We start from the raw sequence: 72,089 nt of genomic DNA on the forward strand, positions 1-72,089 counted from the left end.
GTGCTCCAATTAGAATATCACTTACTGCCTGCCTGGTTTCTCCCATTAGTCTTTTTGGAAGACACAGTGGTAAATTTCCCATTTTATACATTGCTTATTTTAAGAAATAATGTTTTTTTCAATTAAAATACATTAGCTCACAGAACACTCACTGTGCAGTTCAAACAACCACTGCATAAGATAATTAAAATTGTCATGTGGAAGTTGAATAACATATGCCAAAAAAAAATATTTCTAAATTTAAGAGGACTCCACTGGGCAAACTCCCCGTGTGGATTAGACAGGTGCTGGGCCTCAGGAAGAGCTTGACATTTTATCTCCCACTCATCAAAACTCTTTGAAGTCCCCTGATGTATCGGCTGTAGACAGGCATTGTTTAAGTTTCCTCCTTTGATCACAAAAGCTGTCATTTGGCATTGGGTAATGAAGGCAAACAGGCACAGCATCTCTCTGTGACCAAACTGCTAAGTGCAGAAGTGAAAATCCCCCAGAACTGGGAGAAGTTTTTCTGCATCTTTGTTGTTCCTCAGGACATGAGAGGCAGGAGGGAGAAGGTGCCAGTGTCAACAGGCACAGGCTATCAGAAGAAAACCCCGCATGTTGAGAACCACCTGTTGCTAGGCTAGAGTCAGCTGGAGCTGCCCATATACTTAGTGTCCCCATCTCAGCATTAACACCATTCAGCAGCACTGCCTAAGCAGTCCATGTGCTTTCATCAAGGCTACCATATATTTAGAAAGTGGGCATACTGTGCAGCAAAGCGAGCTGTGAGCTGTTTTCACGTTGTTCTTACAGGATAGCAGAAACTGAAAGGTTTAATTAATTTAACTGCACTGGACCATCATATACCTCAGCCTCACACTGGAGATCTGGTGTCCAGAAGACCTAAGAGGTTCAAATTCAATTCTTGACTGAAAGGAGAAATCTCTCTCTGAAGGAGAAGCAACAGGTAAAATTTGTTTTGTTGACAGTGCAAAACCCATCACTTAATAACTACACTAAGCTCGTGAAGGTGGTTCTGTTTCCCAGGGAAACTTTTCAGAAAATGGGTCACCATCATAGCAAAACAGTTGTGCCTTCACAGCCAAAAGGTCTTGGCATATACAAGAACTGGAATCCTAACAAGTGTCTGGACTTTTTTGAAGTTGGAAAGATCAAAGAATATCATCATGGAGCTGCATTTTACTCCTCCTGAGTTGAGCCTTTGCAGAAAGTAATGCAATATTTCACATCTTTTATAAAGAAGCTGTTGTGATGGAAGTTCTAGCTTGGGTTTTCAATTTTCTCCAAGGGCCTTCTGTGCCTTCAATTTCTACATATATTTTCACAATTCCTAATTCTTAATTCTTAAGTGATTCCTGAGATGTAATCAGAAGATGATGTTCCATTAAGCAGAGTCCTCATATATCTTGTAACAAGTACTGTTATCTGGCCTTTAGGTTGTTGTTCAGATGTTGGTCTTATAAACTAAGACTCTGACAATTCTTCAATTTTAGTAGGTTTTTTTCATACCTGTTTGCCAGCAGAAATGGAGACAAATATTTAATCTGTGTAATACTGGACACCCATACTTGAAGGGCAATCCTGGTTTCTGCATTAGAAGTGGGTTGCTATGGAAATGTCAGTGAGATTGAGCTGTGGATTTTGCTGGGGTGAATGAATATATCTATGTTTAGTTAATATTTCCTTTTGCCAAAGAACTTCAGATTGCATTCAAATGGAGACAAACAGTTCAACTAAAGTAGAAATAAAGAATGATATCCAGCAGTTTAGGTTTATTTCATTATGAGGTGTATGCATCTATTTGAGCTCTCTGTATTTAGATAACTTAGATCACTGTGTTGGGTCTTGAAGATCTGAGATCTTTTGTTTCCAAACCAGTCACTGATGTTCTCAAAACTTCATTGTCATTTACTAAATAAAACAACTACAGAAACATAACACACCATTTCAAAAATGACAAATGCCCTGACTTTAATAACTCTCCTTTAAATTCATTCTTTCCCTTAGGCCTTTGTTCATGTGCACTAAATTCCTTTCTTTCATCAGACTTTTATTACTGAGCCTCACTTCATCTTAAGGGTGTGAAAACCTTTCTTCCATCTCCATTAATAAAGTATTTGTTTCTTCTTTGTATGACTTTTCAGCCCTCTCTCCTCTGAGATTTCCTGATTGTCTGAAAATTATCACAGGCCCCTACAGCTGATAAGCCAGCTTTCCAGGAAAGGAACCAACCTATTAGTGTCATTGCATCATTGTAGTTATGCCTTTAATTATTTCCTTAGACTTTTTGTTCAAGTTGCAATCTAATCATTGAAAAAGAAATAAAATAAAAAGAGAAGAGAAAATAAAAAAGAAAATAATTATATCTGAAATGAAGACTGTAGTCTGAAATAAAAAAAGTAGCTCCTGTTACCAAACTTAACAAGCAGTGGGTAGTCGCTATGGTCAGAAGCTGCACTTACCCTGCCCAGTAGTAAGAAAAATGATTGTTTTCACGAACGTCTGTAACTCAAGGAAGTAGGTATGGCAGAACCTGGCTAGAAAGGTTGCCATTACAAGACAATTTCCTGCTGCCCATGATTGACAGGTTTGGCATTGTCTCCAAGCTGCAAACAAGATGAGTTTTCTGCTACAAAAAGACAGGGAATCCTTGTTTCCTTGTTTTTTAAAGGAAATCCTGTAAGTGTAGTCAGAAGTCTCCAAACTCCAGGCTGTGGTGTTGACTCCTAAGATCTGCAGGTCTCCATATCCCATCATATTTCAATATGGTTCAGTGAAAATGTCACCACAGGCATATGCAACTGTGCCCTGAACTCTAATAAAAGAGTTATCATGCATAGTAGCTATCAAGGCTGTGCTGTAGGTGGGGACAAGTCAGAGTACAAGAACGTGATTTTGCCCTCCTTCTTGTTTCCAATCTCTTCCCCAGGATGGAAGCACATGTAATACTCCTTATATGATCCTCTTAAGACCTGAAATTAAGCAATACACAATTTCTGGATACACAGCAGGATACTCACCTCTTCTCCTTTCTCCACTCAAATAAACCACTGGTTTGTCACAGATCCTACTGCAGTACACCAGTGCAATTTAAGGGGCAGAAGATCCCTTTCAGAGCTTCTCAGGATGCTCATTACCACAAATCCCTGCCAGACACCTGTCTGCAACTGGTTCTCACCCAAGGTTTTGATCTCATTTCACTGCCTCTGACTCCCAGCTGGAGTACCCCAGGTAGTTCTGCCCCTGCTTCCAGTCTGTGTCAGGCTGTAGGGGCATTTCTGCTTTTCTTGTGGGTTCTGAAGGTCTGCAGGACTGAGGATTTATGGGGTGGAAGATTCACAGTTATTTCTATTTTCACTAGGCTTGTGGTCGTCTAACAGAGCTTTTTTATGTCTGCTTTCTTTAATTAACAATTTATGCTCTTTAACAAATATATACATATATAAAACAAGAAGACAATAACATTCAAACAATAGTTATACAGACAATACAAATATAATTCTGGTAAACCCTTGGAAAAGCATCCCAGTACAGCTCTAAATCACTCCTATCATGAAGCATAACAAAAACAAAACCCCATGAAGCACCGAATATCTCTGACTTCCCATAGACTTCACCACTCTGAAGGATTAAGCCTGGGATGGGCAAGTAGCCATGTATCATTCACCCACAATTACTTATGATCTGAATTGAAGGTGGCAAGTGGAGACAGCAGTCAGGCCCCATTTTGCTCTCAGATATAGAATGGAAAACTCTGTTCCAGCTCCAAATAATGTTCGCTTTAAGTTTCATGTAGTGATTGCTCGTCATAGCTTTGCTGCTAGTTCTTTCAAACTTTGTTTCATTGTTCTTTTTTCATGGAGCTGTAATACACAATGTCATGGAGAAAATGGAAACTGAGACATGGTGTAGTTATATAGGGCCACCCAACATAGAATTTTTTTTCTCTGAATGTTACATCTATAATTAAGCCATCAACCCACCTAAAAGACATAAAACTAAGTCTTTTAATTAGCTTCTTGAATAGGAATAAATGCTTCATTATTCTTAAGCATATCAAGCTGAGAACATTATTAAAGTCTGAAGGAATAATGAACAACATGACAGGAAACACATTAGAGCACATGCAGAAATACATTTGCCTATTAAGCAATCTATGTAAATATGCCTATCATTGCTATCTAAGAAGACAAAAATACCAAAGGAAAGAATGAAAACAAAAGGACAATATAGGCAAAGCTGTAAAGAAAATGATTTGAAGTCAGAGGTAGGGAACATTTTTTGGCATTCAGTGCTGTTGAGCACTCAAGAGTTCAGCTACTCTGCCAGAACTCATCTAAGCTGCCTGAGTGGACTGGCCTGTGTTTGCACTCAGTTCATTTTTTAACTTCATTGTGTCTGTTTTGGCTCCTAGGTTTTGTCTCTCTGAGGTATTTAGAGAGAGAACGAGCCTCTCCAGAAGCCATAGAACAAAACAGCTTAGGGAGGACTTTTGGATAAATTTCTCTGCTCTGAGTCTGTAGGGAGGATGAGTAATCTTTACAGGCTTTCAGAAATCCCTTGGCAAAAGGGGGGTGTTATTCTCCCTCTTTAGAAATAATGCCAGGAGCACAGAAACATTTTCACAGCAGGGAAAACTGAAGTTATGTATCTGATCATTCATAGCTGGATACGTTATCCCACAATCCCAAACAAAGAATGTTCTGAAACTCATATCCAGCAAAGCCTGTATTCCTGTGTTTGAATTAAAGCTCATCCATAAGCTATTTCTACTCAGCAAAACTAATTAATTTCAACTGTATTCAAACACATGATTAGCACTGCCATGGGCTGGAGAACCTGCTGAGTGTTGGCTTGCCAGGACACCCAGACTGCAAAGTCTGGGCTATGTAGCTGGAAAAAACAGACAATGGGAATTTCCCCCACCTTTCTCTGTTCTGATACTGCTCTGAAGCTGCTGGATCTACTGTCTGACACAAAAAGGATGGAAGGTTGCTATTTCCTCCCCCTATTCCTGCAGAGGAACATCATCATCATCCTGTTCTTTACCAAACTGCTGCACAGTAGAGCTTGCTCTGTGTCATAAGTGTGGGCCTCAATTAGTCCCTTGGACACCCAGCTGCATGCCAGCACCATAAAATCGTGTCTGTGCAACCATCTGGGCATCCTCTGCACTAGCACAAGGAGAAGCAAAGACAGAGAGAGGGTATTGATTTTGTGGCTTCTTGCAAGTTCCTTCTTTTAATGGAAGTATGATATTTTGAAGCTGAAAGGACAGATAACTAAAACTTTTTAAAATATAGAAGAAGGACAGCTGTCCCATTGTTCATTCACAGAGTTATCAAATTTTGATAAAAATAAAAAAAAAATCTCCCAGAAGAAACTCAATCAAAAACTGACTTCCCAGCATAGTGGTTGTCAAACCTTGTTTTGGATTTGACATGACTTTTAATCAGATCAATAACATACTCTAACTTTTAACTATAGGAAATTATATCTTCGCCTTCCAGTTCAAAAGGAGTATTTTGCTATTTACCTTTGGCATTTTTGCCTATGAGACAGATGATTGGAGACAACAATTTCAGTTCCATCCAGGAGAATATGATTTCAAGATTTTTCCCTTTCTACTGCTTTTTTGTTTGTTTGTTTGTTTGTTTGTTTCTTTAACTAAATATATAATTGTGTATGTAATGTGTATACAATTGTGTATGTAAAAATGCAGTGATTTCAATAAATACTTAATAAGGTTCAAGCAATTTCTCAAAACATGATCTTCATTCCTAATTAATGTAATGGGATAGGACAACTAATGTATCGAATTTCATGCTTTTGATCCCAAAGGGGATCAGGAGATAAGGAGCTCTTGAAACAAAGATGTGATTCATTATGTGAGGATGAAATTGGAAATAATCAAATACGTAAAAATGAACTGTAGAGATGATATATGCTGAAAAACAAATAAACTGGTCTGAAAAGCTTGAAATATGCCTATAATTAGCAGAAAGGAGGGGCTGAAGCCTGGAAAAATATACTGTCTGGTTTTGTTTATTAGCCTTTAGCAACTGCTATTCTCTGATCAGATGAGAAACTGGGAAAGAAAAAAAGTATCTAGCAATTTCCAATGAAATGAGCTAGAAAACTCTTGTTTTAGTGTTATTTTAATATTAATTCTTTTTTTTTTTTTTTCCTTGATCTTGAAATGTGCTCTTTATCTCTTTTCCCCATCCTAATCACACACACAGAATCACAGAATTTCTAGGTTGGAAGAGACCTCAAGGTCATCGAGTCCAACCTCCAACCTAACGCTAACAGCCCTCCACTAAACCATATCCCTAAGCTCTACATCTAAACATCTTTTGAAGACTTCCAGGGATGGTGACTCCACCACTTCCCTGGGCAGCCTGTTCCAATGTCTAACAACCCTTTCAGTGAAGAAGTTCTTCCTAACATCTAACCTAAAACTCCCCTGGCTCAACTTAAGCCCATTCCCCCTCGTCCTGTCACCAGGCACGTGGGAGAACAGGCCAACCCCCACCTCGCTACAGCCTCCCTTGAGGTACCCATAGAGAGCGATAAGGTCGCCCCTGAGCCTCCTCTTCTCCAGGCTGAACAAGCCCAGCTCCCTCAGCCGCTCCTCGTAGGACTTGTTCTCCAGGCCCCTCACCAGCTTCGTCGCCCTTCTCTGCACCCGCTCAAGCACCTCGATGTCCTTCTTGTAGCGAGGGGCCCAAAACTGAACACAGTACTCGAGGTGCGGCCTCACCAGAGCTGATGTAAGAAGCAGCCATCTCCTTTTGTTCTTCAGAAGAATTTGTCCATAAGGAAATAAGTCTTGTATTTTTGGAATTTCTCATCCTGTCACCAATTACTCTGTCACATTTTCTCTTCTAGCATATGCTGGGCCAACTTCAGTATCTCTAGCTGAACTACCTTACTTCTTAGGAAGTCCACAATTTGCAGGTTGTTTAATTGCTGCATTTCTATTCTTTGATTTCTGTTTCTTTATCAGCTGTTCTTGCTTCCAGCCTTTCTTTAACTGTTGTGTACAAAATCTCAGAGTAGGAATTACACCTTTCTTGTAGGACATGGACAACAGCATAGTATTTCTTGAATAACAAAGCATGCAGGCATGAATGAGTGTCTTAGTACACTCCCCTAACTGTCTGTTGTTCAGAACAAGAGTGAAGTAGGGTTTACCTATTAAGACTTCCTAGCAGATTTTCCTAAGGAAATTTTATTTCCCAACACAACTTTCTACCTAAGCTTTTCAGAATGACTATTGCTTTCAAGGATGGAAATTAAGTACCTTAAATAGAAAAAGAGAGAAGGAGATTTCTAAAACAACATATGTCTTGGTTTTGGCTTAGGGCAGAGTCCATTTTCTTCATAGAGGCTCACACAATGCTGTGTTTTGGATTTAGGATGAGAATAATGTTGATAAAACACCGATGTTTCAGTAGTTGCAAAGCGATGTCCCACACCACGTGGCATCATGTTCAGCAATAAAATCTGGGGAAAAGAAGAGGGAAGTAGGGAATGTTCAGTAATGCCATTTGTCTTCCCAAGAAACTCTTACCTGTGATGAGCCCTGCTTTCCTGGGAGAGGCTGACACCTGCCTGCCAATCAGAAACAGTGAATGGATTTCTTGGTTGGCTTTGCTTGCACACACAGCTTTTGCTTGACCTACTGAACTGTCCTTATCTTTAAGTGAGAACTTAAAAGTTCTCACACTTTTACCTTTCCTGTTCTCTCCCCCATCCCACCTAGAGGGATTGAGTGAGAGGCTGTGTGATGCTGAGCTGCATGCTGTGGTTAAACCACAACATTTCTTCTGGACAGAATATTGACAAAGCATTGGTAGTTGGATTCCATTGCCTTGTGTTTCCTTTCTCCCTTTGTCTCACCCCTAGTGAGGAAAGAATAAGTTAACTAACTTATTTGCACAAAATGGATAAACACCATACCAAAAATGCAGGTTGGCTTTGCCTTTTTACTTGTTCAGGAAATTTATCCCAGAAATCCATTCTGAAGGTGAGATTTTTTTTTTTCCTTACTCATTCGGTACCCATTTCCTTACCCATTCATGGCCCATTTGTTAATACTTGTTATAGTACCAGCACTGGCTTTTAGTTTAAATAACTGATCTCCTTCTCTGGTGCTTACCTCCTGATCTATTTAGAATCAGCAATCAAATCTCTTCCCAGCCTTCATTTCTGAAGACACTCAAGTTCATTATTCTCTTATCTTTAGCTACTTTTCCCATTTCCCTGGTGACTCAGGAATGTTGCTGTTTGAATTCACTTTTTCTGACCTGACTGTTGCACAGTATTTCACACAAGGTTTTATCAGTGGCTTGGACTGTAGAATTATTAATATCCTCACTCTAATAGAGGTATTTCACCCAGAGTCATATATTCTTATTCTATAGCAGCCTCAGTAAGTGATCGCTCAGCTCATAATGCACAGTTAGTTTCTGCTACCAGCTTTTCAGGAAAATCTTTGCTATGCATCTGAAACATCTTCTGGTTCCATAACTAAGCAGTGAAGAATTAATGCTGCATATTTTTCAAACAAATATGTTGATAATAATGTTATTACTAATTTTTTTTCACCGATCCACAACTGAGAAGGAGTAGTTTCCTCTAGTGACATGGGCATTTCTCTCTCCAATATCATTGCAGAAAACTCTCTAGCGTGGTAGTATTGTAGATCTTTAAAAGTATTTCTCCAGAATGATTTCAAATCAACTGTCTGTGGCAATATCCCTTGTTTCACAAAATCACAGAATCACAGAATTATCTAGGTTGGAAGAGACCTCAAGATCATTGAGTTCAACCTCTGACCTAGCATTAACAAGTACTCCACTAAACCATATCGCTAAGCTCTACATCTAAACATCTTTTAAAGACCTACAGGGATGGTGACTCCACCACTTCCCTGGGCAGCCCATTCCAATGCTCACAACCCTCTCAGTAAGGAAGTTCTTCCTAATATCCAACCTAAAACATCCCTGGCACAACTTTAGCCCATTCCCCCTCATCCTGTCGCCAGGCACGTGGGAGAACAGACCAACCCCTGCCTCACTACAGCCTCCTTTAATGTACTTATAAAGAGCGATAAGGTCACCCCTGAGCCTCCTTTTCTCCAGGCTGAACAAACACAGCTCCCTCAGCCACTCCTCATAGGACTTGTTCTCCAGACCCCTCACCAGCTTCATCTCCCTTTTCTGGACTCTTTTGAGCACCCTGATGTCCTTCCTGTAGCGAGGGGCCCAAAACTGAACATAGTACTCGAGGTGCAGCCTCACCAGAGCCAAGTACATATACTATATGTACTATACTATTCATATACTATACTATACATATACTATACTATACATATACAATATGTACTATACTATACAATAAAGTTGAATGTCCAATATGTTCCCTACTCTATCCTTGTTCAGTATCCTTGTTCAGCTTAGTTTCTTCTGCCTTATGCTTCACAACAAAGTATGAAGATTACATGAACTTCACCATCTCCTACAATGATTTCTTACTTTGAAGCTTTTTGATTTAAAGGTTTCATCCTCTAAGCTCAATCCTGCCAACCTTTGTCCCAGAAAACTAGTTCTTCTGTTTGTCCTGTGGCATCCATCCTCCGAGGAGATCCTTCTTTCTATATCTCCCAACTCTCTAATATCTTGAAATCTTCAACATATCTCTAACCTAGGAGAAATTTTCATGGTTTTTATATAACTGTGATCTACTTTTCTGGGACCTGGAGAAAATATATTGAAGAACAAGAGAACTTGCACTTCAGTCTTCCCCAGAAAGACATCTTTGTTCCGTTCCAGTGAGTATTCAGCAGGTGTCCTAATATTCATGGATTTTTTTCTGATGTCACTGGAATATTTTTCTGCCTCAGGTCCTCATCTCATACTCTGGGTTTTTTTGAACACCAGCCTCATCTGTGAAGAAAATGTATTATATTTCTTGTCTGTTGGATTTTTCAATGATACAGCAATGCGGAAAAAATTAAGTAATGAATAAACTGTTCTCTAACAGAGAGATAATTATTTTATTTTTTTTTCTGTAAGAGCCAATGGTCTATAATATGAGAATTAACACTGTAAAGAAACATAAGTTGAAGAACTAGACAGCAAGACAGAAACATTATGTTCAAACACTTTTTGAATTAGAATTGCACATTATCTGTCGGAAAGTGGCTGTGCAGCGTAGCAAGATGTGTTATCTGTTGGAGAGCTATCAGAGATTACTTGAGTCAGCACTGCATCCAACAGCATTTCTCCATTTCTGTCACTGATTTTTTTAAAAACCCAACACATTATGAAAAATGAGGCAAAAGGACTTTTGACGTTTAGATTGGAAAGGCAAATGTAATAGTCAGTGTGCATTTGAAATATGTAAACTGTTTTATAGCTTAAACTGCTACATAGAGACCATAAATTTATACTTCTGGAGGGGGCGAGGGACATATGCATTGTCTAGATAGATTTTTTTCAGATTGTTAAAATTTGACACAATTGTGCATTTTTTCAAGCCTTTAAAATAATGTGTTAAAACCAATAAAACAGCCCTATCCTCACAGTTACAGTACTGTTCTCATAAAATTTCAGGAACAAGCACTGCAAAAAAATCTCATGTGAAATGTTCATATTCATTCATTAATTTTTAGGGTGAATCCTAGGAGCACCCATTGTGCTAAGTGCCACCATAACTGTTCCCACACACTCTGCTTCCTATCATTTTAAGAAGCCTTGTGTTACCCATTCTGAATAGTGGTAACTATTGATATATCCAATCATTGTTTTATAAGAACAAATACAACACTGTTTCCTGTGCTAGCTAGAAACTATGTGAATATGATTATCTAATCTCTAGGCCAGACTCGCTCATGACATCCTTCCTCCAACGGAACAAGGAGTGATACTTGCCACCAGTGCTGCTGGTGATAGAAAGCTTTGGAAGAAAATCAGTCAAACAAACAAAAAGGCTTGATGACTTCTGACTTAGTGAACTTGGACATTTTCCTCTACTGGGAGATACTCCATTAAAGGCTTTGAGAATTTAAAGAAAAATACTTATTGAATTTCATCACACACATTTGAGGGACAGAGTTGGATACTGGTCTCTCTCCAACAGATATCAGGGCAATGCCCACATAAAATCAGGACAAACAAATAGAATATACATTATTTTATCTCTAGAATTATGATGTTAAATACTTGTTATTCAGCTTCAAACAGGAAATTCATCAACATATTATGGCCTAGGTGAAACCATTGCATATTTTCACTAAAACATGAGAATAAACTCTATTCTCAGTGGTATTGATGTAAATCTCCTGGGAGATTTCACAGACTTGTCCAGGTTTATAGACAGATAATAGGTAGGACTTTGTACTTGCCTCTAGAGGAAGAAATGTTTCAAAAAAAATTAAAGAAAAATGTTATCTCTTACATAGCTAAAAGCAGATGAAAATTTAAAACCCTGATGTGATCTGTTCCTCAGGAAAAAATTATATCTGAGGGTGCCTACATTTTATTGCCAAAGATGTGTGATTTACTATACAACAAGCCCTGCATGCCATTTTCACATTCAGCTCCACCGTTCATGAAAATAAATTAGATTCTAGAATCTTTGTGCCCATGATAATGGTTTAGTGTGAGGAGCCATTAATGCTGTAAATTATACTCACAGCTGTTAGCAACATGTAAGTATCTTGTTTTTCTCTTTTGGTTCAGATGAACGTCAATTAGCTCAGTGATATTTACACTAATATTTTATTTATTGAATGCAATTGTCCATCTGTTTCAGAAAAGATGGAAATTACAATGATTCTGCTGGAAGTAAAAGAATTAGATTTATTTACTGTTAACCTTTCCCAGGAGGCAAGGGAAGCCATACTCATAATTTTCCTCTATATAGCCATGGGAATGTGGTATCTCAAATTGGTATGAGAAATGATTCTAAGCAAGAGGGGGGAAAAATCCTGTTTTACATATAAATATTCCAGATGAAAATAACTGTAAAAATAACAACAACAACAAAAAAATCATGACAAAATGAACAATATTAAAACTGAGCTAAGTGCATTGACTAGTGTTAGCTTAGGGAAAATAAAAAAAAAAAAAAAAAAAAAAAAAAGAGAGAGAGAGAGAGAGAAAGAGAGAAAGAGAGAGAGAAAAAAGCAATTTCAGTTTAATTTGGACTGCCTACACAGGAGATTTCGTACCATCCTACTGGACCTAAAGTAACCTTTGTAAATCAGAAATTCTGTGTTTCCTTTTCTAGTATTTCACCTGTTGATAGCTCACCAATTTCCCTTGATATCAGAATTCAATTTGACACCTCCCATTTTGTCTCATATTTGTCTGCATGTTTTTCCTATCCCTTGCCCATGTTTTTCCATCTCCTCCTCAAACGTTTTCTTTGTTCTATATCTTCACAACTAATGTAACTCTGCAAGAGTTTTTTTTAAATATTCTCTTCCATTCTCATGCATATAATATTAATTCAAGTCTATGTAATCTGATTTATTTTCTAATCATATTAATCACTCTTTGAATTGCATATAATGCTAACCTTCAAGCACACATTGTGTCCTTTGTGTCTTTCTCTATTTAGCTCTTAGTGAAATTGCCAATCATATCCTGAAGACACGAACTTCTCAACTCCAGGTGAATAATGTAACGGAAGTAAAATTGAGGAGGTGTCCTTTCAAGTTATAGATTTATAGTTAAGTCTCATGTCCTCTCACATTTTGAATTTTTTATATATATTATTTCCATATCTACAGGGGAATTATATTTATTAAAGAACAACAAATATGTGTCCCATCAATGGTTTGCAAAATATTTTTTCCATTTCACAGTTAATTATTAGTGTTGTAGCCTTACACATTGTTGGAAAATGTGAAGTGTCCTATAGTTTAAGAGGGTTTTGCAGAAAGTGGTCTGGTAAATCTCTAATAAAGAATGGCTTAAAGCATTCTTAAAGATCCAGGCTTAAAGATTCTTCTGACAGTTACTGTTGATTAACTGAAATTAATAAGGTGCTTGTGTTTGGCACTTTCTTCAGGAGCTATAAATTAACTGAATGATAATTAATAATGAGTAAATTATTTCAAATGTATATTATTTCTAAATGTTACTATACAGAGGATTCTGAGAGATGGGATTTTTATTTTTATGTGACTTCTTTATGGAACAAAGTCCATGTACATTTGATCTGCACTTTCCTATGGATGTGTCATTTAGTATTAGGCTAAAATAATGTACTTTCTTTTTCATGCAACTCTGTTAATAAGGAAAATAAATTGGGTCCAAGAGATGCTGGTTTTGTTCTCTCTTAGGATAATGGTTCACTATGAGAGATCATTAATGTAGTAAATGGAAATCAGAAATGTTGACACCATGAAAACATTCTATATGCTTCTTTCTGATGCAGCTGAGCATCAGTTAGTTCAGTGATATTTGCATAAATACCTCTATTTTGTGGGTGGAACTGTCCATCTGTTTCACTAAGAACTTCATTACAATGTGTTTTGTTTTTTTTTTCTTTTTTTTTTTTTCTTTTTTTTTCTGGGAAGGAAGAAATTAATCTTTCTGAATGTTAACCTTTTCTACAAGACAAAGCAGTCATGTTCACTAGATAACAGCAACTAGACAGGAGTGGATGAAATACTTTGTCTTGGAAAATAAGATGTTTATTAATGAGAACAAAAGCTATTTCCAAAATATAACAAAGGATTAGCATTAGAATTTTGGGCCATAATTTACGTTACATTGACTGCTAGAGTATAATATTGATGCTTTCTTTGTTAAGAATAATACCAGGGTATTGGGTTTTGTTTTGTTATTTAAAGCAAAGTTAATGTTGAAATAGTGGTCAGGCATTGGAACATGTTGCCCAGCGTAGTGGTGGAGACACCGTCCCTGAGGGTGTTCAAGGAAAGGTTGGACGTGGTGCTTAGGGACATGGTTCAGTGGGTGACATTGGTAGTAGGGTGAGGGTTGGACCAGATGATCTCGAACCTTAATAATTCTATGATTCTATGTTTACAGGTATCTCAGTGAGAGTATCAGGAGAGATCAAGGGCAGTAGCAACAGCCAGGCAGTCACCTGCAAAAACAGCTCCATTACCATGTCAGTGCTAAGGTACATTAATGAGGTGATCACCTGCTCTGTCCTTGTCTGATGTGGAATCTACAGAAACCTCACAGAAAAACCTGTTTGCATGAGTTTTCTCAAGGAATGCCAAGGTTGGTATATCTCTTGAGTTTTCTGTCCTCCCTTTGACTTTCAGGATCACTCACAAGTCCTCCCCTGCATATGATTTTTTTTTTTTTTTTTTGTGAACAGCTGAGGAAAGTTTGGTATTTTTCAAACTTATTCTTAGCTGAATCAGTTACTGTAAAATACTAGTCCTTGTGGTACGAATGTCCACCTTCCAGTAACTGACCTGTAATGATGAAAAGGGACCAGTTGCCAGGAATACTTATAAGATATCTCCTTTCATCCAGGAGATAAAGGTCTTTGTTCTTGGAACTGACAAGGCAGAGTTATAGTTTCATTTCCTTGTGTATCATCCATTCTGTAATTTTGAAACTGTTGGCTTTAACACACAGATTTATTCCATCTCCAACCAAGCTTTGATCCATAATTTACCTGCAAGAAGCTTGAGTTGCCTCTTGTGTCCAGAACTATTAAATCAAGAGTAACTTTTTAAAGTTGGTAGAGAGTCAGTGTAGTTGTTCCAGTGTAAAATAAGTGTATGTGAAGAAAAAAGTGAGATATCTAGTCCAGACCCAGTTCTGAAAACCACATTCTTGAGATTTCTAGCTAAAATTTTTGCATAACTGGCATTGTGTAGAACACTTGAAAGTTCAGTGTTTTCACAGCTGTCCATTTCTGTCTTGCACAGATCAAAGCATTACCATATTTTAAATAAGTAAATAAATATGTGTCTATGTCTAAACTGATCAGTCTTTGCCTTTTCTCTCTGCCTCAATATGATTAAGTATTTTATTGTTTTGATGAGGTTTTGCTGATGGTCCTATCTCTGATCCAAACCCTCACTGACAAATTCTGTGACACTGTGTTGTGAAAAAGAATGTCAATGCAAAGAAAACATGGATGCAGCATACTTGTGCACAACATAGCAAAACATTTGCAAAGTTCCTCTCATGTGTAATTGATACAAAGAACAAATATATTCAGTAAAAAATAAAACAGTAAAGCCTTACCACATTTTTTGTTTGCACATTCTGATTTTTACATGCAAGTACAAATGTGGGAGATTAATGAATGAAGAAATTATTACATTCGATGAAGGGATAGAAGGAAAACTTAGAAAATAACAAAAGTTTATACAGGACACAATTTATTTTTAAGTGTAACATATTGGTATTTTTGCAGAAAAAGGTTTTGGGGTTTGTTTTGATTTCCATTATATACTGTTTCCTAATATAATACAGATTTATAAAAAAGAGCAGAGACATTTTTCAAATGTTGCCAGAAGGACAAATTCAGGATACAACTAAGAAAATTAGTTTTACCAGTTTAAGCCTGACCCTAAAGGCCTACTGAGTTGTTCTAGTTGCATACCAGAGTCAAAACAGAATTCCTTTCTCTGTTTAGATATCGAATGAACTTCTTTGTATGGCAGCATGCATCCCTACTCCATTTTTTCTGCAACTTTTATGCACACAACTCTAAATTATGCTCTAAAATCAGGGAAGGACGAGACTGTTTCCAGTCATCTCTAGACTCCCTGACTCCTATGCAGTATGCTGTGTGCTTCTCTAAAACTTTCTGTTTGGAGAAATATTTCTGTTCCCGGAAGTCACAATTCTTCAAAATTATTCTGCTCTAAAGATTTTATATTTACAAAATTGGATTTTGCTCTTTCTTCCGAGTGTTTCACTGCTTGCATCCTGTCCTAATGCATCTATTTTCATATGTGCCAGCCCCATGTGCATTTAGCAATCAACCAAAGTGCTTCAGAAGCAAACCCAAATGGATTTCACAAGTCTTTGTTTCATAGCCCTTAGTTTCCTGGAAATGTTAGCACTTAACATACCTTTCCATATTTTTGCAGTATCTTTATTTCTGCAGTCATTGGCCTTTAGAATACATCGTGGTCCTTCTTGGGAAGAGCACAGCCTGCATTGCCCTGTAAGCAGCATGCTAAGAGGTAGTCGGCATTCAGATAGGTCAAGCACTTTAATAGTCCTGGTTACGGAAAGGTTTCTCTAAGTTGAGAAAAGATTTAAAAGCATTTTTTGTCAGCCTTAAGCAAAAGACATTGAAATTACCCATAATATCAGCATGCCATTAGAAATTGAATTGATTAATTGTCTTGTGATGGTAAAGCATTATGAAATGTAAAGTGCTATGCAATTGCTGCTGTTGTGAAAATTGAGACTGATTCTTTTAAAATTATTTTCTCAGGGCTTAGACACACTGTTAAATTTGCTCAAATCAAGAAGTTACTAAGTCATGGATCTGCAATAGCTGTCCTTATGTGTACTCTTATGCCATAGCAACAGTCTAATTATATTTCACATAGCCTGTAGTAAAATTAAGTTCACTGCATTTGTAGCCAGGTTAATTCTGCAAGACAATATCAAGTGACACTGAAAGAAGCAGTCCTTCACTCTCCCCATTGCTGTTAAGTCTCCACATTCTCCTTCTTTACCTGATAAAGTTTGTTTGTTTGTTTGTTTGTTTGTTTTTTCCCCCTGAAAACTGGTTAGTTTTTAGTTCTCTGAACTCATGTGAGGTTCAAGTATGATCAGCCACAGAAAAAAGGAAAAATAGCTCTGCTTCCTTTAGTACCAGTGACAGATTAAAACATACAGTGAATTGCACTGTGGCTCACCATAACCTGAATTTGGTGTAGGTCAGGAGAATGCAAGATAGAGGAGAGATGCTTTCTTGAAGCTTGCTAGGCTTAGTAGCTTAATAGTAATGTTCAGCCCTCACCATTTATAATGTTTTGGAGAGAACTGAACATAAGGTCTATTATTTTATTCCATCAGTTTATTTAATTATCAACTCAGAGCTCATGAACTCAAAACGGTACAGATCTTTATTTAAAAATTTAAACATGTAAGTATGCAGTTCTATTTTTCTTATGGCATTTGGGAAATGAAGGCAAAAAAAAAGTTTTCCATGAAACTACTGCAGCTTTTCATTAGAGATAAAGCTTCTTCTTTTGGCTTATCTTTAATCTTTGTAAAATGAGTATTAACCAACACAAAATTACCCTGGATATTTTATATAGGCAAGCACAGGTTCTCTGCATGCATATATTGTTTCTCTCTGTCTGAATTGCTTAAAAACCAAGATGCATCAAAGCCTGTAGTCATAGACTTTGTGATTTAAATGATTTAAACCACAAAAAGCATAAATTACTTGTGGTTCACCTCAAAAAACATCAATAATTTTTTAAAAGTTTAACCTGACTTTGTTTTGTTTTGTTTTAATTGAGAAATACAGCCTGAAAACTTTCAATGCTCAAAAGTGTTGAATTTTCAGCCAAACTAATTGGAAGAGAACAAGACAGCAGTAGATATTACACATTTTAAATATATATGTTTACCTACAAAATAATTTTATGCTTCTCCCAGTCTCAAGATCACTAATTATGAGTTCCTTTGCCAAAATCTGGATCGCACGTTAGCCCAAATTCATCTGACACCAAACTAAGGTTTGCCCAATGTCCTGGTTTCAGTTAGGACAGAGTTAATTTTCTTCCTAGTAGCTGGTAGAATGCTATGTTTTGGCTTAGGATGAGAAGAGTGCTGATAACACCCCGATGTTTTACTTGTTGCAGAGCAGTGCTTATTCCAAGCCAAGGACGTCTAAGCTTCTTTCTCTGTCCTGCCAACAGCAGATTTTTAGTATTTCAATTTTCACATACATCCCAGAGCAGCACAAATATATCGTTTTTGTGAATAGTCACTCTCTGTGTATTCATTTTATTCTATGTGAAGGCCATTTTGAAACACACCTCTGGTCACAGGTGAGTTGTTCTTTATTGTGTCTGCAAGACTGCTAAATGTTTTAAAGATTTCTTATCAGTTTGTTCCACACAGTGTTTCTTTTATCATGAATTCACTAATTTATCTTTTTTTTTCTTTTTTTCCCTGTGGTCTGTTGACAACATAAATGGCTTTGCACTTTGTAAAGTGCTGTGAATTAGTATGTGTGAACAGCATGCTATAATTCTGCAGTGCTGAAATGTGTAATGTCTTCACTGTCTGGATCTTGTGGGGAAAAAAAATCTTATTCAAGGCTAAATATACTGAACTTTTAAATGCCACATCTTCCCATAAAGTAGCTCTATTCTGTGGAAGTTAATAGATCTGTGTCAGCTTGTGCTACTCAGGGATCTGGTTCTAAGTATTAAGAGTTCATTCATATACATAGTTTTAGGCTCTTTCTGTGTCAAAGACTTGCTTCTGTTGTTTTTTTGTCCATTATTGGTGTTGCTGTTTTAAATTTGTTTGAATGAGAAGTATCTAGGTTCTTCCTCTGCTTTTTTTTTTTTTTTTTTTTAAGTATTTCCCCAGAGACCTGAGAACAAGTAGCCTTTGGAACAATTTCATAGGTCATGATTCACATCATCTCCTGTAGCCCTGGGTCCTTCTTCCTCCTTCTGTCCTAAAAGTCATTCCAACATGAATCCAGAAACAATGTGTCTAAGCAGCATGTGCAGTTATGACCCAAACTTTCCAAAAGGGTTGGATTTCCTTTTTGAGAATGAGAACTCCCAAAACACACTGTAGTGGGTTTACGTGGCAAGGTTTTGGTAGCAGGGAGCCATAGGGGTGGTTTCTGTGAGAAAGATCTAGAAGCTGCCCCATGTTTGGGAAGGGCCCCATTGTTTTCCAGATCCGAGCCAATAAGCGATGTTGTTTTGTGCCTCTGTGAGAGCATATTTAAGACAGGGAAAAAACGCTGCGCCACACAGCAGCCGGGAGAGTCAAGGGAGTGAGAGAACAGCCTTGCACCAAGGTCAGTGTAGAAGGAGGGGGAGAGGTGCTCCAGGCGCCGGAGCAGAAGTCCCCTGCGGCCTGTGGTGAGGACCATGGTGAAGCAGGATGTCCCCCTGCAGCCCATGGAGTACCACGGTGGAGCAGGGTTCCACGCTGCAGCCCATGGAGGAGACCACGGTGGAGCAGGTGGCCCTGCACCGACGGAGGCTGCCGCCTGTGGAAGACCCCTGCCGGAGCAGATTCTGGGCCAGACCTGTAGCCCGTGGAGAGGAGCCCACGCAGGAGCAGGTGACCTGGCAGGAGCTGCTGCCCGTAGGGGAGCCAGGTTGGAGCAGTTTTCTCCTGAGGGATGGACCCCGTGGTACGGACCCATATCTGGAGCAGTTCTGAAAGAGCTGCTGCCTGTGGGAAGCCCACGCCGGATCAGTTCATCAAGGACTGCATCCCGTGGGTGGGACCCCACAGCACAGGGGACGAGAGTGACCGAGAAGGAGCGGCAGAGAAGAAGTGCTGTAGACTGACCATAACCCCCATTCCCCCGTTCCCCTGCGCCGCTCGGGGGGGAGGAGGTGGAAGAGGGTGGATGGGGGGAAGGTGCTTTTGGTTTGTTTTTTCCTTCGTTTTCTCACTTCTCTCGTTTGTTAGTAATAGGCAATAAATCTTACTATCTCCTTATGCCGAGTCTGTTTTGCCCGTTACAATAATTACTGCGTGATTTTCTCGTCCTTATCTCAATCCTTGAGCCCTTTTCACATATTTTCTCCCCATTCCTCTTTGAGGAGGGGGAGTGAGAGAGCGGCTGTGGTGGAGCTCGGCTGCCCACTCGAGCGGAACCACAACACACACCCACACAAAATGGCAATGTGCTCCTAAGTAGTATATGCACTACATCACTAATGCAGGAACACATTGAACATACAGTAAAATCCAACTGGCCATAAGGAGACTTCATGGTTCTGGCATCCAAACACTTCACTAAGGTCTACACAGGACATGTGTACCTCGTGCTCTACCTCACTTGGCCTCCAGACACCTCTGAGATCCTGAAAAGGTTTGCCATCATCTTGTGTCATGTCTGCTAATCTTTGGAGACATCTTGGGCACACTGAAGTATATCAAATAACACCAAACACTATGTTTAGTGTTTGTGGGATGATAGTGGGAAGTTAAATAGAATCATCTTTTTGCTGGTATTTGGCAAGTGAAACTAAGTCACTTTTCTCAGGTGTTTAAATCTATTATTTTCTTCACAAGATTCACAGCTTAATTAATAATTTTTACAAGGAAAAGCCATTTGGACAGCTCTGGGGTATCCATTGGTATACTTCCTAGATAGAGTATGTCAGTGAACATTAACTATCTGATACAAGACATTACTCCCCTCATTGCTTACCACTGGAACTGTAAAAGGACAATACAGCTGGATCATATAAAACTAACAGATTGAACTCTAACCCTTTTAGTGTCCTCTTGCCTGTCACAGATGCAGAGAACTTCAAATGTTCTCGGAGAGAGGGTTACAGAGGCTATCAGATGCCTGTGCTGTGCAGAGACTCACTAGCTACAGCTTTCCAAAGACAAATATTTTCCTTAGCTGTCATCCTTGGTCTGCTTCACAGGGCCAGACTTGGTGGCAGTTAGCATCTTCTTCTTGTTTTTAGCCCTAACAACAGTGGAAGAAATCAAAAGCTCTCTTCTTTGGTAAGATTTTTTTCTTCTTCTTTTGCCAGGAAGAATACTTAATTACTTTCCATGTGTTATGTTTGATACACAGGTGGTAAAAATTGGCTATATTCATGAAAATTAATGTAAAACTTAAGAGGGTTAAAATGCTTTTTACTCCCTACAAATTGCTGTAAAATATCACACTTTCTCTTAATCATTTCTCAGGCAGGATAAAATATTTGTTTATCTTTAGTTCCTTTGATATAGTTTTTAAATGACTCTTCATAACTTCTAAATTATTGTAGCTCTTTACTAAATTCCCAGACTTGTAATTGTCTGTACCTACTATCTCAGCACTCAGAAATGGGATACTGTGACCTGGGCAGCCCAGCTATGCTATCTACCCCTGAGGATATACCTATACTACAATATAAAGAAAAGCCTTAAAAATAAGCCTAAACACAAGAAGACCCACGTATTAGAGCATTGAGCTACATTTGGTACTACTAATTGGGCTACAGCCTGATATATCCCGACTAGATGAAGAGGATGCAATTTCCATCTGCCTTGCTGTCTACCTGTCTCTTCAAAACTCAGTGAGAAATATTCAGGGTGTACTTAAGAAATTCTGAGTTCAAAGATCAACTGCTGGACCCAAATTTTCCTGTCACAATGCATTCAGGAGCTCAGCCTAAATTTGCATATGAGCATGGGATTTTGAGGGTGTGAGAGATGAGTCTGGACTTGAGCATTGCCTTGCATCTTGGATCTCTATTGACATAGTATGATCATCTTATAGAGAGAAGTTTGGTATCTCTGGGTTTGTAAGAGAATTAAAATTCTACATCGGAAGGCAGACCTAGTCCAGCATAGCTATTCACCATACAGGTATATGTCCTATATAGAACAATATTTGTCCTAAAGGAAATTAGATAGTCTTAACCCTGAAGGGTTGATTCACCCATCATTTATGCCAGAGTGGGTTGAATGATTTCAGAAAACCTTACTCCAGAATGAGCAGTGAATCATACCCTCATTCCCTTACTGTAACCAGGAAATCTGTTAGTTGGGCAACAGTGAATGGTTAGAAGCAAGAACAGGAACACATGACAGTGCTAATAAAAATTTATAATCTATTCTTTCTAGTATTGGTAGATTTCCATGCTTTTTTATGCAATGTTGTTACCTTTACACATCCTGACACCTAAGTCAAGCAAAGTACATAATTATGAGGCTTTTATACGCATTACTCTTATCTAAAGATAACCAGCCATGCATTATCAAAATTACTATTCCAAGACCATCTTAGGAAGACTGAATATCTTAGGCTGGCAGACATGGTGAAGCAGGAAAAGCAGCTATTTTGCTGTATTTTATTATACCCAGGTCTGGTGCCATTTGAAAGAGCTCATTCAGCTAAGAAAATGACACAAAATTGATATGATAAAGCAAAGTCTGGCATATTCGGAAATATTTGCACTTCCAGCATTTTCCTTCATCTTGATTTATTTCTGAAAATGAATTCTAACCACGTGGAGGGACCTCAGGCATCAGGCTGTGACCAGCCACCCAGATGCTCCTCACTGGACAAGCAAGTAGCTCGTGACTTAAGTCAGGAGCCATGCATGCTTCAGGGGCAGGTGAAGGAAAGAAGCCACTTAGCAGCTCTCCAGAAAATCCCAATACAACATGACAGCTCCTGTTACCTCCAAAACCTCTCCAGTTATCTTCATTTTCCCAGCCCCTACCCACCCAAGTGAAGGAGAACCTTCACAATCCAGCTCAGACTCGGAAAGCACAGGTTTGGCAAACTGCACGTATGAACATGAAAACTGGAAATGGCAAGGATGGGGACCCCCTTTCAACAGCACTTAAATCTTAGATTAGCTAAAAGTGACCATGAACCACTGCTAGACAACAATTTCAAATGTTTTCACCTCCAAGTAACAGCAGTCTGGGGAGAGGGGGTTTGGGGATGGGAGATGAAGGCTGGTGAGTCATTCTAAGGAAGGTTTGCCATCAGTTTGCAGCTATGTTTTGCCTTGACACTAGGTATGCAGCTGCACACAGCCTTCCTTGCATTTCTGCTGAGCTTTTAATATGAGGCACTTGATTAAAGTCATTATGGGGTACTGGGTGGAAAAGCCTGAAGACCTCCTGCAGGAACAAACCTTCCCTCAGCTCCTCCCGGTGTCCCAGCATGACAATTATTCCACTGTTGTGCTCTCCGTTGAAGACAAATATTTAGTGCCTTCTGATAGATACTTCAGACTGTAACTCTTTGATGCATATTCGTGATTCAGATTTGCTTCCTTCCTTTCATACTTTATTATTAAACAGGAAAAGCAGCTTCTTGGTAGGACTGCAGGTTTTAATAGGCCCCTCAATTTCCTTGCACCACAACTAGTGGCCGTAACAGCAAAATATATTGTCCTTTATTTATTTAATTATTTATTTATTTATTTTCAGTACTTCTGACCCACCTAGGCAAAGGCTTTGCAGGCAATTCAGGACAGCCAGAAAGCCTGACCAGAGTATAGAAGATCAAATTAAAACCAAAAATCATCTTTTTAATTGCATGCCTGTTTTTGACATTCCTGCTTCTCCTCATACAAAGCTTCTTACTACCCCGAAGGTTCCTCAGAGGAAAATAAACAACCTGTCACTAACTGCCTTTACCCATGGGTCTCCTGCCACCTGATATTCTCTCAGATCATCCTCCAAATTGGAAAAGAGTTAAGCCCAGCCTCTTTCTGTGCAGCTGCCTGGCAGGAGCCAGCAGGCAGCAGAGGGGTGACAGAGCACTGAACCTGGTGGAGGAGGATGCTGGCCTTTTGGGGCAAAGCTGTGAAACATCTTCTCCTGGACAGGATGCACTCAGGCAGCAATTCCTTCTCTCTGTTGTTCAAGTGGCCAGGGATTAAATGCGCACTGGATCACTGAATTTTGGCTGTGCAGCATGTTCAGTACAATTTGCCATGATAAATCTGTACCTTTATGTGGCAACAGGACACAGAGACTGGGTTTTGTCAAAGCAAAAGCATCTGAAATGTACATAGCCACCGTTCTGCATTATATATTCTGCTAAGCAAGTACAAAATGTATGTGCTTGCTGGCATAGCCAGATGTGGAAATATGATTGATATTACTTATCTGAGAGGAAATGCATTGGAACTGGAGGTGCAGCTGTGCTAGTAATCATTCTAACAGGTCTAAACTCCAGATCATTTTTCAGATAAGGATGGAGACTTTTATTACTATTTTCCCTCAAGAAACCTGGCTCGATTTAATTATTCAATCCATTCTTTTCAATTTGCCATCTCATTTCTGGCAGTGTTCAAGAACCTGGAAGCACATTGCACATGTACCATGATGGGTTAACATCTGAGAGCCTTGACTGTCAGCTTGGCAGTCCTCTGCCTGTCTCAGGCTTTGCTCCTGCAGGTTACATGGATGACCTGCTGTACACCATCTCATATGGCACTGCCAGATTTGTAAAATACCTCCACAACTGAGAATTGTTTACAGCCCCTGTTGATGGTGATATTTTAATCCTTTCAGAACACTTCCTGGAAGATTCAGCCCTGCAAATCTATATTGGATATACAAAATGCCTGCTTTTAGACATACTTGGATGAAGTACATGATAGATATACCTTCTTTGCCATGAAAGGGTTTGTTTTCACAGCCTTGACCTGGTACAGCTCAGATTTTGAAGCCCTTTCAGTGCCATTTCCATCTTCTAGCAAATTCCCAGTACCATAGAATCATAGAACAGTTTGGGTTGGAAGGGACCTTAACCATCTAGTTGCAACCCCCCTGTCATGGGCAGGGATGCCACACAACAGATCAGGTGGAATTGGCTGGAGAGGCAGAGATTAAATGTTCAGTAAAAACACTTCTCCCAGTCCTCAAATAAATGAGTGAGGACGGTTTTAATATTATCCATATTTAATGGAATTGAGATTACGTACATTGGCCCTAGAGGTGCATAATAGGGAGAGGAAGGACATTTGGTGAGTAGTAGCTTTTTTTTTGTTGTTTGTTTGCATTTTTTTTTTCCTGAAAAGAAGGAAGATGCCAGCCTAGCAGCTTTAAAGTCAGCTCTACTGACCTGCAGAGCAAAGGCAGCAGTAATTTAATTGGCCATGCCATTCTTGTGTGCAAGTCACAACCATCCTCAACACAGCAGCAAATCACATCTTCAGCACACTCTGGGGACAGGATGACCTGGGGCTTGGGCAGAAGGATTTTCTGTAACATAATTCAGCACTCTCCTAGCCAAAACAAGGTGGTTCTTCCCTGTAATCTGTGTTTTACTCAATGACCCTGGCCCTGTTCCATCGCTGCTTCAGTTTGCTGGTACAACCTATTTGCCCCGGTACTCTAAGTGTCCCTGCTCTCAGTGTACTTCACTGTCAGCCTTCCCTTTAGGGAAAATAAATAAATAAATAAATAAATAAATAAATAAATAAATAAATAGATAGTTTCCTACTATGGCTATGTCTCCCCTGTCCTACTGTATTCTCCTCCTACAACTCTAATTTTCTCCTCTTAGGCCTTTCAGGTTTTGGTTGCTACCATACAATCTTTTCCCACTGCTCTTGTTACACCTTTGGCCCCTTCCTTGGTGCCCCATCCCACCTGCACAAAGTCTTTGCTCCTTTATTGCTCCTCAACCATTCTGCTCTTGTTATCCCTTGTCTTCCCTCTCATTTCTCTGCCTTTTTCCTCTGCGTGTCTCTTCCCTGGCACTTTTCTTGCTGCTCCCTTGCATGGTAATAGCAGCATCCTTTCGAACTTCTCCCCTCTCCTCTGTCAAGCATCTTCCTACATCCTTGCCCCTTTCTCCACCTCTTCATTTTCAGGCTTACTCCAACCACTCTATCCAACCTGACCTTGTCTTAGCTAAAACTTTGTGTTCGTCTTCTGGAAATAACCTCCCTCTGAAATTATTCAGGAATAAAGCAATTTCATTGCATTAAAAATGATGTAAAAAATTTACGTTGCTTTGGAAAACTTTGTGATACACCTCTGCTCCTAGCCATCTGTTTTCCCTATCTGTTATTAAAAAGTGGAGGTCATTCATTTTATCTGGGAACAAATACTTAGATTGATTTTTTATCAATATTTTAAGGGAAAAAATGTTGTAATTTTGTTATTGGGAAAAAAAAATACACAAAATCATCTGCAACATATGTTTCTTATACAAATTTCCATTTGAATAAAACACATAAACACATGCAAAAATGTATAGGTATATAAATATACAGATGTAGAAAAAACAACAACAACAACAACTCTCATACCTTATTTTATTTGTTTTTACAAATATGGCTCATTCTGAGAACAGTATGGCCCAAGTTATTTTCAGCACCTTCCTTAACTCTTCTTAGTTTGTCATTTGAAATAATATATTTTTCTCATTTAGATTGTGATACTAAGAGAACATAAACTTTTTCTCAGCCTCCTTAAATAGAGAGATTAATTTTTTATGCCCAAGGATATATGACAACAAGCATGTATTAATCATGTTGCATTTATATATATATATATATATGATGATAACAAAGAAGAAGTTTCTCTTTGTAAAGAACTTAGTCTCTCCATCATCTCCATCAAAGTCAGCAAGAGTCCAAGTGTTTCATATCACACTGGGTATGAAGTCCTATGAAACCAGCACTTCAACATGTACATAGTCTTATCAGTATTACAGTGGCAGCCAAGGCACACAAAACACAGTGGAAGTTAAGCTTGCATTTAATTGCTTTCCTGATATATGACCTCCAATTCAAAAACAACAGAGTAGAGATGGAAAACACAGTAACCCCTATTCACATTACTCAACCTTGTCATTTTAAAAAGTGTGCCTAAGGAGGAAAAAAACAAGTCACCAGAGATCTGTATTTTTTTCATAACTACTTGGTGAGGAAAGTGAGGGCAACTCCAAAAGCTGTGACTGGATTAGCCAAAGCAATAGTGAGCTGCCTCAAATGGATTGGGCACAGGCAACATCCATATCCGTGTATCTGTGGTGGGCATGATGGAAATAGCATATCTAAGAAGGCACATCTAATGTGTTTTCCAGTTGGCAGCTGAAGCTTTTCTTTAGACTTCAGTTTTGCGGCTTAACCCGGCATGCAGATGAGCACCACACAGTTGTTCACTCACTCCCCTACTCTGGGACAGGGGAGAGAGATAGAAAAAGGTAAAACTCATGGTTTGAGACAAAGGCAGTTTAATAGAACAGAAAAGGAAAGGATAATAATTATTAATAAGAAGAAGAATAAATCATTATATATATGTATACAAAACAAGTGATGCACTGTGGAATTGCTCACCACCCATTGACCAATGCCCAGCCAGACCCTGAAGAGCAGCCCCACCACCACTACACACAACCAGCTCCCAGGTTTTATTATTCAGCATGACACCACATGATGTGGGACTTGCCTTTGGCCAGTCTGGGCCAGCAGTCCTGGTTCTGTCCCCTCCCCACTCCCTGTGCGCCCCCAGCTCCTCCCTGGCAGGGCAGCATGAGGAGTTGGAAAGCCCTTGGCTCTGGGTGATCAGTACTCTGCAACAACTGAAATATCTGTGTATTATCAGCATTATTTTTTCTCCTAAATCCAAAACATGACAACATGCCATCCACTATGAAGAAAATTAACACTATCTCAGCTGAAAACAGGAGAATAAAATTAAAAGCTAAGGAAAAAAAAAAAAAGAAAAAGAAAACAAGAAAAAAGAAAAAAAAAAAAAAAGAATATCAAATGTCTCAAGATGTCTCAAGACAGACCAGATGATGACTAAATGGCACCATCAGTATATTGTCCAAGTTGCTTGACTGAATGGGAATCCACTCATCTGTGGTTTCATTGGCTTGATTCCCAAGAAGTGTGATCTCTTTTTTTCTCCTCATCCTAATGATGCACAGTCAGATTAATTTGTCAACATTTTGCTGTTTGACTACCCAGTAGCTGCAACAGCATTAATAGCAAGGAGGCTGTGGGTGCACAAGGAGCTGGGAGGGACCAGAACCATGACAGCTGGCCTAGACTGACCAAAAGGATACCCCATACCACGCGGCATCATGTAGAACAATAAGAAGTGGGAGAGCTGGCCCCAGGTGGGAGCACTGTCTGGGGACTCGTTGAGCACTGGTTGGGTGGTGGTGAACAATTGTGCTGTGCATCGCTTGTTTTGTGTAACTTTCTTCCCCTTCCACCCCCTCACACACACAGTTTTATTTTCTAATAAACTATTCTTGTCTTAATACATTTTTTCCCCTGATTCTTTCCTGAGAAGGAGCTGTGTGGTGCATAGCTGCCCGTTAAGCCACAACATCTCCACATTTATAAAAGCAGCTTCTTTTTCCTTGAAGTCTGTAGCTTCTGGGTCAAAAGAAAAATAAATTTCTGCTTACAGTGTTTTGTTAAATATTTTCTAAGAGCAGGACAAAAAGGGATCTGAGGAGGGACTTTGTAAACTGATTAGAAATAGTAAATTGTTAAAACCCTTAAAAAAAAAAATTAAAAAAAAAATAAAATAAAATATTTATTTTTTTCACAGTTCAGTATATTCTCAGTATAGACTGCATAAAGTGTTAAAGTGTTAAAGTCAAGTTTCCCAAAACACAAGGACTGTGTAACTCCATCTGCACTGTCTTTCAGAGACAGCACAGAGCCAGGAGATGCAATCCCTATGGGATCTGCAGTTATTGAAAATGGTGACACTGGCAAAAGTTTGTAATTCTGATGTAGGAAATGACACCACTGCCTTGACAAAAAGGAACAAAAATGTGCTTCTGCTGCTATATATGGTGGGTGGACTGATGATCTGACCCATTGGCTTACACTGAGCTACTGGGCTGTGACATTTGCAGTACCTTCATCACTCAATGTCCGCGCTGATAACGAACCTACAAGGGTCCTGTTCATATTCAGGCAGTATAACCAGGTTGTCCTCCTTAGACCTTCCCTGTCTGTTGTGAATTAGATTAATGGAAGTATAAAAGAGGCAAGGAAGACCAAAGAAAATAAAAACAAGAAAGGGGAAAATACATGAATACAAATAGCGTCTTAGCAGCTAGAAGTCTATCTAAAAATGGTGTAGGAGTGGGACTGTATACTAGGTATTTAAGAGCCAGACATAACCATTGCAATACATTTTTCCAAAAGTTTAAAAAAAAGAAGAGTAGAAAGCAGAATTATTGCACTGAAAAGAAATCCAAACACTCACAATAAAACATGAACAATGTTAATTACATCCTGTAGAACAATGTCTTTAAGAGTATGATTTAAGCATTCTACACTAAGCTGGCTTTTACCTTGTAAGACATTTTTTTCTTGTGCTTCTTTCTCATTGCATACTCTGAAGAAAAAGGAGGAATTTTTTTTCAATGTGTAATGGAAAAAAATAAGATAATACTGACAACCAAAGAAGAAAGCTATAAGTGACAGGTGACTACTTCCATTTGAACCAAACACAAACTTGGAGTGTGGGTTTCCTTTTCTTTGATGAAGCTATACAAACAAAATGATGGATCATAGGCTCCAAGCTGTTGGGAATGATAGTTCAGGCTAATGAGGATAACACTACAGCAGGGTAGATTGAAGAGGTGTCCTGTCAGTGGCCCAGCAGCACTAACAGACACGAGTGAAAGACCATTCTTTTAAATTTGTTGATATGGGAACATATAAACAAAAATTCTTTTGATTTTGAAGCAGCAAACATTTGGTCTGAGCACAAAGAGGATTTTCAACTGAAGTACATGAAATATATGTTCTGTGTGGTGATACTTGTGTACATTTAAATAAAAGGAAAGAAATTTATTTTTGGTTACAAAAGAATCAATAGGGGGAGTTAAGATCGAGGCATAGATTGTGACAGTGTGGTCGGTGTATAGTGTCTGCTAGGAGATGCCTACACTATGTTTTTTTACCTGCTTGAATCAAACCACTGAGCTGAAACAGCAGATGCCAAGCTGCCTGCATCTCCCCAGAGGGTACCAGAGAGGTGTTATGCAGTCTGAAATGCTGCATGTGGAGAACCACCCACCTCAGTCCTGTATTGCTATCCACAAGCTCCTGTGTCTATTTGCAATGCTACCCTCTAGCAAGTACCATGCTCCAGCTTTCTCCTGCAGATAACATAACGAGCCAGGGAATAATCCAGGCCCTACTGGGCTCTTGATGAGTATGTAGACTGATACATCATCAAAAGAATTAATCAAAGTAGGTCTCACACGAGCTGTACCCAATAAATGAACTCTGCAAACAGGACATGCTTATAAGGCCAAGATAAAATGACTGAAAACACAGACCTTCAAAATAAGAGGGAGAAAAAAAAAATAGTAAGACAGACATATTTAGTGAGCATAACATTCATATTTACATAATAATAGCATAATATGACAATGTCATATGAGAGTGTTTTGAACAGAGGGCACTCCTAACACTCCTTCCCAATCCTTCTGCAACTTTTCCAGTTGCATGTGTGGAAGCACCAGAGATGCACAAAGCACCCATAAAAAAGGTGTGGATCCATTTTACTACATGTGGTGGACAGACGTTGTAGCTTGAGGGTGCAGTGCTCTGTCACATGTAAGGGGCTTGGATGTGGTTTGAGTAGAACACAGCGTGCAAGATGTTGCATCTCCATAATGAAACTCTATTAAAATAGCAATGAAGTACCATCACGTAGCATGCTTCATATAGTGAAGAAGATGTGCTTGCAATTTTCCAGGCAAAGAACAATAGTGCTCTCACTGTCAGTGACTCCATTTTACTCTCTTTCAGTGTGCTCTTAATAAGGTACAGCCATGACACTTGTGTCTCTGTATGAATGCCCTGTTAAAATACTTTTCTCTAAGGTACATTACACTGAGAACACACTGTTTTATGCTCTCCCTGAAAGTGTATGCAACCTGTGATCCCACTTAAGCAAACTTATTTGAGCTGATTGGTATGATTCCCAGCCCTCAGACAGTTTCTCTCCAGTTTTCACTCATTGCTCCTCTAAGCTTTCAGGTCCTCTGTGGATACCCACAGTCTTTGAGGAAGATATGTTTCTTCCTAGCTGATGGATAAATATTTCTCAGGGTATCCTAACAGCTGAATCCCATGTGTTTGTGAAATCTGATTAACAGAACACTAAATTTCCCCTAAATCAGCAAACACAAATCAAATCAGCAACACACAGTGTGAAATCTGCTTTCTCTTTACATCTGCATAAGTTAAGCTTGATCTGTTGGTCTACTTTACTCCAGGGTTTGTTCATTTGTTCCTTTTTTATGTGTTATTTACTGTTCTAGTGACTTTACAAAGATAAATCGACTACCCCTGTCTCCCCACCCCCATTTTTTTTCTTATCATCTTGTCCTTTTGGAAATATAACTGCATGCACTTTCTTTATCTCTGTGTGGGGCCAAATCTCTTGTCACGTAATTTACATTCTTCAGGAGACAGCATTGGTAATACTGTAATAGTTTATCATCAGACTGATAGTTAACAGCTCTGGCTTTCTTGTCATAATAAGCCTTTTTTGTCTCCATTGTGCCTTTTTCTTTGGTTTGCTCTTGTCTATTTGCTTGCCTTATTAAATGCAGAGCACTCAATTTCTGTAATGTGCTATATTTTCTTCTGAAAAAATCTTTGCCTCCTACTGCTTTTTCTTCACTATGTGCTCAATCCCCTTCAATTGTTCTCCCAATTACTATCTCAAGTATAAAAAGACCTGAAATGTCTTTGGGTACTTCCAAACCAGAAAATATCATAGGAGAGGAAAACAGCCAGTGCACTTACTTCATCTTTAATAAATATAAACATCTCTCTTTACAAGTGTATTTGTCAGGCTGAATGCCATAGCAAATCTTCCCCTTCCATTGTCATTGATGGCAGAGACATTAGCCCAACCTTTAAGTGGCCTGTGAATGCTGACCCTATACTGAAAAAAAAATAAAAAAATAAATCACTTTTAATAAATCAAAACAACAAAGGCAAGGAGAGGGAAAAGAAGAAGGGAATAAAAAATCTGAAGTTCCCAGTTTAGTGATAGAACAAGCAATATAAATTTTTCACAAAGTCATGCAGTAGGAGTGGCTTCAAATGAGCTTAGGGCTGTATCTTTGCCCTTAGTATTCCTCATTTGGACTCTTCATACCCTGAATGTGTGTCTACACACATGACAGAAACCTTTCTGAGTTTTACAAAGGCTTCAAAAAGAATCACAGAGTAACTGAGGTTGGAAGGTACCTGGAGATCATCTCTGCCATGCCCCTGCTCAGAGCAGATCTAGATAGAGCAGGTTGGTCAGAGGCTTGTCAGTTGAGTTTTATTTGTCTCAGAGGATGCAAACTGGGCCATTGTTCCTGGGTTTAACCATCCTCATAGATACAACTTTTTTCCTTTACATATGAACATGGTTTCCCAAGACAATTTGTTTCCAAATGACATATTGTGTGCATTCAGAAGCTTCTTGTCCTCTTCCTGTGCACCTCTAAGAGGAGTCTGGATCCATCTTATGTATGGTTTAACAACAGACAGTTAAAGGCAAAAATAAGGTTGCTGCTGTTCTCTTAACACTGAACAAGTCCAGATCTATCTACATACCCTCCAATTCCATGTTATCCAACCCTCTGCCCATCTTTATGACAGTTCCTTTGATTCTCCATTGTTCCTCAATGTTTTTCTCGTACTAAGTCTCCTGAAACTGGACACAGGATCCAAATGTGGTTTCAGAAGCACTGAAAATGAGGGAATGTAGAGTGTCCCTTCTTGGACATATCCACATGGAGATGTCCCTTCTTGGACATAGTTGTGGGCAGCCTGCTCTAGGTGGCCTTTCTTGAGCAGAGAGTTTGGACCAGATGACCTCCAGAGGTCCCTTCCAACCTCAACTATTCTGTAATTCCACAATAATCACCTCTCTTGCCATGCTTGCAGAGCTGAGGATGCAACTGGCCTTCTTCACTGGAAGGCCATACTGCAGACTTCCATTCAACTTGTCATTCACCTTTCCAGAGCTCGCCTCAGTTTCATGAGTACAGGGAGAATATTCAATTAATACAGTGGACTGTAAGAATCAGAAGTTATGTCACTTGCAATTTGATAATTGCAAGCCCATTAAAAACTACAGTCTGCCCTTTCAGGGGTGGAAAGTATCTGATCCCACGCAAAACCTACCGCAGGGTCAATATTTAAGCAGTTTGGCTGATTGTGTCATTTAGGCATTTTCAGGATTAAGCATCAGTTAACAGAGGTTTACACTTAGGCACCATTTGGCTGCTGAGACACCTTACCTGGCACTTAGAGTTTACTCTTCTGAATATAGACCTTATTTTCCTTGTGTCTGAAAGTCTGGCCACTGGAAGGAGCAGGTAAAGGAGAAAAGAAATAGGACAGGAGAGAAAGGACAATGGGAGGCAGGTGAGTGAGTGAGGATGAATCTTGGGGAAAATTTAGTTGTACCAAGGGACTAAAGTCCTGCATGAATCCTTCTATCCAGCTGAAAGTTTCCTCAGGCTGTGCCCATGCCTAAGACATTAATTTAATATTCTTTATACTCATCATATAAAATACACCACCCTGGGAAATCTATACTTCTCAAGAGGCTATTGGACTCCAGCTGAGAAACCAAATGGAGCTGGACTGAGCCTAATCAGCATGGGAAGAAGTGAGATTGTGATTGATGTGTTTTCCCCTTTTACTGGGGTCTATCTTCTCTCATACTCTTTACCTTCTGAGTAATCACCTTGGGCTGACTGGCTGAGCACATTTTATATTAGGATGTTTCTTAAATGGAAAACCATGTCTGAATCATATGCTTAATATTCCTTTTCCAAATTGGTTTTCATTGTAATTTACTACTCAAACCACATAAATCAACTGAACATAAAGGAAGACATCCATAACTAGAATTTTACTTGTCTGAGTTCCTCCCTTAATCATCTCTGTATGACTTCACTGACTACAGCCAATAATGTTCTTATTATATTTCTTGCTTCTTTGCATGTCCTAAAGCAAATAATTTACAATTTTTGCTTCATGTTGAAATAATCATGTTGCTTTGCAGGAGGGGGCTGGGATTTTTATTTTGTTTTGTTCTGTTTTGTTTTTTCCAGACAAGATACCTCACTGCATGCTGTCATTACAGATGTTGTCAAGTACAACAAGCCAGTTCAGGCAAACCACTTAGGTATAGCTTCTCAAAATCCTCAGTGAAACTTAGCCTGCCTTAAGACTAAGCAAGTTGAGTATATGCATGACACCAATGTGAGATATAAACACCTCAGGAAATGAGAATATGAATGACAATGATGAGAAGGCACAGAATAACAAGAATGCATGCTTTAAAAAATGAGAAGCACATTTATATAAGCTTCATGGGGTCTTAAATGTTCTTAAAGAAAGTACTGTGGTCTAAGTTGTGTTTTAAACAATGATGTATCTGGTAGAAATACCATGTATTTGTAGTCCTCCACATTTAAAGCTATTATGTTTGATGTGATGAGTTCACAGCTACTGAAGATAAATGTCTGGTGTCAAAAGGTTTCCTACACACTGTCTGGGTTCAGCATCACTGACCAACCCATCACTGGGTTCACCACTGACCAAGTGGCTGGCTGGAGGAATCTCTGTGCATTCAGGAGACGTGGACACAGAGTTCAGGCTGACTGCTAGATCGGGATGTCACCCACGCTGGTACAGGGCTCAGTAAGGTTGAACCTGCCGTGGTTTGGAGGGACCCAAGGGGCTCAGGGTGTGACAGAAACAGGGTACTCCAGCACCCAGGTGTTACCTACCATAGCCTAAGTAACTCAGACCTGCCCTTCAAGGCTGTGAACAATCACACCAGAAATGGGAAACTTTCTTTTTATTACACAGAGTAGGAACTCAAACTATTGCTCAGGAAAAAGTCTCCTGGAGGTCATTTAACTGAGAACATTTCAGGGGGAAAAAAAGCAGATGGAAACACTTAAATAAGGCAAGTCTAACTTTACCAAAAACATGCAGTGGAAGTTCCAATCAAACTTTTGACATATTCACTGGGAGAACCAATGTAATGTGAGCCTTCTATACGGGAAAAATGTATTTTTACTTCAAAATGAAATGATGGAGAAGCAGAGGGTGGATTTTCAATTGACAGGGAGCATGACAGCTAATTGGCACAGAAACAGTCAGCAAATGTTATGTTTCCATATGATTTGGGATCACTTTTGAACCACTAAATTAATATGTATTGCTCTTCCTACAGTGCCTGAGTCGTATGCATTATGTACTCAGTCTTTATCATGAGATTTTTTTAGTGAATCTAATAACTTCAGCCTTATAAATAAAAATAAGCCAATGCCTGAAGGTTATAAATAAGATATATCAGGATATGCATAAAATTTTATATTAAAAAAGCAGATAGAAGAAAATAAGATATGCCTGGAATAGAATGAGAGAATGAATTGGGGCCTAATATGGAAGAGTACAAGAATTATTCATCCTTGAAGAAAGATATTACCCATGTAGTGCTACAAAAGGCAGAGAGACTGTCAGGTTCGGCTGCAAACCGTTACATGAAACTCCAACTGGGAATAGAGTTTAAATGAGATTCTGAAGGCCAATGGATCATCCCAACATTTTGCTTGGAGCCTGCCTATGTGTTGATTTCAGCTGTGTTTGGATAAGGCAGTTAGAGAAGAATGAAGAAAATTTTGATTCCTTAGGTCAATACATCGGATTTGAGCGTGTGAGCTGGGTTCTAGCTGTGCCACAGCCATTATCCTGCTAATTTTAGAGAAGTTGCATAACACTCCTGTAAAATGGAGGTCTGGGTGTATTCTGAGAAAAGATGTTATGTAGTGTTTATCTCATTAGCAGATGCAGTGGACTCAAGCCTTTCTGACATTAAGTGGAACAAGGTGCAGTATTCACAGAAAGTATGCTGCCATTGTACCACTGATATTCAACGTGGAGGTTTTATTTTTTTTCTTTCTTTTTTCTATATTGGATTGTTGTGGTTTAAACCAGACAGCAGCTTAGCACCACACAGCCATTCGCTCACCCTCCCCCTTCCTTCTCTGGGACAGGGGAGAGAATTAGAAAGAAATTAAACACTGTGAGTTGAGATAAAGATCGTTTATTACAACAGAAAATAAAGGAAAATTAATAATAATAATAATAGTAGTAGTAGTAATAATAATAATGAGTACAAAACAAGTGATACACAATGCAATTGCTCAACACCCACTGACTAATGCCCTGAGCAGCTGCCCCCACACTCCCACCCCCCCCCGGCCAACCTCCCCATAATAATTCTTCAGCATGAAGCCATATGTTATGGAATACCCATTTGACCAGTTGGGGTCAGCTGTCCTGGGTCTGAACTCTCACAGCTCCTGCTGAATCCCCAGCCTCCTCACTGAGAGGGTAGTGTGGGAAGCTGAAAAGGCCTTGACTCAGTGTAATCACTGCTCTGCAAGAATTAAAACAACTTAAACAAGTACGAGATATTTCTTCTCAGAAAGAGCAGTCAGGCACCGGGACGGGTTGCCCAGGGAAGTGTTAGAGTCACAGTCCCTGGGGGTGTTCAAGGAAAGGTTGGATGTGGTGCTTAGGGACATGGTTTAGTGGGTGACATTAGTAGTAGGGTGATGGTCAGACCAGATGATCTTGGAGGTCTTTTCCAACCTTATTATTCTATGAGTCTGTTTCACTGATGAGAGGCTAGAGCCAGAGCCCAAAAACGCCATGTGGAACATGTGGAACAAGGTAGATAAGGCTGCAATTTGCAAGATCCTGCAGTTTTGCCACCTAACCGAACCCATAAAAGTGGCCTAAAAGAAAGCTGGAGAGGAACTCTATCCAGGAGTGTAGCGATGGAACAAGAAATAATGGCTTTGAACAAATGGAGGGGAGATTTAGATTAGATGTGATGTGAGGAATAAATTCTTCACTCAGAGCACAAAGCACACATGGGAATTGGGGCTGAAGATGCACCTTTCTTCTGTTCTTTTCCATAAAGAGTAGAATGAAATTACCTAAAAACCATTGTTAAAAATAAACCCTGCACACAGGATGGGAGGTGGGGGTAGTCTCTGTGGCCGAGGGGCAGCCTTTCTCTCTGGGAAGCCAAATGGCCTGGGGAAGTCGGCCCCAGAAAAGGGGTCCTCAGCCCCCCAGCCCTTCTCCTTCCTCCATATGATGGCATCTTCCTGGCTGTTCCCAACACAGCCACCTTTGGCCACGCATGGGCCACTCCATCATGGAGGCTGGCTGAGGTCACAGTGGCCACCACTGCCCTGCCTTTGCTCCGGGCCCTATAAAACCGGACCCCTGCAGCTGGCCCACCATTTGCTGAGCTTCTAGGAACTCTGACAGCCAACTTGTGTGGCAGGAAGACGACTAGAAAGAGCAAGGTGAGCAGGAGACCTCTTGGTGTGAGGACAGCAATGCAGTCTGAGGAAGCACCGAGCAGGAACGCACCTAGTGAGAATCACAGAATCACAGACTCACAGAATTTCTAGGTTGGAAGAGACCTCAAGATCATTGAGTCCAACCTCTGACCTAACGTTAACAGTCCCCACTAAACCATATCCCTAAGCTCTACATCTAAATGTCTTTTAAAGACTTCCAGGGATGGTGACTCCACCACTTCCCTAGGCAGCCTGTTCCAATGTCTAACAACCCTTTCGGTAAAGAAGTTCTTCCTAACATCCAACCTAAAACTACCCTGGCGCAACTTAAGCCCATTCCCCTTCATCCTGTCACCAGGCACGTGGGAGAACAGACCAACCCCCACCTCGCTACAGCCTCGTTTGAGGTACCTGTAGAGAGCAATAAGGTCACCCCTGAGCCTCCTCTTCTCCAGGCTGAACAAGCCCAGCTCCCTCAGCCACTCCTCACAGGACTTGTTCTCCAGGCCCCTCACCAGCTTCATTGCCCTTCTCTGGACCCGCTCAAGCACCTCCATGTCCTTCTTGTAGCAAGAAGTGTCGTGGGCAGAGGGAAAGCACCTGCAGCACACCTAACACCAGTGCTCGTTGACCCCATGCATGGAAATCAACTGGACAGTGGCATGGGACCTCAGTGTGGAACTGGAAGACCCCCTGGTTTGGCACCCTGGCCTGAAAATATTCCAGACAGAAGGCATCCTGTCTGGGCAGTCCCAGGCAAGGACTCTTGCTAATTCTCAGAGGTTGTGTGAGTGCTCCTTTCCCTCCCCCAGCCCTTGTGTGAGAGGTGGCATCCCTTCTGCACAGAGCCTCGAGGAAGAGCACAAGAGAGGACCCAGCTTCCTTCGGGCTGCTGTGATGGGGTGACAGGAGGAGTCCCCGGGGGCCACCATGCACCTTTAACATTTGTGAAGATAAATTGAGAGGTGAAAATAGTAGTGTGTAAGCAATTATAGGTGGCTCTTTTCTTATATTAGTGGTGAGTTTCTATATCTGAGTAATTGGTAACGAAAGACATGGAGAAGGCTGAGGTACGCAACAACTTCTTTGCCTCTATCTGCACTGGCAGATGGGTTTCCCAAGCCTTTCATTTCCCTGAACCCGAAGTCCTTGGCTTAGTGTAAGCACTGCTCTGCAAGAATTAAAACATTGGTGTGATATCAACACTTCTCATCCTAAATCCAAAACATAACACCCTACCAGCTACTAGGAGGAAAACTAAAGGTATCCTAGCTGAACCCAGAACAATTGTTATTTCCAAAGCCTTTTAGATGTGGCAGTTCATTTTTTTATGTTTCCAAGTATTTCCTTGATTTTGGGGGTGTTGCATACAGATACTCTGCCACTCCTCATCACTGGTCCCTCTGGTAAAGCAAGTGCTTTACTAGGGTTATTATCTGGAAGTCTCATTCACTACCACAAGCACTGATAGACAAGCTTCTGGAAGAATTAATCAGCTCAAATAATGCCCTCCTTAGGTGAGTAGATCCCTTTGCAATCTAATATCCCATGCAGAATCAGTCATAACTTTGGCCCACATGCTGGACCTTCAGAGAAGGCCCTATTTATCTACAGAGGAAACCACCATGTGAGTGGTAATCTTTCACTGGTGTACCAAAGTCCTCCTGCACATGACAGTCTAACAGACAGAATCCAGACCCCTCTTAAGCAGGACTTGAATAGCTCCTGTTCATCTGGCCCAGGAACTCAAAAGACATGTCCAAAGAAGGCTGTCATCTGGTAACATCCTCCATGATGGCTGTGACTTGAGCAGCACCACTACCTCAGACACCGCATATTAACATCTGCCGGTGTCTTCTCAGATCATCCATGCTTCTGAGAGGGTCAAAAAGAGCATCTCTAGTGTACAGGTACCCAGAGACCTGAGCTTTGATCAGTGCTGGCATCTACATTGCTTCTCAGTAACTACCAGCAGCTCTCTCCACTTCTTTTGGTGCTTTCTGTTTGTTTTGTGAACTGCTCAGAGCAGTGTCTGAAAGACAAGGTCTGGTTTTTGGTGACCTCAGTAAGACCCTGTTAAAAGTTAGAAGAGCTTTAGCTTTTACATATAAAATGCTTATACAACTCTTCCTTCAAAAGCCTTAAATTACTCAGGCTAATCCAATTATTTCACCAAGTAGTGGGTTTGTCTGTCTTTATGCAACTCCCTCCCCCAGATATTGTAAAGACTCCAAGTCATCTGGCTACTTTCCAGTTAATCGACTTAGCACTGAAGGAAGTACTGAAAAACAAAATTAAAAGCCATCCAATTTCTAGCCATCCCCATTCCTCACCAAAAAAAAAGTAATGGCATTACATCTGTCTTCACTCAGTATATGAAAACTACTTTCATATGACCCTAACTCCCCTTATTTGTTCCATACACTTAATCACTATTTGATTAAAAACAAAAACCAAAGCCACCACACACACAACTGATTTCAGTTAGAGGAATAGTAAAGGCATTGAAATCATCAAAATTCAAAGAAAATAATCTGGCCTGGTAGTTTTTATTGCTGAGGCTCTCAAACAATATAGAGTCCCTGAGCAGCCAAAGGAAAGTTATGATTAGAAAAAATAGGATGAGCATGTTCCCATAGTGGTGGCTCGCTTGCCTAAACCCTTGTTGGATCTACAGGCACAGGGAACAAGGGAAGCCACGCAGGTACATGGCAGCTGCTTTCTCCCATGTGGCTGCAAGGCAGACAGGTAAGGGTCGAAGAAGGGCCTGAGTTACATCTATTCCTGTTATCACCTTGATCACATTTCTGTTCATATGTTGTTTGCAGCAAGTCTGGTCATATGTGTAAAACTAATGATGCTTGGAAGTCTTTGCAAGATGGCCACCTGAATTAGCTTCTTTCCTGTACACCTGATTAAACAGCTAAACTTTCTTTCTTGAGATATCCATCTATTTTAAATAGGATCACATCCTATTTGTTGGGATTTGGGTTTGTTTACTTTTGCTTGTTTGTTTTGTTTTGTTTTGCTTTGCTTTGCTTTGCTTTGTTTCAGGATGAGGTTTAATAAGCATGAGTTTAGTGCAGATAAGATTTGAATATATTATCTGAGCTGACAGCGTTATATTTCCCACAGTACCACAGAGGTGGGAGAAAAAAAAAGGCATGTCACAGAGTAAAAGGAATTAGACCTGCTAGAGATGGTGTAAGTCAGACTTCCCTTTTCCTACCCTGGAAACCTCACTGCTACACTTGATAAAAAGCCAGGGAACTAAAACAAGGCATAGACCATAGAGAGTCTGTAACTGGCTGCTGAATTCCTCTCTCTCCATCCACTGGGCTCTGGGCCTCTTGCAGTCCAAATTAAAGGGAGGGATCTGTTGTTAAAATAATTAAATGAGGTAAAGAAATTTAAAAATAAAAAAATAAAAATAAAAAAGACCATAGAAAACATAGAAAACTTTTCTCAGTCTCCGTATCTCTAGCTGTCTCAGGACATCTTACATCTCTTGCTCTTACATCCTACAATGAGCTCTCTAAGTTATACCTTCATTGTCCAGTCACTCTTGCTGAGTCCTGTGGAATTATAAACCACACAGTGTTTCCAAAAATATCCACACTTATACAGTGAGGGCAACTCACATGCTAGTGTTGAAACACTTTGTGTTTTTTGCAAAAAGTCTTCCAATTAGTTATCTACATCATTATTCTGCCCCAAAGTCTTCCAGTGAACCATGTCCTGCCACCAGCTTGAAGCTGTTTGTCTTCTATATGACAGCCCGCCTTGCTCAAGCTGTAAGCTGTGCAGAAAGTTTCCTTGAGGATGGGAGAGTGAAAATGTGAATACTTGTGCAACTCCAGGGAGAGGTGAAATGTTGAATGGGACACAATCATGCCTGTATACAAGGTGCTGTTTTAGTGCAGCCATGTGCTACACACATGCAGCAGTGCTGGGGACAAGAAAGTGTTAATGCCAGCCAACAGTAAAACTCTGTTTTTTTTCCATCTTGCTTGCTAATCTTAGAGGAGCTCACAAATAATGAAACTCACATACGAAAAATCAATATTACATTAAATGACATATGTAAAGAGCTCTCCAAAGTCAACAACAAGTCAGGCTAATGAGCTGCAGGACAGTCTTCCTACACTGTTTGATGCAATCTGAAATGCTATTCTGTATGCAGAGGTCAGGAATACGATATCTTTTCAGTATTTCTTTCATGTTTTTAACTTTAAACCTCCTCACTTATGAGACTGAGACTACTCTATTCCTCAGGAAAAATAAGAACTTCTCTGGCTGTCCTTTCACATCTTCCCTAGTAGATAGGTGTAAGGATGTGATCTTGCAGTACTGAAATCAGGGAAGTGCTTCTGTTGAATGAATGCACATCAAGCTCATGCTGCAGAAAGATAAATGTGCATTTACCTCTCAGCAATCTTTGTGCTTGGTACCCTGAGGCACTCAGCACCCTCCATTACTCCCGAGTTCAGCCAGAGATGAAGAAAAGGGTCTGTTCACAGGTTATTCCTCAACACAGCATGCAACCACAGACAATATATGGTTCAAAATGTGACATCTTTCATTTTCATGCAGTTCATGACAGAAAGCAGATGGATTCACGGAGGGTTTGGCCCTCAGAAGTGTTTCATTCCTATTCGTTTAAAAGGAGCTAAGCCCCTTTTGAAGACAGGTGCCCTGGATAGGATCCAGATGACTGACAATTTATGTACCACTACCAAATGCAGATTCACCAGCCTGCTGATGAACCTTGGGGGAACTTCATACACTGTTTGGTACATATGATTATTACACTCATAGACTCTAAAAATGCCTTCTGAACATGTCCAGAAATGCCTCCTGATAGTTAAAGCACTAAATAGCCACCACATATCCAAACCCTTTGAGTTTTCCAAAATGTTTCTATGCCTCTTCTCTCTGGGGCTCAAACTGGAGGGTACTCTTACAGCAGGCTTACTACTTCAGGTGCCGTGTAGAATTGGATGGATGGACTGCTCAGTGGTTAAGGAATCGGCTGAATGACCATATTCAGAGTTGTGGCCAACAGCCCAAAGTCCATGTGCATATCAGTGACAACTGGAGTCCTGCAGGGGTCTGTATTTTGATGTGTACTGTTTAATGTCTTTATTAATGACATAAACAGTGGGATTGAGTGAATCCCCTGCAAGTTTGTGGACAACACCAAGCTGAGTGGTGCAGTTGACATGACAGAAGGAAGGGATGCCATCCAGAGGGACCTGGACAGGCTTGAGAAGTGGGCCCACATGAAAATCACAAAGTTTAACAAGGTCAAGTGCAAGATCCTGCACCTGGGTGGGGTAACCCCTCTTGTTGCCCAGAGAAGCTGTGGATGCCCCATCCCTGGAAGTGTTCAGTGCCAGGTTGGATGGGGCTTTGGGCAACCTGATCTGGTGGGATGTGTCCCTGTTTATGGCGGGGGGGTGGGATTGGTGTGGGGCTGGAACTGGGTGGTCCTTATGGTCCCTTCCAACCCAATCCATTCTATGATTCTAAAATTCTGTGAAACTAGGCAAACTCACTATTTCTTCCACCTATTTGTTAGTTGGAGCCTTTGTAAAACACATGAGAACAACTTGCAAGTCCTTTTACTTCTCCTTAAACCCACTTTCTAACCCTGGATAACAGAGAGATGAGCATGGCTGGAAGGATATATACATACAGGACAGGGTAGGGATTTATGTGTAATCCTGGAAAAGAGATCATACTATGTTTTACTATGGGAAAACACAGCAGTCAGATAGAATGGGCACTTAAGAAATAAAGTTCTGATGTGAGGTTCTTCATGCATTTCTGGAGTTACAAAATCTTTGAGGTCTCTTCCAACCCAAGCCATTCTGTTATTCTGGAAATAAGAAGGGAAGTCCAAGAAAGTCGGTCTTGGCTCAACCCAGACCAGCATAGGCAGCATATTAGCAATTTTGTGTACTTAGGTGAAAACGACCTAGAAATTGCAAGTTGTCCTGAATATCAAGAGTCTCTGGGCAGCCTCCAAGAGAAAATATGTTGGTGAAGCTGAGCAAGGAAGAACAGTGTTAATTCATTTGCTCTACATTGATTCCTATACCATGACATTTACCCACTGCTGAAATGGGTCCCAGGACTCCGTATATCACTTTTGCCCAAGGCAAAACCTGCCTCCACAGCAGATGAGCTATTACTCTAGCCAGTGGTACCAAACCTAAAGTGATTAGGGATTGGCTGTCCCACTAAACAAATAAAATCAATGTTTAATGGCTAGCTCAATTTTCCACCAGAGGAAGCCAAGATCACTCTGTATACAGCAGCTCATACAATGACCCCAGGGTGAAATCAGTATCCTGCTTAGTCTCATTATTGTACCTCCCTGTGCCTTGTCTGTCTTTTCTCATGAAATTTCCTAATGTCAGAGCATAAAGATATGATGACCCTAGGGAACCAGGAGTGGGGTTATACATGCATTTCAAAGGAGAGCTTTGCAGGTCCCAGGGGGAAACATTTATTCTTTTTCTGTTCATGAGAGGATCTCTCTCCAGCCACTGCCCATATTACATTACCTTTTATTCAGCAGCACAGCTGAAAATCAGCTGGGGAACAACAGTGTCATTTCTTTATCAATTCTGCAGAACCATCCTCAGAGACGGGTGGTTTTGTAATGGTATCCATTTCTGCTAAAAGGGCCACAACACTATCCAGGGAGGCACTTTTCATGGTAGATAAAATGAACATTAATACTAAATTGCACCCATACAATGGCATTATGCTAGGATTACACCATGCTCCTTATGGTGCACTATAACTTCCCAGAGCTTTTAATGGATGATTTGCAGCTCTGATCATAGTGAGATGGCTGGGTTGGGCACTTTCACAACACAACTGACCATTTTTCTGCTAGTATAATCATCTTTGATTTGCAATTTGACCAGATTGCATTGATTCCTTGGAAACACCAATTAACACTTATTTTGTACAGAAAAGAGAAAAAAAAAAAAAAAAACACAAATGCACTTACAAGTGTCTGCTACAAAATATGAGCATGCTTTATATATTCATTTCCAAAATGTAAAAAACTGTGCATTGTCCTTATGGGGTGAAAAGTACTTTAGTGTTATCTCATAACCCTTGCTGCTTGAATAGAAGCAATAATGGAGACCTAAATAACTTCAGTTTCTGAACCAGCTTCTTTGACTCTTTAGAGACTCTTTTAGACTCTTTACTTACATAGAAATGACGTAAAATGCTACAACCAGGGTGAATGAGCAGGGGAGTTGGATCCAATAAATTTGAACACTGTGCATAGGTGTGAGGCTGTAAGAAATACACAGGTGACATGTTTATAACTGTTGGTTATCATGATTCCAGTCGATTAGCTCTAAAATATTAGCTTTAAAATCCTTTTACAGAGACAAGAAATGCTGTCTGAGAAACCCAAAGATGAACTTCCCTCTTGAAGTTGAACCCAATAGGCCACAATAACCTACATAGCTGAGAATATAACCCCAAATCTCCTATAATTTCTTGAAATATTGTTTTATACACCCAATTCTGTGAGCAGAAGGGATAAATGAAGAAGCAGAAGAGGAATGAGAAAAGCAGAATTAAAAAACAATCTGTTATTTCCAATAAATTGACAGCAGACAAAAATATTTCAGTTTCTCCAAATATTTAGCTGTTAGTGTTGGACATAGATGCATTACCAACACAGAAAAATAAAAATAAATAAATAAAAATGAATTGATTCTGAAATATTGCAAGCAAACACAAGGAGAAGAGTCTGCATGAGATCAGAAGACATAAGTAAAACTTTCTGGTCCTCTATAGACATCCAAGGATTGCAGACAAAGTGCATACATATTCTTTCATGCAGAGGAGCTGAAATGAAATGTTAGTCAATGTAAAAAAAAGTCATGCAGAGTGATTTTACTGTTGTGCTGGTTTTTTCTGACCTAGACGGTTCTTTGTTCACAACAGCTCTTGGGAAAAAAAAAAAAAATTACACTTGCTTAGTATTTCTTCCCAGATGGGCTCATAAAATACCTCTGACTTTCACCAATGAAAATGAGAGTTGGTTTTCATGTCTGCAATATGTTGAGTGCTAAAAATGAAGCAAAGGGCCAAATGAGGGGAAACTGTACTTTTCTGTGGAGAAAACATCCCTTTTAATGCAAAATCAGCATTTCACAGCAACAAGGAAAAAAATTACACTTCTCAGCAACATCAAAAAAGGATAATGCAGAGAGAGATATTGAACTACCTGCTACTTTGGCACTCAGCAGCCTTAAGACCTTGGTTATCCTCTCTACCATGAGTTTAAGACTTCACAGGTGCAGTGATGATGCAGAGAGAAAGTCACTCACAGACATCCGTGGAAGAAAGAAACTGGTGTGTTTTCATGTATGCCTGCTGCTCTAGTAAGATTTCAATATAAGACTGAAGATATATAATAGCTATTCTCGGGTGCTGGGTATTGTCTCAGATTTCAAGACTTGTGGAATTTATGGTTATTTTAACTATTGGTTAACAAGAATTTATGTATTTAATTGCTGTTTCCCATGAAATGGACATTCCATCTGCTAAAAAAAATATAAAAAATAAAAATCAAAAAGTGGAAAAAAATTACACCTTGAGATGAGAAGTTTTGTTAGCTATATAGGCAACAAATTTTAATATATATATGAAAGATAAGGAAGGAAGGAAGGAAGGAAGGAAGGAAGGAAGGAAGGAAGGAAGGAAGGAAGGAAGGAAGGAAGGAAGGAAGGAAGGAAAGAAGTCTCTCTATTTTGTTCAAAGCTTCTTATATCAAAAAACTTACAGATGGCATGAATAGCTAGCATTTTCACAGCATCATTGTTTGTCCACAAGATTTTTGCCTCTTCAGCATTAGCATGCAGCTAATAACTTCAAAATTAGCATACAACTGTGTATATTTTTCCCTACTCTCAGTCCTAAACACCCAAAGAGTATCCATTTACTGAGTTCCTGCTTTCCTCTTGAACTATGGAAGTCCTAATTCTGCTAAAATAAGATACAAGCATGCCCCTGTTCTTCATTTTGCTTCACAACTCAGTTCATTTAAGGACTTACAGATTACAATAGCCAAGAGAGAATGTGGCTATCAAACCTTTCTTCCCTGGAGTTGTAGTCATTCTACCACGCTTTGTTATCACTGTATACATGTATTTCTCTGAATGTAAAAGAGTCCAGTAATTCAGATAAAAGGGTTGTCTTTACAGAAAAAGTTTCAGTAGAGTTTTGTGGGTTTTGTTTTTTGGTTTGTTTGTTTTTTTTTGAGGGGGGGGAGGTTATGCTTAATGTAGTTTAAAACATCATAAAATTAAGCAATACATTGACATACTTAATTTAATAGTGATGTTGTGAGGAAAATAAATTTGGGACTGATATTTTTCATTGCTTTAAACTCCTTGTGTTTTTTGCATTTCTAAAGAAAGAGGATTTTCCCTGCTAATTTGATATTAAAATGATTAAGGTCAGTGATACGCTTTGCCCAGAGACCTATCTGCTGACACCACTATGCTTTAAAAATAAAATAAAATAAAATAAAATAAAATAAAATAAAATAAAATAAAATAAAATAAAATAAAATAAAATAAAATAAAATAAAATAAAATAAAATAAAATAAAATAAAATAAAATAAAATAACCATTTTTATTAACTAGACAACTAGACCTTACAGACCCCCATAGAACAGTATACATTGGAATGGTACTTAGAGATTACTCTATTCATTCTTTAACTTCTTACAGTGGAGTCCTATAACACATCTTAGTCAAGTCTCTTTATCAGTTTTTAGGTGTAACTGGTACCAAAGAAAGCACTGAAAAAAACAAACAGCCTGATAAGCTTGTTGGTTCTCACCACTCTTTTAATCAGTTGCATAACTGCATGAAGTTCAACAAGGCCAAGTGCCGGGTCCTGCACCTGGGGCGCAATAACCCCAAGCAGAGCTACAGGCTGGGAGAGGAATGGTTGGAGAGCTGCCAGGCAGAGAAGGACCTGGGAGTGATGGTGGATAGTCGGCTGAATATGAGCCAGCAGTGTGCTCAGGTAGCCAAGAAGGCCAACGGCATCCTGGCTTGTATCAGAAACAGCGTGACCAGCAGGTCTAGGGAGGTGATCGTCCCCCTGTACTCAGCTCTGGTGAGGCCGCACCTCGAGTACTGTGTTCAGTTTTGGGCCCCTCGCTACAAGAAGGACATCGAGGTGCTTGAGCGGGTGCAGAGAAGGGCGACGAAGCTGGTGAGGGGTCTGGAGAACAAGTCCTACGAGGAGCGGCTGAGGGAGCTGGGCTTGTTCAGCCTGGAGAAGAGGAGGCTCAGGGGTGACCTTATCGCTCTTTTTAGGTACCTCAAGGGAGGCTGTAGCGAGGTGGGGGTTGGCCTGTTCTCCCACGTGCCTGGTGACAGGACGAGGGGGAATGGGCTTAAGTTGAGCCAGGGGAATTTTAGGTTAGATGTTAGGAAGAACTTCTTCACTGAAAGGGTTGTGAGGCACTGGAACAGGCTGCCCAGGGAAGTGGTGGAGTCACCATCCCTGGAAGTCTTCAAAAGACGTTTAGATGTAGAGCTTAGGGATATGGTTTAGTGGAGGGCTGTTAGCGTTAGGTTGGAGGTTGGACTCGATGACCTTGAGGTCTCTTCCAACCTAGAAAATTCTGTGAAATAAAATAATGGAAAAGTAAATAATAGCATCACAGTAGGGAAAGGCAGATGAACTCCAAAACTTTTGTAAGATTTAATCAATCACAGTTGTGTCCTTCACCCATTCAAGAAAATGGCTCGGTGAGAGAACATTTATCAGTCATGCACAGGATCAAACAACACTTGTTTGGCATAGACTCTGCCCCAGGAGTGCTCTCCATGGCTTCTGCTACCAAACACTGAACATACATCTCAATATCCAGCATTGTACAAGATGCTCTCTGGCCCTTGGAAGTCCAGAAAAACTCAGCTGAAGTTGTGCATGTTGAGGGCACTTTCTCTCTATTTGCTAGGAGCCTCCTGTGGCACACAGCAGACGGTGTATAAACTTCTGGCTGCAGTATCCAAGAGCTATTGATCTCTTTCATACAGTAACTGTAGTCAGTGCTGAAGAGATGTTTTGGAATGTAAGATAGACTAATGTACATTTATGTAAAAATATCAGCTATTATCTCCTCCACTGTTCCTTTTAAACCCTCATTTCAAAATTATCTTAACAGGAAGTGAAAAGTAACAAATGAATAAAATAAAGACGTTGCATCTTTAATTCAAGATTTTTAGACTAAACAATAAATTGTAGAAATAATTCCATTGTACAAAAATGAAATGCAGAGTTTCTTGATGATGCCAAAATTTTGCTTTTCTAGGAACCTTCTTCAAGAAATAAATTTTATCTAAATATTCAAAACTACTTTGGCAGGGGGGATGTTTTTGCCATTATGCTTGCTTTTAGCAAAATCAAATTGTATACAGTATATATTTTAATTTAAAATTGCTATTGTACTCTAATTGCTTTGAGATTCATTTTGCATCCAGGCAATGAGAGTATTACCAATGTTTTTCTTATGACTTGAATTGCAGTGAATGTTTTCTGTAATATTTTCCTCCATTTGCATGGTGTTCATGCAGTAAAGAAAAAGTAAAGAAATGAAAAATCTCTAATTAGATTTGCAGAATCAACATGGTGCACTCATTCCTCACTCAGATGCTTTTGTATTAGTTCAAATGTTGAGTTTAGAAAAGGGTGAGTTTATGGTTAATATTGTGGCCCATCAATGAGAAAAATGTAGAATAATTCCTGGCTGTGCAACAGACATAATGAAATCTCAGGCATCTCTCTTGATATCAGTGTGACTATCTGTTCTGCTATGGATGATAGCACTTCCTTTTAACCATTCTCATTTTTGTATATTGAAAATTCCTCATACAAAGGCATGACACTAACTGTGTGCCAAGCACATGGATAGATGCTGCATTGCTCTCATTAGGGATTCAGTTACTACAGAAAATGGAAAGAATAAAAAGATTAACTATTTTTGGAATCAGAAATGAACAGTTGTGCTTATGGGGATACTTGGTCTGTGCTAGTTATCCATTTAATTCCCTGGGAATTTATCCCTTTTTAAGGGTAGTGTTGCTCTAACCATTGTAGTTCAAGTCCACAACATGAAGAAAGTCTTGCAAGGTACTATATTATAACCGCATGTTGGAATTGAAAACAACAACAACAAAAAACAACAGTATGTAGTCTGCCTTTTTTGCATTGAGGATGAATATGTAGTAAGCCACTCAGAGTTCAGTGCTTTGTTATTTTATTTGCTCCCTTGGACAGGGCAGACAGATCTGCACTGTAGGAGGCTGATGTAAGGAAATAAAAAAACTTATACACTGTAAGACATCCTGGCTAGGATTCAAAACTCCCATTGGGAACATTACTGTTACTATTTCATGTATGTCTTGTGTGTTGTGGTGCTGTGTATTTAAGAGAACAAGTTTGTTTCTTTTATAGGAAGAGTACAAGAATCAATTTGGACTTCTTGTAATCGGGTGTGTAAAGCATAACAATGAATGCCATATGAATCTGCTGATTACGAATGTATATAAAATTCATATTATATGTTTTACTTAGCTCTGATGAATTGTTGACTGAAAATGAAAACCTTTGCCAATTAGGCTAAGAGGAAGTGCTGTTTACAATGATATTTCTGATCTCAGGAAGAGCAGGTCTTAGAGAATCTTAAGTGGGAGCCGCTTTCTCTTACAAAACTCACTCATAACAAAACACCTCCTTGGAATACTAAACAGACATTTTTCAGTCATTATCCAGTATTCAAGTGGTTCAAGACAACTTTTCTTAGCAAAAATGATCATTGCAGAAAAGTGGGGATAATTTCAAGGTAATGTTAAAGTTTGTTAGATGATTGGCAACTAGATTAAATTTGCAAACATTTCCTAAAATAAGTTATTTCTGATGTTTCCTTTTAACTTGATGCTCAGTGTTATAGCACATTGCTACCTACTGTGGCCTGGACTTTCTCTGAATTTTAGCAGGCTGATTAGAGCTGAATAACAAATGGTCTTTGGAAATCTAATAAGACTTATGTGATGTTTAAATGACAAGATCCTGAACTATGGCCAAAAATGCATACCCAAACCCAATTCATGAGCACCTAAAAGTTTCTTATTTGGGTTCTGCTTTTTAGTTATGTGATTGGAGAATTTTTAACATACAGTAAGAGAAAGCTCTTCCCATAATACTCAAGGATATTTTCACCAAAAAAAATACCGCACAAAGATGCTGCTTAAAATTAAAGCCTGTGAAGCTAGAAGTTAGGTGTTTGGAATCTTCCTTCTATTTGATTTTGATTTTTAACTTCACCAGAAGACTTTGATTATCAAAAAAAGTTCAACATCGGATTATATATAATCATTTTAAAAGTTCTGAAGGAATCTTACCCAGATAACCCCCTGGATTAATAATTGTGGTAAATCTCTTTAATTGTTTATTGTTGTTGTTGTTGCTGATGAAGTTGCTATTGTTATTATTGCTATTGTTATTTATTACTATCATGATACCCCACCTAGTGTACTGCATTCAGCTCTGAGGCCCTCAATATAAGGAGGACATGGGAAGAAATATTGGAGTGAGTCTAGAGGAGGACCAGAAAGATGATCAGAGGGCTGGAGCACCCCTCCTGTGAAGACAGGCTGAGTTGGGGTTGTTCAGCCTGGAGAAGAGAAGGCTCCAGGGAGACCTTATAGTAGCCTTCCAGTGTCTAAAGGGGGCCTTCAGAAAATCTGGGGAGATACTCTTTGTTGTGGAGTATAATGATAGGACAAGGAGTAATGGTTTAAAACTGAAAGAGGGTAGATTTAGATTAGATATAAAGAAGAAATTCTTTATTCATAGGGTGGTGAGGCACAGGCACAGGCTGTGCAGAGAAGCTGTAGGTGCCCCACATCCCTGGTAGTGTTCAAGGCCAGGCTGGATGGGTCTTTTGGGAACCTGGTCTGGTGGGAGGTGTCCCTGCCCATGGCAGGGGGATTGGAACTGGATGATATTTAAGGTCCTTTTGTGTTTTTTTTTTTTTTTTTCAAACAGTTTTTTTTTTTCCTTTTTCTTTTCCAAACAAGGTATTTTATATTTATGGGAAAATGGTCTTTACTGTAGAAGTTGTATTTGATACCACCAGCCAGAAGAAAATCTCAAAGAAAATACAAACTGCTTCCGCTATGGCATGTCTAGGGATATTTGACTGGAAAATTGCTTAGTAAAGCAATTAATATTGAACTTGGTTACCGACTGGATACAAACATTTGTTTCTTAAGCATACGTACGTTGTACATCACTCTCTAGTTTTCCAGGTACAGGCATATATATACTAACCAGTTTATAATTGGGATTGGCAGGTTCACCTTCTTTGACAAGAGGCCTTGTCTCTCAGTGTCACAGTAATGAGGATCTCCAAGAGATGAGACTGTCTTTATCTAATGAGCACCTCAAATATGATTCACTTACTGCATCCAGACTAGATTCAAGTCAACAGTGAAAGGTATGTGTAGACTGTGGTAGAGAGATTGTAGGTTTGTTGGGTATTCCATATACTCTGAGCACACTCCTATTGCCAGCATCACTCTTCCCACAAGCAGTCATGCATATAATAGTATATCACAAATATAGTAGTAGTAATGCATTTTTTGCATTTATTGCCTTTGTATGCATACTGTATGCAGTATATCATGAGCTTAGGGTATGACAGTTTCCTGTGGGTATCAGTATTATCTCTCGACTCAAATATTGAGTCAATCTAAAAGGAATATATTGTGTGCTGTCTCTATATAGGATTTACTAGGGAAAACCAGATTGGAAAATAGCTTGCAAGTTGATTTGTTTGTTTGTTTGTTTATTTGTTTTGCCTGTTTTTTATTTATACACCTTTTTTATTTGTTTGTTTTGTTTTTCTTTCCCAGTAGGATTTCATCACGCAATCCCAAACTGTATTTTTTATCCAAGTTCTCAGGGTATATAAACATAGTATAGTATAGTATTGTATATTATTGTATTGTATAGTATAGTAATTATATTATATATATAGGGTATATAAAATAACAGATGTTGGGTTTGCTTGGAAACATAAAATTTCAAAAGACTATATATCCACAGAAAGAAGATGCTACGGAAGAGAGAAAAAAGATATCCATAAAAAGCAGTACAATTTGCTTTGTACCTTTTCCTTCTCAGTGTGTCATCAGATACATGTTGGACTCAAGAAAACAGAAATCTTTCCAAAGAACCAAGGAAAGCAGTAGTCCAAAGTATGAATTGACTTCTCACAGACTGCTTAACTCACAAGAAAGTTGTAGCTTCATGAGGAGCAGATGGTTGGGGAAGAGAGTGACAGAAAAGGACCAAAAAAATCTACAAGGGAGAATTGGGCCATTGCTTTCATTTCTCTCATAAACACAGTAATCCCATTTTTTTAATTTATTTTTCTTTTAATTAAAATCTCATCCCTTCGTGAGGAGTTACATCAACATCAATAAGACCCTGTCAGGAAATGAAGGCCACGGGAATGAGGACCTGACCTTTAATATTCCATTTCTTTTGAAATAGACATTCAAGGATGGTTTCATTTTCCTCTCCGTTTTCCTTTTGTCCTTCATTCATTGCCAAAGATCACATGATCAACACCTAATATCCAATACAATTTCAGCAGAGGTCATTTCTGCCAAAATACAGTGTTATTTGATGATTGAAACCTGTTTTTGACTTTTTACAAACACAGAAAGTCTTATATCCATAGTTATAATAAAAACTGTTGTACAAGCTTTCTTGCTACCCTGACTTATGTGAGCAAATGTGTCTTTGTTAATGTCCAAATTTCATACACAAGAAAAGCCCTTTTCTTGCCTCTGCATTTTAATATCCAACAAGAAAGTTTTGGGGCACTCAAAAATAAGAAAAAGAGAGATGATGCCAAGGGAACATGGAAACTGTACCTCACGTATACCATCTCTGGATGGTATACGTGATGGTAGTGCCAGAGATCTTTTATTTTTAAACACAAATAGCTGAACAGCTGCTTTAAAAGCCAAATGTGGACATTCCAAACAGGATACAAGCAATGACTATTCATTTCTTGTAGTCTCCATACATGCATGCGTACTCACTGATGACTGAATTTTAGTCAAAATATGTAATATTTTGTAGTCCAGTTGGTGCTCAATTTTTTTTTTTTTTTTTCTATGCACCTGCTCTGAATGGTTTGGGACTTACACAGCAATTGGTAGGCATCTGGCCCATCTTTGGGCAGGGCATCAGACCAGGTTAGTTCTGACCTTTAAAATCTGTGAAGTGAAGCAAGGTTTGGCAGAAAGGTCAGTACCTGGGAGGCTTATAGCAGCACACTGCTGCACAACTGGATGAGAGTGAGGGAAATTCCAGCCCAAGACCGTGAAGGCTTAAGCTGCACTCTTAAGAGCATGTTCAGTCACAACTTTAACGTAAATTACTGCTGGATCTTGCTGATCCTAAATACCCAAATGAATTAGTGTGCATGACAGTTAATTTAGCCATGTAATTTAAACTTTAGCTCTGAATTCAAACGTAATTCAAATTTCTATTTAGAATTGAGAAAAAAATATATTTTTTTACCTGAAAATATACTCTATTTTGATGGATCTTATAGCCAATATATTGAAGAAATAACTTCCAGGTCCAAGCCCCCAGTAAAGTAGTTCATACAAGGTAGAAAAAGCTCATTAATTATGAACATCATGATTAAGACATTTCAGTCCGGCTATCCACAATTCTGGCAGTTAGTTTGGAAGTCATGTCCCTCCCAAGCCACAACTTACATTTCCTGGATTGAGGAGTACTGCAATGACTGGTAGCGCACTCTGTAAGACTGCTAGGTTCCCTTGCAGGAAACTAAACATAAATTTTCTGAAAACCACCCAGACATTTTTGCTTCAACACATACCACTTCAAACATCTTCCGTGGTGACATTATGATGTCAACCCTCTGCTTCCTATACATTTTGTTTTCAATATCACTTCAGATAATTTCATATCATTTGAAAACAATTCTTGGGGAGACAAGTAAGGAAAAAAAAAAAAAAAAAAAAGAATGAAGAGATTAATTTGTGTGTTTTTTTTTTTCACTTTCCCCTATGGCTGAAAGATTATTTGCACAATGATGCAGACAGTACTAAATTAAGTGTGTTTTTTTCCTGTTTTGCATACAAAATATTTGACTTTCTTATATTATTAATCAGCAGTCAGCCACAAAATAGTAGTGACTATTCTAATAAAGGGAAGTCTGTAACACCATTTAGGAGCACACTAAGGAGACCCTTAAGTATCACCAAGCATAGTTATATATCTCCCTTCTGACACTCTCCCATAGTGTTTTTGTATCCACATTAGAATCAAATGTCTAGATCAGTGGGCACATAGATTTGAAAACACACAAACAAACAAAACTATTTTTTGGATGATTGCACTTAGGGGTTAATGGCTAATAGGATGCACTCGTCCTGGAGGGCAGTGAAAAGAGAAGTACCACAAAGGTCTGTCCTGGAGCTTGTCCTGTTAAACATCTTTGCCGGTGACCCTGAGGAGGAGATGAAGTGCCTTCTGATCAAGTCAATAGATGATGCCAGGTGATACCCTCAAAAGCAGGAGGCTGTAATTCAGAGGCACCTGGCAGGCCAGGGGAATGACCCAACCAGAAACTTTTGAAACTAAACAAGGACAGATAGAAAGCCCTGCACTTGGGAAGGAAGAAACTTTGGAAACGACTGAGACTGAGGCTGACAGGATGGTAGAAGGTCTGAAGAAAAGTATCTGGGGATCCTGGTGGACAATGAATCCACAGCATGCCCTAGCAAAAAAGACCAATAATCTCTGGAGCTGTAAAATCAGGGGTGCAGAAGGCCAGATATACAGAATAACCTCACCATGAGAACAGCTGAGCAGCATAAGAGATTGCTGGGAGAATTTTTGCTCTCCCTATCCTTAAAGGTATTCAAAATTAGATCAGGTAAACTTCCAATTAATCTGGTCTGACCTATAGCTGACCTTGTTTTGAGCAGGAGATTAGATGAGAGATCTCCTAACATCCCTCTCAACCCAAATTATCCTGCAAACTTATGATCCCTTATGCATTTCTACAGAGGTACTCAGTCCCCGTGCTATAAATATCATCAACCACAGCAGAGCTTTTTTTATTTGTTTTGTTTTCTTATTGTGAGCTGGTCTTGTAGTGTTTTCATTGCGAATGGCAACTTTCCATGCAGTGTGCCTGGAGGGATGGCATTGTACCTGAGTCTTATTTCTGCCTTTCTCTGAGCCTCTCTCCTGTAAACTAGAGAGCAGCAGAAGAGAGCTTTCTGTCTTCCCTTGTCAAGATAAGGTTAAAGAGAAACACTGGTTTATGCTGATTCAAAGCATATTAGTTTGCTATTGTTTTTCCACTTTTCTTTTTAAGGGATTCATTCATTATGCACAGAATGGGCAATATTTAATATTTATGTCTCTGATAGAAGCAATTGTGTTGAAAAACAAAAAATTAATTGGCTTCCATACGGGGTTTAATTCTCTCAATATACCCATTATAGCTATGCTGTCATTGTCCCAAAGTGTTGTAATGCAGTTTAACATTGTCAGGAGGACAGGAAATGAAAGCAGAGTTAATCTTCCTCAATAAAGCAAAAAATGGGTTGCTACCCATTATGAGGCTGAGCCTAGCTAGTGGTTACTGGCCGGAGATAAGGCTCCCCAAACTCCTACCTTCCTGATCTTTTCAGGTTAATTAGAACCTGGAGACTGGTGCTTCATCACACTCAAAGAGATTGTAAAAGCTGGAGTTCACTTAATGAACTGCACTGGAAGTTTACACATGTTTATTTTTATCAGCTTCTGATTGTATTAAAGAATTACACAATTTAGCTCTATCTAACCTAGTTGAGGTGAGGATTTATCTGATGCTGGCATCATACACAATTAGCGAGGTTGCAAATTGCTATTCTATTGATTTCAGGTTGTTGTTTGTTGCTTTTTTTTTTTTTTTCCTTAGCGAAAGCTGCAGTCAGGTTTAATGTTGCCTGTGACTAGACCCCACACAAGACACAGTCTGCATGTAGGACTATTCACTGCTAACATTTCTGGTACATTAAGGAACATTTGAATGTGGAGATAAAGGAATTCTGCTCAGGTTCTATCTTCTCCTGAATATTTTTTGAGTCCACTCCAGAAACTTATGTTTGCATAAGTGGGCAGTTAATAAATACCAGCCTCTCTCACGTATTGATTAAAGCTCTGGAATGGGTAGATCTGTTGTTGGTGAGTTATTAAATTAATAAACTGAAAGTAAATCCCAGTCTCAGTACCAAATTTACGTGACCTATCAGCTCTGAGATCTGGAACTCAAAACAAGTTAGGTTAATTTTTCCCATTGGATTTTTTTTTTTTAAAGGAAATTAAGTATTCAGTGAACAAAACCAAAGAAAACTATAAAAACCTACTATGTGCTAGGGGAAAATTTCAGCTTTTCAAATATATTCTATGGAAATATTTTTTATTATTACTATTCTGTTTTACTGCTGGTTTTATTGGAAGGAAATAAAACCATATTCCGGCTACTTTTTGGGACTCAAAAAGCCAGCTTACTGTTCTGAATTTTGCCACCTATACATAGGATGACACTGGAAAATTAATTTTCCTTTCAAATTCTTTATCCAAAAAAAAAAAACCACCCAACAGCAGCAGCAACAACAACAAAAAATGATATTCACTGTTTATGAGCTGTTGAATGAAAGAAAACATTGCATATGTATAAATAGTGATTGTTGTAAAATGGAATGTGAAAACTGGACAGTTAAAACTTTTACCAGACTTGTGTAGTTGTCAAGGGTGGTATTGCTTTTTGTTCATAAATCACTTATAATAAAAACACCAAAAACAAAACAGGATTCTGGATGAACCAGGATGTCTAGTCCTGCAGTCTGAAGGCTTCTGAGAACTAGTGTCTCTTGGAACCTCTGCTATCAGCACTACAGCGTTATAAAAGCCACTAAGGAAAGGTCAGAGTTTACCTTCCTGACATTTTTTAGTTCTTTTTGCAAAATGAGAGTGAGTAATCCCATCTGTCCTTCAGACAGTCCTCCATCCAAAAGAAAAGAGCTAAGACTTGCTGGGTGTGTAGAGGGGGAGACAATCATGCCTATGGTAGGAGGTGGCCCTTTAACATATTCTTCTAGAATAGGAAAGATACCTTCCTTTGCATTAGAGAACATGTCTTATTTTTATTGAAATTGAAGAAGAGATTAGACTTCAGTGACTACACTGGTAATTTCACCAAATTCAGCAACAGAAGGAATGTCCTTTTTTCTCTGATTTTAGGATTTTCCTAGGGCTGGTTAGTGCAGTTCATTTGCAGACAAAAACACAGAAAGGAGGGAGAGCAGTTTTCTTCCATTTTATAAATTTCTATTTTCATCTTTCTGATGCTACATATATATTTTATTTTCTATTTCTATTTCTATTTCTATTTTATTTTAATTTCTATTTTCATCTTTCTATATGCTACATATATATTTTATATATATTATATATTGTATATATTATATATATATATAATATATATATATATTATATATATAAGCACTTAATATCCCTGTCTCCTACCTGGACCTATATTTTCTGGGCCATTTTTGTGCTGCTATAAACATAGAAACATGTGGGAATGAATCACATTCATTTTGCAATAGCAAGTTTAAGGCACAAATGTAACATGACAAATTCTTGCAGACGAATAAACATCATTTGATTATCTTGACCCACCAAAGTATTCCTGAATTATGACACAAATATTTATCTTGAAAAGCCCATCCCTATCATTCCTCAAGTACATGTTTCTTGTGTTGCCCATGAACAAGAAGCTCTCTCAAGAGTGGTGGCAGACTGTCCTGGAGCTCAGTCTCACATTTCACTGTGAAAACATATATATTTTTTAAGTTTCTTTTGCTCCGTTGTATTCATTTATTTATTTATTTTGGTATGACACTTTAATATCTACTCTCCTTGTTGCAGGTACATTACCTCCTTTGAGAAATATTTGGATAGTTTATTTTTACCTTCTTATTTTTGTTTGTTTTGAAACAAGATTTTTCTTTGTATTTTATTTAGAGTAGAATCTTTGTTTAGAAACAACTTTCCCTAAAAAGGAAAGAGAGATGAAGAGAGGTAAATAGGTTCTTATGGTGTTTCTACAATCTCAAATTAAAATGAAAGATTTTACTTAGAGCCAGATAAAATTTCATTATCTTTCACATGAATCAAATCTCTCTATTTTGCTTGTTTGAAAAATCTAGCTTCAATATGACAAGAAAAAGGATTCTTCAATGTCCATAACTGAGTGGAGGGAATTACAGAGCTTGAATGAAGGGAATCACCTGGCATATGTCTCCTTTCCACCCACACAGATGGGATGTGCTGCTCATAAGTCCCTTTTGCCATCAGTCACATGCTGCTATGAAAATAAGGACTATGTTTAAAACATTAGTGCAGCTGATGGACACTTTAATGAAGGCTTTTTTAAAGCTTTGCCAAACTGCTTTTGAAGCAGTTGACTGAAATGTCAGAACTTCCTCTCATTAAAACTCCCACTTCAGCTACATCCCTTGTGTTTCAGAAAATCTTTTTCACTACTTCCACTCAGATACCATAAATAACTTACTGAAATAGGGTATTTTCCCTCATGAAATCTGACTTGTGATATATTCCACTGTGGAAGATAATATTTCAGATTTATGTTTCTTTTGTTTGATTGTTTGCTTCTAGACAGTAATATTTGGTTACATAACAAAATTAACTGTGTGTTTTTCTTTTTAATTTTCACGGATGAAAATTAATTTCACTAAGTTTAATGAAGCATATATCTATATATTTTTTTAAAAGTTTAAATTTTTTGCTTTCCCTTCATGGCTTTAAAATGCGGGTGGGTCTATTGTTTTCTCTGCTGTATGAGCCCTGATCTTTCCTGCTAGAGCTGATTGCCAGGTGTTGAAAACCAGAGCACCCCTGGTAATTCTGCTCTATTTGAGTTTGTTGGAGGCTGCCAGCAACCTCTGGGAACAACCTCAGCACTCAGCTAGACTGGTTGTAATCAAAAAGATTCATCAAAAACATCTATTGCCATCCAGATTTAGGGATCCTAAACTTTTGCATCTCTGTGACTCAGAAATTGGACATTCCAGCAATGCTCTGTTAATTTAACAGAGAAGAAGAGTAATAATCACATATCTGAGTAATAATCACATAATCTGTGCATATATGGACTGCATCTGAGACAGCTCTTATTCTATGGATCCCCCAGCCTCCCCCCAGTGGTTTTAGAATTGTTGTTTCCGCTGATTCTCCATCAAATTTGGGATTAAAATGTTCCATCACTGCTTTTCCCTTCTTTTTCTTCATTTGACTTCTAATTTCATCTTCAGACATAAACTCATCACTCTATGCTGGTGACTCATATCCCAGAGTTATTTGAACTTGTAGTTTAATTATGACTCCAATCATTGATGCATAGTCTGGAATAAAACCCATTTCCAGCTCCACGATTGCTAGCACTGCAGGACAAACAGATCAGTTTTCAGGCATTAAGCAGATGGGACTCTGCATATACACAATGAGAAGACATGCTGAGTAAGAAAGCCTCATTGGTTTCTACTCACTCTTTTAAGTAGAAATGCACTCTCAAATCTGAGCCAAACAGGACTGAAAAATCTTCAGATATAAAAATAACTCCAGTGTATTTCTCCTGTTCAGTATTTTGATAGAAGACTGCTCTTCTTCTCTTTGAAGATGCTGCTTGTTAACATTTTCTTAATATAAAGTTTCCTTTTTTTAATGTTGCAGAGAATAAATATTTATGTGGAGGCAAAGCAAATGCAAAAATCTCCCATTTCTTTAATAAATGTTTTCCCAAACCTTTTTAGAGAAAATTTGCTTACTTTGTCAATTTTTCAGTCTGTCGACATACCCTTTGTTTTCTAACTGTGCCATCTGTAGTTTGGCGTTTTTACTGGTGTCGGTAGTCCAAAGACCGAGTTTTGCAATTAATTTGGAGAAGGCAAGTATTCTCTAATACATAAACTTAGCGATAGCACAGCTGAAAGGAAGGAAATACTTGGAATAAATGATATCAGGAATGATCTTCCAGGTTCTCTTGTTTGTTTTTTTTTGTGCGTGTGTGTGTGTTTGTTGTTGTTTTTTATTTGACTTTTTTCTAAAAATCATGTTGATGAGCAATATTTGGCTTTCATTATGTTAAGATAAAACCAGCATAGTGAACCAGCATTCAAAGCTGTGAGCCATGACTGTAGATGATAATTTCCTCTGTAGATTGAAATGTGAGTGCTGTTATGGATTTTGTATTATATGTCAACAGTGAATCTACCGCTGTACACATATACACCCCAGAGTCCTTTTCACACAGGCTGTGGTGTAGGCATTGTATTCCGTTTTGTTTTAGTCCAGCTTTAGAAAATGCTAATGGATTGCCTTGGGAATCATGAAGACACTACACAGCTTTTAAAAGCTTAAAATCCCTTTACAAGCTGCCAATGAGACAAGCTGCAGCTTACGATTCTGAGGACTACCATGACACCATCTCAAAGCTCAATGCACCCTGGTTGTTTGCTTTTGCTTTTGGTTCCTAGGATTAACTATTCAAGGTAGACAATTTCTCAAAACTGGGGTCCTTCCATATCACCAATCCCAGTTACAAAAGTATGGGTTTTGGGGAGGCGGGACTCCTTCAATGGCAAAGCCAACTGAGGCAAGTCCCAGACTTGGACCATGGAGCTAGCACTGATGGCAGCTCATCATTTTTCACTTTCTGAATCTTGTATTTCTAAATTCAGTTCCAAACTGACCCAAATATCTAGGAGGAGATGTAAGATACATCCATTCCCCAGCCACTTCAGCTCACACTCACTTTATCTGCTTCATGGAAGGTATTAGAAGAAACCTCACTCTTTCTGTTTGTGTGTGTTCAAATACAACATCCAGGTTCTCAGCATTCTCATTATCCTATAGCAGTTGCAGTCCAAGACATAGTTCAGCCTTCAATAAAGATTTCCCCAGTTGGGCATTTGGACTGAGGGATGCAGGACAGGCAGGAATTAGGCACTCAGTCACAAATGTCTTGGGAATGGTTCCCACCAGAACCCGAAAGTGGAAAAAGTCCCCGTGGTGCATCCTACTAATGACTGTCCCACCTAGAAGACAGTGTCCTTCTCTTGTATCAGGAGTTCCATTCATTTGGGCTGTAGTATCTACGATTTTGGATTTAAAAGTTTAAACTCTTCTGATGACTGTAGGTCACTCTGATGTTGCATTACACACTTCCTGTTGTTTTGTGTTTGTTTGTTTGTTTATTTGTTTTTCCCACAATTTAAATTATTTTTTTAAACTATTCCAGGGTTAAGTGAAGATCCCAAAATTTAAGATATCAGAATAAACTTTTTTCATCTTTAATGAAAAGTGTGGGTAATCCAGTATTTTGCCTGTAACTCAATTCTTTCTTAGTGTTTTGACGTGCTTAGAAATTTGGGACTGGTTTTTGGATGAAGCCAACTATTGGCAGAGTGCTGTTATTAAACCACTGTGGCCTGAGATGGGGAAGACTTCTCTGGTCATCTGTTCCTTCTCATTGCCAAAAAAGGATTAGTCTTCATTATTGCACATTTGGCTGATGTTTTGTCCTGTTTGGTTTTCTTCCTGCCAGGCAATGAGTTTTGAGAATTTTTCCTGGGAGATGATTATTCCAGCCAATAAAGATGTAAAATTAAATTAAAACTGAGGCTGTTCAATTGTGAGTCATTATGCTTCTCATGGATGTTCATGTGCCTACAGGCTTAAGCTTGTTATTTTGTTTTGCAGGTGAAGGTGGGGTGGAGGTTTTTTGTGTTTTGTTTTGTTTTGTTTTGTTTTGCTTTTAATAAATTTACCTCTGAAAGGTAGAAAGTAAGAAACGAGACATCCCTCAGTGTGAGTGTTGCAAATCCTGCCCCATCAATTTGGGCATGACTTTGCGAGTTGAAATGAAAGCAACACTAGGATCCCGCAGGCTTTGTGCTGATCTCAGAGCACAAGCAACAATTATTGTTGCTTGGAAATAAAAACCAATGGTTTGGAGCCAGCTTTCCAGGTCACTGTTCCTAGCTCAGCCAGAGAGGCTGTAGGTGTTATTACCTGACAGCTTTTTGGCAGGCAGGCCCTTTACAGAATGAGCCAATGGACTCAGGCCACTTTAAATAGGTGTTCACATTTTAGAAAAATGTGCTCAGATAGCCCAAACCAGCACAAACACACTCACAAACATAACCCAGTGCAGAAATAATCTAACCAGCAATGCATGCCAATAAAATATTGTTTCCTTACCCAGCAGCAAAAGCTTAAAACATGCTGATAGCCTCTGTCTTTTTAGAGACCTGAAAGTTCAAGGAAAGATGATCAAAAATGTGAAGATAAGGCATCACTCAAGGAAAAGGGTGACCTTGGGAGCTTGGACTCATTGCCAGGAAAGCCAGAAAGAACTGCAATCCAGACCCTTCACAATCCCAAAGTTATCTCATAGAAACTGCATTAAAACACCAAAGGCAAAAGGTAAATCCTCCAGATGGAAATGGAGCAGACAAAAAAATGGAATTCTTCTCCAGTCTGTATTCATACTGTCAGATAGTCAGGGATGGGTCATGTGCAGGTCAGGAAACAAGTTCTCCTCTTCCTCTTGCCTTCTTGAGAGACAAGTTTCCAAGAGAAAGTAATAGTTAAGTAGGAGATATATTTCAGAAATAGGTCTAAATAATGCAGCTTTTAACTATGTCCTTTGATGAAACTGCAAAAACACCTTTCAGGCGGGTCTGTGAGGCTCTTGTCTTAACAGATCCTGCAGCAGATGGGAGGTTAGACCACTCCTGCTAAGATAAGGATGAATTTCCTACATTACCTGAATTACCTCTACAGCATTTATATCAGATGCCATTTCTCTGTAGCCTTGACAAGGAAGATAGAATTTATAAAGGGTGAGTTATTTGAAGCAGTGTTTTCTGCACTAAAATAAGTGAGGCAAGGGCAGCAATTATCTAAGTAACAGAAGGACCAAAGGATTAGAACAAGGAAACTGGATGTTCTATTATTGCCCTAAGGTACTCCACAAAATGTCCCTGAGCACATCAAACGGAGGGCACTCAGGCCTTATGTTGAGCATTCAGCACACTGAAGGAGCAGACTCTAAACATGCTGTTTATTAAGATGATAGACTCCAAAGAAGTTGCAGAAGGGAGTATAATTTTAAAAATGCAGAATGCTGAAAAGGTGTAAACAGCTTCATCAACAAATCACATGAATATTAAAATTCATGCACTCATTTATAAAGCAATTGCTGGTGAATCAAGTTGGTTATATTCAGAGCAGGATGCAAGGATGTTTTGTTTCATCAAGTTTTTAATTGGTTTATTAATTAGCTTCCACCACAGCAAAGAAGCTCTCTCTCTCTGAAACAGTGGTACTGAAATCTAAATGAGCTCTCTCTGAAAAGACCAAGTATTGTGATCTTATCTTTTTCTTAACCCAATGGTGGTATTTCTTGTGGTTGGCTAAGTTAGTTCTGTAACACTAGTGAAAAGGAAGGAATACTTTCAGAGTACAGAGAATAAACTGCAGATCCTTATATGAAACTTCTGAGATGTTTTCATTACTACCAGATATGCCAAATTATGCCAAAATTAATACTAGTGCACTAGCTGCATATGCAGTGCAAAAAGATCAAGTGAATATTGACTCAAAAATGTCAAGTGCAAAGGAGAGTAGTACACAAATCCAAAAGGAGAGGCATTTGGTATAAATATCGCAGACTCCTGAAGGAATATATCTCTATACCTGTTTCAGCTATGTATATAAATAATGCAGATCCTTGTGTTGATATTTATACTTCACATAATCTTGACACCACAATTCTGTTTTAAGCAATTTTCCAGGTCTTTTTTTTTTTTTTTTTTTTTTTTTTTTTTCTAAATCGTCAAAATGGAAGCTTTTGAGCTGTGTGAGCTTGGCAACAGGTTTTCAAAGCTGGAGGCTTAAAGAAAGATTCATGACTTTTTTCACAGGTTCATAAACAGATTGTCAGTTGTAAAAGCACATGACAAGTACATTGGAAAGCCATTTGCCAAATAAAACTTTTGGAGTCTCATTTTTGGCTTTGAACAACAGGGAATTAAATGCCTAGAGCCAGAGTTTGAAAACATGAACATCAAATATGATCAGTGCCATTCTGGGAGTCTGAACTAGGAAAGGCTTAGAGTTGCTGCTCTCAACCATCCTGGAGACCCCTGCTGTGGTCTCAGCTCTTTAAACTTGAACCACTGCCGGCAGTGCCCTGACGATGACAGATGGCCTAGGGGCATGGCTCCTCCTTCTTTGGGGTTCTGGCACAGAAGGGTGCCTCCATACCTAGAGGATTATTAGTGTAGTAAATATGTTTGGACCGTGCCTTGCAAATGCTGGAAGAAGATTCTCATAGACAATGACTAGAAGGAATGATTTTATGCCTCTCATCTAAGTGTTACGTAGTGGCTTATGGGCTCTCCAAGGATCAAGAAGACCATAGTCTGGAGGAATTTGGGTTCTTAGCTTTACCTTCTCAGAAAGGTGTTTTCAGTCCCTGGTTCTAAAACTTGAAATGAAAGCTCCCTGTTCCCAATAGAGTGGAAGAGCAGTTTCACTATCAGAAATGGGGTTAGGACACCCATATAAAGAGAGTCATGGTCACACCTGTAATCTGCCTGAGATGAACCTTTGCATCATGTAAATGCATAACTTCACAGCATCTTACTGGCTAAGTTTTTGTATGGCACGTGGACCTCTGTGACTCCAGTTCCTCAGTGTCAAACACTATGTCATGAAGCCTGAACACCATAGCATGCACTAAGGTGGAAGGTGCATTATAGATAGGTGCACCAAAATTCAGCACCATGATAATCAAGTTCCCCTTTCTGAAACCCAGCTACCATTTCTAAAATCTTAGCTAGAAAGCATTGCTTTCTTCAGTGAGACACAATAATGGCTGTGTCTGGAATACATTCCTAAAAATGATGTTGCTCTCTTTCCAGACACACACAAAATCTGTATTAAAATTCAGGTTGTGATGATGAGTAGAAAGCCATACGCATTTCAAAGGGAGAATAATGACTCTTGATCACAGACTGTCTCAAATGTCTGGAGAGATGGGATATGCATACATTCGCAAGAGGTCTTTGTTTTACCTAAGTGATTTAGTGATATCCAGGAGGAAGATATGAGAGAAGCCATCTCTCAATTCTCAGATCAAGAGAGATTTGAGAGTATGGGTTCTATGGCAAGGGTTGTATTCACAGTGGGAAAGAAGCACGATCTCCAGGCCTTTATCTCTGACCTACACAGTTTTGAGTTTTCTCTCCCTCTTTTTTTCTCATTGAAAGACTATTCTGTGGCAGTCATATAAAAAGTCTTTTTTTTTTTTTTTTTTTTTTTTTTTTGGCCCTTGCCCATGCTTAAGCTATTGAAGATTAGAAGAAAGAGGAGGGCTTGATCTGAGAGTTTTGAGAACTACTGCATTGGATGCATCAGGTTTAATCAAAAGCCTATTGAAAACACAAGGCATCGTCCTATTAACTTCACTATGCAAGGGAGCAGACCCCAGGTGAAATAAAGAACCAGGACTCCCAGGATAAATTCTTCTATTATTCTTTCCAGAGATTTTCCAGAATTTTTGCAGGGTCTTATGAGTGACCCAGAAAGCCTAGTAAAGGACAGAATATTGTTGTACAATGAAAGATAAAACAGAAGCACATCCATCAGTTCAGTATGGTTTAATTAGATGAAAACCAGGATGTATTGGCAATCATTTAGAAGACATTCTGCACACTGGGGGACAAGGAGGTGATTTACAAATCCATTATTTACAAATGCAAATGCAAGACGAAAAAATAAAAGAATGTAAGCAAAACTTTGTACTGCATTCAGAAGATTAAATGAGGAAAGTAACACAAATTTGGATTAGAAATCATGATACTGAGATAATCCTTATATTTGAAAAATGCAATACTCTTAGAAGAGGGTGAAATTTAAAGATCTATTATTTACTAATGAGAATTTAAGAGCTTTTGAATATTAAAGAGTTGAGAGAAGATTGGAAATGAAACAGATCTTAGCTGTTTAAAGGGATATATCTGTAGAAATAAATCAGTATTATTACACCTTACATTTCTTGTCATATGATACAAGAACTGGGAAATAATTTCCCAAAAGGAAGCTGCATATAATTAGTAGGATGTGGTAGGAAGTTTAATTGCATAAGGCTACGGTGACTTTTTTCCTTGGAAGGTGATATTACTGGTGTGTTTTGCGAAAGGAATACAGGATCGTTTCTTAATTTCCTGAGCTTAATAAAAAAAAAAAAAAAAAAAAAAAAGTTGGAGAATGATAAAAAAAAAAGACTTTTCTCAGTAATTTACATCTAAGTTTTAGGATCTGCCTGTTCCTGAGTTAAATGAAAGAGATATTCAGAAAAAGCAAGGGAGACTTATTAAAAAGGATTTAAGTTTATTTTTGAAACTGAGGATATTAACGAAAGGTCATGACATCATTATGAATAATTCACTCTTAAGAGATCTGCCATTTCATTTGGCATGAAAAGCTCCATTGCACAGCCAAGCCTCTCTCAAGTGTGCTCAACATACGGGACAACAGCTGAAAGTCTTCATAAAAATAATTCTACTGAAGAGATGCCCTTTTGGTAGAGTGTTCTACTGTCACCATTGTGATAGCGAGGTTTCATCAGTTGGTTTTCAGAGATCAAATCACCAGAACTTGTTATGAAAAAGAATATTCTTCTAGACTCAGATGTCTCAGTGCAATCAACTTCTGAGTTTCTATTTCAATATCACACTTCAGTTACAGAGAAACTTTATATAGTGTGATATGAAGAGTTTCTGCCCACATTTTAGAGGGCTAGAAGGTCAGGGCTGCATGATTAAAAAGAATTATGAGAAAAAATAATGTGAATGTTACAGCCAAAGGTAGATAAAATGGAGGTGTGAAGCCACCCTTGAGCTGTCTTCCTTAAATTTCCGGTTACAGTGGAAAGTGATTTTTCATTCTCAAGGGTTCAGAGAACACAGAAGGGTCTCTGGCAGAGGCTGAAAAGGACTGAATGAAAGTAATTGAGAAAGAGAATGAACTGGAGTACTGCAGAAAAACATCTCAGCTCCAGAAAATTTCTACAGACAAGATCTTCAGGCTCCCTGCCTGTGTCTCAATACAAGTATACAACACAGTGCTTCCTTTATTCCCTTTGTGATACAACAGCTGACTGTCAGCAGACAGCTTTCCTTTTTGGCAGCATATGTTTTGCTTCGGTTGATTTTCCTGACTTGTAGCCTACAAACACAGCGGATGCTTATGTTCACAGTGGGATTATAAGTTTCCTACTTCCAATCCATTAAGCATGGTCTGTGACAGTGTGTGCACCATATCTTATTATAAAAATACGTGTAATTCATCAAACAATTCAAAAAAGTAGGACTCTTCAAAGTTTGTACAACTGACTTATAAATGCTGTTTGCTTTGCAGAATATGCAAAGTGGGCAAGTTAGCTCAACAGTTGAAAGCACACCATAAATTACCTATGAATCAAAGCAGATGTGAAAGTACAAAAAAAAAAAATCTCTTTCCCAAAACCAAGATAGGGATTATACTTGAAAGCAATAGACCATCCAACAGTATGTTGTGGGTTATGGTTTTGGATCTAAAGTATTGGAATGAATGTTTTTTGGGATAAAGTGGATTCAGCAGTTTTTCATTATGATTAATCTCCTGAAAGCATATCTAAAGGAAAAATAACAGTTGGTAGCTAATTAGGTATCTGCTTAAAATAAATAAATAAATAAATCATAGTATTTATAGTATTCATTCTATGATTCTATTAATTCATGTGAAATGTGCCAGATAGCAAAAGCACCAGGCTAGGGTAGTTGTTTAGCTTTCCTCCAGTATCACCTTTGCCAAATAATAACAACAACAACAACAACCAACCAAACAAACAAACAAACACTAGGTTCATTTTTGTCTAGGGAATGTTCTTCTTCCCAGAATAGTGTGGTCTTAATTGTTATGTGTTTTTTTTTTCATTAGAGCAGCGACAATGCAAGGTAACACAAATATGCACTACTGCTTTTATCTGCTGCACTTGTAGAATTAAACTAGCGGTGACATACTCTAGTATCTGATATTTCCTGAACCACCTAGCTCCACGTGACTTACTGTTCCATTTAAATAAACTAGCTCTTCTCCCTCCCTTAATTCATAGGTTTGTGGTCCCCAAAGGTTTCAGAAAAAAACCTCTGAAATCTCAAAACTTCTCACAGATCAATGTGCACTTCAACAAGTTTTTAAATTCAGATGCTGCCAAGTCAATATTATTTCATAATATTGACTGTGGAGGCTCACTTATCACAGCCACCACTGCTGGTGATCCTATATTCACACACCCAGGCCTCTGCAACCAACCAATCACATGTATGTGTTATAAAAGACAAGCCCCTTGTTTTTATTCCTCTTTCATACACAACAGCTTTGTAAATCTGACTTTTTCTACTATGTAACAATAGCATGGTTGCTGCCTACCCCAAGGAGCTTAATATCAAAGAGTCGTACCTGATTTCTAAGGGTCACATCTGTGATTTGGGTGTCAGAGACACACACATAAGTCACGTGTTTTGTTTAAGTTGTGCTACAGCAATGTAAGAATCAACACCTCACTGCACAAAAAAAAAGTCTGCATTTATGCATATAAATCATATGTATATACTTAAATTGGAAAATGTATCTAAAAATGAGTTTTATAATTTACTTGAGCCTGAAGAGAGTAGAATAATCTTTGGATTAATTAGTATGACCAAAAAGCCATTAGTACCACCTCCAATAAACTATGAGCATTCATATATCTGCATGCCAGTTATTTGATGACTTTATTTCAAGTAACTGCAATGAAAAAAAAAAAAAAAAAAGTTAGAGAAAGTACTTATGAGATCAAAACTTGAAATAGAAGCTTTATTCCCAGGAGGTAACATTAATCAAAGCGTAATAATTATCAGTTTGATTCTGTAACTACTTAATTGTTCCCATGTCTATGTTCTGTAGGGTCTACACAGTATCTTATAGAACTGAAATCCTCATGGAAAGCAGGATTACCCAGGGACTGGTTTTGACCTTCTTATTGCTAATCTCAGTGGCAATGTTTGTGAACTAAGGTGGAAGTGGGAATGAGCCATTTATGTCTGCTTGTTTTAGGTAAGACAGCATTTGAAAGAGATTTGGACATATTTTCACATTAAGGTTGTTTGCACGTACCATGGAAACTACTCTAAAGATCATCTCTAGTAGGCAATCTCATCTTTATAGAAAGTGCTCAAAGGAGTGTTTCTGCAATTCACATTGTAATTTTCTTTGATCTTTACTTTCTTTTTCCCTAGAGTGGATTGCCAAAGAGCACTGAAAGAGCTTCGGACATAATTTCGCATTAAGGTTGTTTGCACGTACCATGGAAACTACTCTAAAGATCATCTCTAGTAGACAATCTCATCTTTATAGAAAGTGCTCCAAGGTATCTTTTTGCATTTCATATTGTAATTTTCTTTGATCTTTATTTTCTTTTTCCCTAGAGTGGATTGCCAAGACAGATATACCTGTTAAAATATGCTAAGAAAAATACAACTTGAATGAGGACACTTACTTCTCTGAATGCAACCGTGGTAGGACAATGCATTGAAAACTGCTGATGACCCTATTTTCCCAATTCTTACAAAAGTATTAAAGACCTTGTCAATGACAGATTATTGAGCCCGACCTTATAATCTGTCAGTTGAAAATGAGAAAGTCCCTTGAAAATTTTGTTACATTATTTTTCAAGTAATGGGAGGTACAATTTTGCCACAAGTAGCATAAATATGATTGTATCACTTTGTGTCCTGGGGTTACATATAAGATGAAGTTTGCTTTTAAAACCCTGGCACCAATTATCTTTAGCCATTATTCTTAACATAAATTATAAGAAAAAAAAATAGTGGCTGCAAAACCCCTTTGCACAATCCATGGATTGTCACTAATGAGGTTTGGACAGGACTGTTCAATCTATTAGTTTGACTTTATCCTACTGTCAGGCACCTTTTACTCATTTACTTCTATGTTTATCTCAGTTAATTGCCTAACCACTATATTCCAAGAAATTTCTCATTCTTAATTTGAAGACATCACGGCTGGAAAATCTTGCAATCTGCCCCAGTGGTCAGCCAGCCTTGCAATGAAAATTCATTACCAATACAGATTTCATTGGCATCAGTCTCCAGCCACTGGTCTGCCTATAGGGAACTAAGATTAATTACATGATGGAGGCAGAAATATTGCCATCATGCTCCCCCTCTCTGACATGAAAAACTGGGGCTTGAACCTAATATTCATGTTGTGTAGGAAAATGCCTTAAGCAGAAGGCAGTGTTTAGAGAAGGTGACATAATACTCCCTCTCTAGCCTGATGTTATGGGTATATTCACCAAAAGAAAGGAAAAAAAAATGCTTTAATTAGTATAGTGCAATGTAGACCACATCTACTTTCCAAGTCAATGGCCTTACCTGAACGATCAGCTCAGAGACACATAAGGATTGAAGTGAAGACGTGCCAAGAAGAGACTGTCATTGCTGTCTCCCCTGGGCAGCACACAGAAAAGTGCTTAAGGGCCACCTAAGAGCAGTGACAATCTGTTCAGGGGCAGGAGTAGGTCCTTCTAGGAGTGAGACTCTGCTGTGAGAAGCAGTGGACCCTCTTTCTCTTATTTTTAACAAAAAGGAAGCTTAGAGATGTTTTCAGAGTACCTGTGCTCTGCTGTGGAGAGCAGCAGCAATTCAGGAAGTTCACTGCCAATCCTCCCCAGGGTAGCAGTGAGGGGTCACTTTGGCAGACATGATGGACAACCATACAAGTTTAGGACTTCTCCAAAGGGGATGACAAAATGGCATGGGACAGACTATGGAGAGAGAAAAATATATGGCTGGTCACTAAAGTCCCAGGGGATAAGTGGGGTTAGGACCACTGCCACAGCATCTTGAGAGCAGCAGTGAGATCTGCATGCAAGCTCTAGTTGTTGGTGGTCCCTGCATAAAAGCTCTGTCTTGCATTTCTGTCCTGTTCAGCTTCTGTATAACAACTCATTTTTAAAGTGACCTTTGAGGTGGAAGCACAGAGTGCCAGAAATCATCTCTCCAAAACAGCACAAAATGAGAGCAGGCCATGCTCAGATCCCTGAGATCGATTGGGCCTTGCTTTAAGTCCACTGATTTCAATTAGTACCCTGGAACTAATTTCTCCTCTGATCTCCAATGCACCTGAGCTGCCTTGCTGGTTTATTGGCCCCCTCTCCCTTGACCGCAATTTTTCTGGCTGTGGGCCAGAGGGAACATTAAGCACCTGAATTTCCAAATTTAATTATAGTGTTTAAATAATGATACAGCGCATTGATTCCATTTACTCACAATGGCACAAACCAGCTTTAAGTATTTAACACCTAGGGCACTTCCTGTCTCACCGCTCTCCATTTAATCACCTTCTTGTCAATTAGAAAAATCCCAAAGAGGCTGGTCTGCTTTATACCATTAGAGAAACTGAGTACCCCAGGCATTACAGAAGCTTTTATTTAATGTTTTACGTCCTGGAGAGAAATACTTGATTGAAATGAAGTAAATGGCGTATTTGAATCTTTATATTGCACATGCATGAGTCACTCTGAGACTGCTTAGGAACTGGTACAGTTTGATCTGAGTTACCCAGTATATTTAGAACCTTTTTTTTTTTTTTTTGGTAGTCGTCTGGCTACACAAAAGGATTCTGAGGC

Source organism: Netta rufina, assembly GCF_964035555.1.
Source record: "Netta rufina genome assembly, chromosome: 2".
Lineage (NCBI taxonomy): Eukaryota > Metazoa > Chordata > Aves > Anseriformes > Anatidae > Netta > Netta rufina.